The following is a 72,089-nucleotide window of genomic DNA, read 5'->3' on the forward strand; positions in this document are numbered from 1 at the left end:
TATCCCTATTTATGGCACCTTGTCCAGTGAATGTAAATGAAAAACAAGGAAGACGCATTAAGTTAGCTGGGGAGAGCTCCTCAAAATTACACAAAGCTGCCTTAACATGCTTAGAATTAGTTTTGAGCTTAACAATCCCACAAATGCTGGCAGTCTAGAAATAGGAAAAAAAACATACCAACACAATTGTAACAGTAGATCTGTATCAATTTCATGCTTCAGAGTATATTAACATTCTATGGGTTTGTGTCATTATTTGGCTCCAATGAGTAAGTACCATTAAAGAGTGCCACTTCCTGCACATCTACCACTGGTAAATATATTTTAATCATGTAATTTAAACCAATATAAAGCATAAATCCTTTCCCTGTGTACAAAAAAAAAGGTAGAGGTGGGGATGATTATTATTACTGTTGTTCCTTAAGAATAATGATGACTCCATTCCACTAGTTTTCTCACAATCCAATAAATTTTTGTGATATAATTTTAGGTTCCATAGTCTGCATTAAGTTGCTATAGAGTATTTTACTTATTTTGGTGTACACACTTCAAAACTGAGAATGTTCTTTCAGGATGAGTAGCTTAGCAAAGGTTGTCAAATGTCCCATATTTGAATCCAAAAATACTCGTCTCATGTTTCACTCTTCAGTGTTTGTGGTTGGACAATGCAGAAGAAATACATTAGAACCAACTGCAACAACACACAGGTATTAAACCATCAAAATGAGAATATACCTGAATTCTAGTATTGTAACAATGATTATCTCAAGTACATTAATAATCTACAGGTTTGTACCATTATTTGGCTCCACTGAGTAAGTACCATTAAAGTGTGCCATTTCCTATACACCTACAACTGTAAATATATTTTAATCATGTAATTTAAACGAATATAAAGCTTAAACAATGATTGTGATCACTTCGTTCATAAAAAGTACAGTAACACCAAAGTACTACAGTGCTGTTCTTAAAAGAGAACGAAATAGAAAAACAGCTGACTGCTGACAAGAGACCACATCTTGTTTACAACAGATGGATTCCATCCCAGGACAATGCCTCTACTCATGCAACACACAACACAGATGAGAAACTAGTTCTTGAAATGACTGCACATCCACAAATCTTACACCTTATGATTTTCACTTCTTCCCACAAGCTAAAAGCCATTTGAGATTGCCATTTTCAATAAGAGAGTGAACTTAACAATTATATTTTAGGTACATTAAACACATTATCAAAAAAGTGCTTTAGAGAGGGCTTTGAGAAGCAGATCATTACTTAACATCAGAAATAGACTATTTTGAAAGTTTGTCCTTTAATTTCAATTATGAAAGCCACACCCTCCAAATAATAAAAGAAGTCCTGTCATTTTTTAATCTACCCTAAAACATTTTAAACACCCAGTAAGGATTCAAATAGGCAAGCACAATCTACAGTATCAAACAGCTGAGTGTGGTTACTGGATGGAAGGAAGCTATTTATTTTGCTAGTAGTTTAACATCACCCTAACACACTGAATTTGCTTGTTGCAATGCAAGTATAGGAAAGTGATAGGATATATATATATATATTTTTTTTTTTTTTTTTTTTTTGCTTTACGTCGCACCGACACAGATAGGTCTTATGGCGACGATGGGACAAGGAAGGGCTAGGAGTGGGAAGGAAGCGGCCGTGGCCTTAATTAAGGTACAGCCCCAGCATTTGCCTGGTGTGAAAATGGGAAATCACAGAAAACCATTTTCAGGGCTGCCGATAGTGATAGGATTAGGACAACATTAGCCATGGCCTTAATTAAGACATAGCCCCAGCATTTGCCTGGTGTGAAAATGGGAAACCATGGAAATACATTTTCAGGGCTGCTGACAGTGGGATTAGAACTCACCATCTCCTGAATGCAAGGTCACAGCTACATGACCCAAACTGCATGAACAATTCACACAGCAAAGGAAGGAAGGAAGGAAGGAAGGAAGGAAGGAAGCAAAGAAAGAAAGAAGGAAGGAAGGAAGATGCTAAATATTGCATTCAGTACTATTTTTAAAAATGTATCTCAATGTTGAGTGAGCCTCCGTAGCTCAGACGGCAGCACACCGACCTCTCACTGTTGGGTTCCGTGGTTCAAATCCCGGTCCCTCCATGTGAGATTTGTATTGGACAAAGCAGAGGCGGGACAGGTTTTTCTCAGGGTATTCTGGTTTCCTCTGTCATCTTTCATTCCAGCAACACTTTCCAAAATCGTTTCATTTCATCTGTTAGTCATTAATCATTACCCCAGAGGAGTGCAACAGGTTTCAGCAGCCGGCACAGTTTCTATCCTCACCACCAGATGGCGGCTTCATTCATTCCATTTCTGATCCGGATGAAACTGGAAACAGGCTGTGTGTGGGTTTCATTAATTAATTTCATTTGTTTCAATATGGGTGGGATAGGAACGGATCCTTTACACAGAATGACAGCAAAAAAGGGGGAACTTAATAGGGTAGAAATTTTATCCATTGCAACATCTATAACCATCTTCAGCACTCACCAGATTCTTACATTCAGAATTTAGACGTTACTCACGTTCTTCCTCAACTTTCAGTTACCATTTTACATACATTTCTTCTTTTCCTTACCGATAGTAAAATGTATAAGTTCCTTCTGACTGATAGGTTTTAGGGAATAGGTGGAGATCCACCCAAATGAATGCTTCCAAGTTTGATGTATATAGTCAGTTTCCCATTCTTAGCAGTTACACAGTGTTAAATGAAGAGAGATGTACATCTCTTCATCACAGTTTAATAACAAAAATATAAAAATTGTTTCATACTCCATCAGCTCATGAAAATTCACCTTGATCTTGAAAACCATGAGTGCTCTTTATCTACTGCCCTCATAAACTACAGTATATGATAAACTCATTAATTCTGTATACTGACAGCTTAAAATATCACAGCTAAAATGACAGTTAAAATGAACACATAGTAACAGTATAAGTGCCCACTTCTTTCATTACATTATATAACAGGATAAACATTTCCATTTTAAGCCCAGCAACAGCATTCAACAGCAGGATTCTAAACTTGGTAGATGGTTAAGAAGCGGCACAAAATGTAGTAGCCATGAGCCTCTCCAGCTAGCTTCTGCTACACTTGGCTGAATTCTACATTCTACTTATAAAATTTGACTTCTGTCTCCACAACATCCTTCAGCAACTCATCCACTTCTGTCAGTCCTTGGTCAGCAGAGTAGTCAGCAAGAAAAGCTTCAACCTCAGCCACACAGTTCAACTCCATTTCACGTAGTAGAGCCAACACGCTAGAACCCTCATTGGCAGTAGCAGCAGTGTGTAACTTGTACAAGTTATGAGCACGATCCACTTTTGATTGGAACCTTGGTACTACCTGTAAAGAGTATATTTTATTTAAAATAGACGGTATCTTCATTGAAGTACTGTTACAGAATGAAAGAACACAGATGGAATGAACATAACTCTTATAATACGCATTTCATTTAGAATAGCAGAGCACATAAACAAAAACACAGAAAGTGAATTTGCTACTGAAGAAGGTAGCTTCTTCACATAAACCCTTTTGCTTTAGACCACAATGTTAATAGAAAGATGATTTAATAGATAACGAAAGAGAAAAGACCTACTCTGTTTCAGACTTATCACCAAATTTACTTCTACAGGGTCTTTTTTATGGCCTGCTCCGTGTGTCAAGATAACATGCACGGAAGAAGATAACATGGCCGGGTGACTAATTTGCCGAGAGATATATTGCTTCATGACCGGCTACGATGATCTAATGCAGTACGGTAGTGATAACCATTGCTTCACACCAATAGGCCTAGCTGGCCTAGCTCAGGTCAATATTTGTGGTATTCGTAGCGTGTTCAATGTGTTCGCTTTATAACAGGGTAGTTTCTGTAGGAACACTAATCGTGTGTTTAATGAGTGATGTATACAGTAGAACAGTGTGTGTTCATTGTGCTGTGCTATGCAAAGCATTCTTCTTATACAGAATGCCGCTTTCGATTCATTCCCAAATTTCCTGGAATCCTCCCTCCGCATAGGAGTACGGTACGTAGATTAGGAAAGAAGTTCCGCACCACCGGGTCCATTCTTAACAAGAAATCACGCTGGAGACAAACCGTTTTAACAGAGGAAAAGCTTGATGAAATAGCTCTCTTGGAAAGAACTCCAACAAAATCCCTGTCGCGTCTCGCCATACAAGCTAATGTGTCTGCCCACAAAGCAACAAAACTGTTCAAAGCAAAACCGTACAAACCCACCCCTGCCCAATATTTAAGAGGACCTGACAGTTCCGCTAGGGTTCGGTATTGTAACTGGTTGCTTCAGTCAGTTCACGATGGGTATGTTGACCCAGAACTTTTATTTTATAGTGATGAAGCATGGCTACACTTAACTGACTATGTAAATAGTCAAAACAACCACTACTGGTGGTGCAGAAAATCCCCACCAGCTGCATGTCCATCCACTTCATGATGTAAAAATAGGAGTGTGGTGCGCAATAAGTGCTCGCCGAATTACAGAGCCTATATTTTTTCCGCTAAACATTAAATGCTGATTGATATATAGACCTCATTCTCAGACCACTCTTTCAAGAGCTGACGGAAGAAGACAGGAGTAATGGTTACTTTATGCAAGATAATGCGATGGCACACACTGCTAATCGGTCTATGGAGGTAATACGGGAAGTTTTCAAAGATCGTGTGGTTAATTATCCCCCTAGATCTCCTGATTTAAATCCCCGTGATTATTGCTCGTGGGGGATGCTGAAGGGAAAAGTTTAAGAACAACCCTCACACAAGAGAAGAACTATAAGAGAACATTACACAAGTTATTTCAAACATCACACGAGCTGAGATTCGTCGAGTGTCTGCAAACCTATTTACGAGGTGTCAGGTGTCAGGCGTGTTTGATAGCTGAGAGACATTTTGAATATCAAATGTAATGCCAGGTAGGTTTTAGACTAATAGTTTCAATAGAAATGGATTTCTATAAGAGTGAATTGCCATGAGTAGTGGGGAGGAAAAGCGTGCATTATACCGGCTAGCGACCGAGTGTCATTGCACCAGCCGTGCCGTACTCTGAGTGGTGCTGCCGAGCATGCTAAAGAAAAGACCCTGTACTTCACCTACTTTTTATTTTTAAATCTGAAACATGGGTTATTTTAAACTTCTTGTAAAAAAATAAATAAATAAGGAGACATGGATATTACTCCACAACTTAAGCTTTAACAGGAAAAATATGACAGGAAAGCTGAATAGCAGATTCATTCAAAACTAGACATAACATTTTCAGTTCTTACAATATCTATCCATAGTGACTACTTAAGCTCTAGCCATTTTCTTATTCATCTACTGCAATGAATCACGTTTTTAATACTTGTGAAATGGGTTTATTCTTGTCAATCTTATTCTACTATGAGTGAAACTTTGTGATATTATTATCACAAAATAAACAAATTTAATCATCATTATACTGTTTGTTGGCGTTTCTTGCTTGAGCTTTCTGTGGATTCAAAAACAAACAAACAAACTGCTGCTACAGCCCTGATGGGCCTTGACCTACCAAGTGATCACTGCTCCACCCAAAGGCCTGCAGATTACAAGAGGTCAGGGCAACAAAACCTCTTGGCCATTAATCTCGACTTTCTAGACTGGGGCTATTATCTTACATTCATATATAACACCTCAACAGTCCTCGTACAGGCTGGGTGGAACCTTGAAACAGCTCTCAGATCCAGATCCAGATAAAAATGCCTGACCTGGCTGGGAAGCCTCTTTGCTGCTGGTTAGCTAAATTATTGTGAGCATGTTGACCACACAGAATAACGCATCAACATAATCTCACTATTTCAAATGGCATCTGTGACTTAATTTCTGAACATTCCTTGCACATAATGATTAAAAATAATTATTCTGTTTTATATTACATGCTCAGTATCTCCTCCAGATTCAATATCTCATAACTGAAAATAAAAAGTATTTCAAATACATAATCAGCTATCTCATATTCTTACCTTGGCAGGATCCGGATCAAACTGCGGGCTAACGGTGTGGTGTGAAATCCGTACACTGGGCGTGAAGATAAATGGTTTAAATACAGACACTCGCGGGTTGGGTGTTGCTGTGAACCAGTGGCAATGTGGTTTTTCAACATTGGGAGGGGCCAAAACTGAGACCTGCAAAAATGTTACACAATATACATAGACTGTACTTCTCACAATTAATTGAAGATACTTCATTAATTATTGATAACATATGTAAGTAAACAACTGCATCACTCCTTTAAACTCAGAATAACAAAGAAATCCAATTAACATACGGTAGCGCTCAAAAGTAGTCTGACAAAGCCATTGGTTTGATACTTGGTTTTATTCCAAGTATTGTTTGGACTTCTATATAATGCATATTTTAAAGAAAGAAGTGTTAAACAGCACAGAATGTAAGTTACATTGCCAACAAACAAGCGAACGCTGCTCAGCCCGAAGGCCTGCAGATTACGAAGTGTCGTGTGGTCAGCACGACAAATCCTCTCGGCCGTTATTCTTGACTTTCTAGATCAGGGCCGCTATCTCACCATCAGATAGTTCCTCAATTCTAATTATGTAGGCTGAGTGGACCTTGAACCAGCCCTCAGATCCAGGTAAAAATCCCTGATCTGGCTGGGAGGCATGCTACTCCTACATCACAGGGAAACATTAAATAATAGCATACATATATCAATATTTCAAAAGTGTTTTGACAGTTGGACCTTTCACTGCTCTGCAGAAATAACAAACAAATAAGTACTGTTCTTTTACCAAAAACATCTAATATCCGAGTGCATAGCCTCTGTGTTTAACACAGCTGCACATCTTGCAGGCATGGATTGAATAAGGTGTCGTAAATTATCATTAGGAATTTTGTCCCATTCACACTGTCAAGTTTTCAAGAACTCTCTTTTGTTGGTGCATACTTTTGTTCTAGTACATTCGTCAACCAGATTCCATATGTATTATATCTGGTTCAAATCCAGACTTTCTGACTTGGCCATTGTAGTACATTGACTTTTTTCTGCTAACGGTACTTTTGCACACAGTTTAGAATGATGTTTAGGATCATTATCATCTTGAAAAAACATTGGCGTGGCAAGTATCATCTAGCGTAAGGTAACATCATATTGTCCAGAATGTCTCTATAATTAGAACCATTCATGCTACCTTCTACATGCACTAACAGACCTAACCTTTAGCAGGGAAGCATTCCCATAATACAATATTACCTCCTTTATGTTTATGGTTAGTGTCTGGAAATTCTGCAGAACATCAGACTTGACGACCGAGATATTCGGATTATTGCCAAGTTGTACTGGGGTCAGAAAGCAGCAGTCAAGATTGAGGAAAACCTGTCAGAAGAAATAGACATCCGCAATGGCATTCAACAAAGCTGCATATTATCGCCTCTAGTCTTCAACATTTACTCAGAGACTATCCTTGCAGAAGCTCTGGAATAACCGTCTACCATAGGCATCATTATCAATGAGGAACGTCTAAACAACCTCCGTTATGCTGACAACACGGTATTGCTAGCAGACAACGCAAAAACCTTCAAGTATTATTAGACAAAGTGAATGTTGCTTGCAACAACAGAGGACTGAAGATAAACATTAAGAAAACCCAGTCAGTATGAACGGCAAGACGTCCACGAGCAGCTCACTCTCAACAATGAAGCCGTCTCTAGGGTTCACCAATACTAGTATCTAGGATATTACCTCAACCTGAAATGGGACTGCAGCCAAAAAATATGAGTCTGCACTGAACATGCAAGAAGTGTCTTCATGCAGATGAAGAAACTGTTCAACAACCGCAACCTACAACTAAACCAAAGGCTCTGTCTGGTCCGTGCCTACATCTTTCCCATGTTATTTTATGGAATGGAAGGCTGGGCACTTACTCAAGCCCTCTGCAAAAGACTGGAAGCATTTGAAATGTGAGTGTACAGACGGATGCTTTGCATTTTGTAGACAGACAGAATCCGGAATTCCGATGTGCTGGATCGACTTGGAAAGAAGACTGAAGTCATGCTGACCATTAAAAGGCGGAAGCTGGAATACTCCGGCCATATAATGTGGAATGATAAGTACAGAATCCTGCAGATTGTTATACAAGGAAGAATAGAAGGACGTAGGAGTTCTGGTAGACAACGAACTCTATGGATGAAGAACCTCGTAGACTGGTATGGGGTGAACACGATGTCTCTGTTCTGTGTCGCTGCCTCCAAATTCAAATTCGCCATGTTGACCGCCAACCTTCGCTAGAAGATGGCACATTAAGAAGATGTTTACGGTAGGAACCTGGTAGCGTGAAGTGAATTTTTCACCTGTAGGGCAACAAGCATATTGAATTCCATCTGTAGATACTTTTGTCACTCCATAAAATTTTAGACCGGTCATGGAGTGTCCAGCTGAGATGCTTTTCTGCAAAAGCAAATCTCTTCCTTCTGTTAGCTGAATTAATGAAGGGCTTCTTACAGTCAGTGAGCAGGCTGCAGATCCTTGTTTTCAGCTAACATTTGCCTCGGATCAGCAGTAATTTGTTGTGCTGATCCAAGGATTTGCGATTTGCTACTACTTATCTCTTTATAATCTTATCTATTCTTATACTTTTTTTTTTCTAAGTGAATATTGTTGATGTTTCTTGTGGACATCACCACAGACTCTATTCTTTTTTTTACCATATAAATACCAGTTGTCTACATATTCCTAAAGCACAAGCAACCTCTGCCTGCGACTTTCCCTCCATCAGAGATCGCATTACTGCTTTCCTGAAATCTATGGAGCATTCCTTATGTTTACGCTGTGCCTATCTTCTATGTTTTCACCATACGTCAGTACAATAACAAACATTACAATTGCTAGAGCAGCATAACACTGATTATGTAAACAGACTTTTGCACTGCCATTTGCATGTTATTGCTCCACTCTCCATTCATTTACCTCAACAATTGTCTCTGTTGTGTTGTGGTAAACACTACAAGCTCCATGCACCTTGTTATCCTATACATTCTGTGTCACTGTGCATTCTGACCTCTCTTGGTGCCTAAATGCACTGTGTCAACAGACTTATGAGCACTACTGTATACCAAGTAGATGAAAGGGAAACCAGGAAAAACCATCTTCAGGGCTGCCAACAGTCGGGTTCAAATCCCCTAGCTTCCAAATACAAGATCACAACTATGTGATCCAAACAACATAGCCAACTGAATGATGATGATTTATTATTATGGTGGTGGTGGTGGTGGTGGTGGTGGTGGTGGTGGTGGTGGTGGTGGTGGTGGTGGTGGTGGTGGTGGTGGTGGTGGTGGTGGTGGTGGTGGTGGTGGTGGTGGTGGTGGTGGTGGTGGTGGTGGTGGTGGTGGTGGTGGTGGTGGTGGTGGTGGTGGTGGTGGTGGTGGTGGTGGTGGTGGTGGTGGTGGTGGTGGTGGTGGTGGTGGTGGTGGTGGTGGTGGTGGTGGTGGTGGTGGTGGTGGTGGTGGTGGTGGTGGTGGTGGTGGTGGTGGTGGTGGTGGTGGTGGTGGTGGTGGTGGTGGTGGTGGTGGTGGTGGTGGTGGTGGTGGTGGTGGTGGTGGTGGTGGTGGTGGTGGTGGTGGTGGTGGTGGTGGTGGTGGTGGTGGTGGTGGTGGTGGTGGTGGTGGTGGTGGTGGTGGTGGTGGTGGTGGTGGTGGTGGTGGTGGTGGTGGTGGTGGTGGTGGTGGTGGTGGTGGTGGTGGTGGTGGTGGTGGTGGTGGTGGTGGTGGTGGTGGTGGTGGTGGTGGTGGTGGTGGTGGTGGTGGTGGTGGTGGTGGTGGTGGTGGTGGTGGTGGTGGTGGTGGTGGTGGTGGTGGTGGTGGTGGTGGTGGTGGTGGTGGTGGTGGTGGTGGTGGTGGTGGTGGTGGTGGTGGTGGTGGTGGTGGTGGTGGTGGTGGTGGTGGTGGTGGTGGTGGTGGTGGTGGTGGTGGTGGTGGTGGTGGTGGTGGTGGTGGTGGTGGTGGTGGTGGTGGTGGTGGTGGTGGTGGTGGTGGTGGTGGTGGTGGTGGTGGTGGTGGTGGTGGTGGTGGTGGTGGTGGTGGTGGTGGTGGTGGTGGTGGTGGTGGTGGTGGTGGTGGTGGTGGTGGTGGTGGTGGTGGTGGTGGTGGTGGTGGTGGTGGTGGTGGTGGTGGTGGTGGTGGTGGTGGTGGTGGTGGTGGTGGTGGTGGTGGTGGTGGTGGTGGTGGTGGTGGTGGTGGTGGTGGTGGTGGTGGTGGTGGTGGTGGTGGTGGTGGTGGTGGTGGTGGTGGTGGTGGTGGTGGTGGTGGTGGTGGTGGTGGTGGTGGTGGTGGTGGTGGTGGTGGTGGTGGTGGTGGTGGTGGTGGTGGTGGTGGTGGTGGTGGTGGTGTGGAAATACAGCCTGAGTGGATTACATAGTTGTACAAGGACCTAGCAAGACAGAAGAACATTTAGGAAAAAGTTAAAGGAATGAAGGATGCACCCTACAAACCACTGGCCAAGCCATGGAACATCTTAGTGGAAGAAAGAGAAAGGAGAAGCCAAAGACTTAAGAATCTTAGGCAAGAATGCAAAGAGAAGGGCATGAGTCTGGGTGACAGAAGGGAAGATAGATTGTGTATATGCAGCCCACTGATGGCCGAATAAATGAATGAATGAATGAATGAATGAATGAATGAATGAATGAATAATGTTATTGTTTATACATCTCAGCAACTACTTATACAATTTTCAGACATACTGAGATGCCAGAATTTTGTTCCACAGGAGTTCTTTCATGAGTCCATAAATCTACTGACTTGAAGCCGGTGTATTTGAGCATTTTTAAATACCGCCATGTTGAGTCAGATTCAATTTTGCCAACTTGGGCTCAGAGAGCTAGTGTTCTACTGTCTGAGCAATCAACCTGGACTGATGAAGGGTGATGCACTCACAAAAACATACAGAAGCAATTTGAACATGTATGAGAGATGATGTTTATGTCAGAATTTAAGACTGACCTTTGTGGATTATTGCATCACATTTGTTTTAAATAATCCACACAATCTGATGCTTCTAAAAATAATTAAAAAGTACTCATATAGGCTATGTATAATTATGATACTAAAGACCATAAGTTCTGGTATTAAAAACGTGTGTAAGAAAGTATCTAGCATCAGTAAGCAGACTAATTTCATAGATATAAATCTCTGCAACCACATCAATTTCCCTAACAGCAAAGAACACTGATGCCAGAGCTTAAACACAACTATCCCAAAAGCAATGGTGTTTGGTTGTTGTACTGTAGTTGCAATGAGGAAATCTACAGTGTATTTAGAAAAGTTTTTAATATAATAATGATGCTATGTGAACTAGAGAAGAGACTGGATGAACAGAATCAGGACAAAAAAAGATCATGTTCTTCCATATTTGAGAGCTAAATAATATACTAAATCTTGATGAATGAAATGAATGAAATTTTCACCTGTGAGAAGAAAAAGAAATCAGTGAAATGTATTGCCTCACTAACTGAATGTATGTATCAGGAGCTTGCTTAGTTAAGACCCTGTTTTCCCTTACATTTCTCTGGTAAACCAAATTACTGGCTTAAGGGGAGAAATATAATCGGCATCTCTGAAAACTGTAAAAGTAGTTAGTGGAATGTAAAACCAATAAGATTATTATTTCAAAATTTAATTGCCAGATGTGGAAAATAATTTAAACCTACTGAAACACAAATAATGCAACTATAAACCTTTTTGTATACATACCTGGCTTCCCGTAGTAGGGAACCCATCATCTGGCTTTCGACAGATACCACTGTCTTCATCTCTTAACACTTCAAACATGTTTGAAACACTGAATGTATTTCCTTCTGACAGTGTTTCCAGCAGTCTACGACCGCACTGCTGACGGTGAGTAGCAGAACTATTAGTCTCACCAAATACTGAAGCAAAGTCAAATTCACTCTGGAAAACATTAACGTACATGAAATCTAACACTAGTTTTTTAAAAATTATTTCAAAAGTTGAGTTCTTTCTTTATCAACATCATATGATCAATATTTTAAGTGCTTTCCAGAAAACTATAAAATACACAATACCTAGAAGTGGTGATTTTTAGAATTTTGAAACGAGAAATTCAGCACTTTGATTTGTACATTTAGCATTGTTGTACCATTTATACATTTGTAAGTTTTATAGCATTTTGAAGAGAAACATAGAATTTGAATAAATTCTCATAAATAGATAATGCTTCATGAAAGCCCACCTGGTGGCGATGATTGTTAAGGCATCATGTCTATATGGTCTGACACTGCGGTTAGCTGGTATGAGTCCCGATGGTTAAAAAAGTTCACCATCAGAATGTTGGCTGGCAGGGTAGGAGAGGTAGTGATATACAATTTCTACAATACTACACTGCGTACCAAAAGCCTGGATTAAATTCCAAACCTCTCTGCATAGTTCATATGGAGTGAGGACATATGACGCTGCTGACGGTGATTCGTCCATTAAGCTTTGAGCAGACCCCTCGGTGCTATACAACAGGAATAGACTATGTGCCGATACTGCGCTTCATCCTCTCTCTTCCTATTATCATATATCATGTCATCCACTTCATCTCATTAACTCCTCTGATGAGGTTGACATCAAGAAAGGCATCCAGTTGTAAAAACTGGCTACGAAGATTCATCTCACTTCATACCTGACACTGTAGAGAAACAGGACAAGAGCTGGACATGCAGGTAATGCTTCTTGATAGTATTAATGTGAAATTAAAATCACATCTGCATCGAGCTAATAGTAAAATAAAAATTCATTAGAGTAAAACTGTACATTTGCTTTAAATTTATATAGGCTACAGCATAACAGAGAAAAAAAAAAAAAAAAAAAAAAATTTACATTGATGCAATATCAGAATAATAAAAAGAAAATATACAAAAGTAACATTAGTCGTGTTCATGTATCAGTGACAATGCTGACGGAAATCATCCAACTTATGAAAATTTTGTTCATTCATTCGTGCTCTCCTATCATTTACAATTAAATAGTATTCGCTGATCTATCTTTCAGCATCAATATAATCTTGGCAGGACCCCAAATACAGATGCTTTGACAAACTCAGGGTTTTGATGCTTAGCAGCCAACAGCATCTGCAGGCAGTCCAAGGAGGTATAAACTTCTTGGTTTACAATCCCAAAATAAGAATGTAAAAATTGAAACAAAACAAAAGAAAAACTGAATTTGAAAAAAATCGCTGGTTTTGCATTTATATCACTATTTAGTATATATTTCAAATTTTGAGTAAATGTTGCATTTTAACACTATTTAAAAACAAATTAAAAGTTGGTTTACAGGTCGTGAAAAATAAAAATACATAAGTACAAGATCTTAGGAGTATTTTGCATAATATCACTATTGCAAAAAATCACCACCCCTAATTATATCTCATCGCACACATCCTACTTCTACCTTGGGTTTATACTAAGGCTTAAAAAGTATAATTTTATTAATAATTAAACATTACTCAGTAAATACATATTAATTATTCCATCTTGATTTTAAAGAATGTAATAAATACTTTACAATATGCGAGGCAGAAAGCTAAAAGAGTCCTTTTGTTTAAAATTTAAGATTTAGAGTTTGTTATTTTCAAATTTAGCATTAAATTCTGAAAAATTTTATAACAAATTTAGATTTTATCACAAGAATTTAGTGAGTTATGGCAGTTTGAATATCTTTTAGGGAAACAAGGTATTTTGAGTAAACAAGCATAAACATTCTACAATGTCACCACTTTTTTAATTCCAAAAACTTTTAAACAGATAGCTTGGAGAGGACAAAGCTATAAAAATGGATAAAAAATGGAATGGTGATTTTTTTTCCCCTAACCACTTATTCTGTTTTTACTGAAAATTTTTCCTCTCCAACAGGATATCCCTTTTCGCTTTCCACCTCTTATACTCTTCTAATCTATGAAGGATGGACTTTTGATCAAATATTTTCAATTGATTTTCTCAGCCAGTATCTGCAGTGCAATGAAATTATATTTTGTAATATCAGACTAATGACAGAATGCATAATGTCTGTAATAATATTACAAACATCAATCACTGATATTGCACTAACTAGTCACTGCCATTATTTCATTTTTTCTGGTGTCTCCAAAATCCGTAAAAGTAAAATAACATTATTAATTATTTATTTTTCCTTAATGAAGTAGGGTAGTTCCGGGTGTTTAAAGAGAGTATGAGTCCTGTCTAATAAGTTACATTACTGTTAGAAAGAGAGGAACATGAAAGGGAATGCATAATTGTCTCCTGTTTCTATGCTCCCTCTTTCTACACTAACCTGACAATGTGTTTATCCCATTATGTGTTACCTTTCATGTCTCTCTCTCTCTATATATATGACATGATTTCACAATATTGTTTGTTCCCATCCATTACTAATATTGACCTATTGGGATTCTTTCCTCCTTCTATGTTTGTCCTGTACAAACGGGATGAAAAGTCAGGTTGTAACTTTTACCAGGAGAAAAAGTGCCTCACATGATTACTGTAAGTACCGGTACTTAAGATATTAATATAAGGACATATCTTTGTTGGGGTAATCAAATTAATGAGGTTATAAATGAAGGTTACAAATTTCTTCATATGGTTATGAGAGTATTTAGGAGTTGTAGTAAGGATATAAAAAGAGGGCAATAACATCACTGGTAAGACCCCAAATTATGGTTCTAGTGTATGGGACCCAAACCAGGATTGCCAGAATTACTTGATCCAAGAACTGGAAAGGATCCAAAGGAAAGCAACACAATTTGTTCTGTATGATTTCTGACAAAAGAGTCCAGAATTACTTGATCCAAGAACTGGAAAGGATCCAAAGGAAAGTAACACAATTTGTTCTGTGTGATTTCTGACAAAAGAGTACTGTTATGAAAATGTTGCAAACTTTGTGCTGGGAAGACTTGGGAGTAAGGAGATAAGTTGTTTGACTAAGCAAGATGTTCCGAGCTGTCAGCGGAGAAATGGCTTGGAATGACATTAATAGATGAATAAGCTTGAGTGTAGCTTTTAAAAGTAGGAAAGATCATAATATGGAAATCAAGTTGGAATTCAAGAGGATAAATTAGGACACCGACCGACCGACCGACCGACCGACTGACTGACTGCCTGCCTTTTCCCATTACCTATGTTATTGGACTGATGTGAGTTCCTGTAATTAATTGGAGCTGAGTATGAAACTAGGAAAACAATATTTACTCAGAAAAAATGGTAGCTTTCAACATACTCAGTTCCTTTGGTCATTAAATTACTATTACAGAAGTTAGTATCTTATCATAACTGAGTGTGCCAGTCTTCAAGTGTGTTCATTGGCTAACTAGCTCTATGATTCCTATGACTTACCATGTTACCCAACTGATAACCTTATCAGTACTTTGCTCGTGGTATAATCAAACCATTATGAACACAAAGTTACAGTAGATAAAGGTACACAAGTAGAAAACTATTTTGCTGGTGGCAAGAAGTGTGTGTGTTTGAGTTCAGTCATTTAAATTTACTTTGTGAATATTAAATACTGTACGAGTGAAACAAAGACATGATGCTGAACTACGACCCTTTTAAACTAGCAATAACTCTTCCAAGAGGAAAAGTAAAATTAGACAAGTACCTCATCAGATGATTTAAACTGAACTAAAGGATGTAGCATTGGCCCTTGTTCTAAATGTTTGTGTATTTTAACATTTAAAAGTTTCAATAATTCTGGACTACATTCAATAAGTTTTGTCTGTAGACAATTCAACAATATCATTGCTGAACACCATATGCAGGATACTCTAGTTAAAATATAAAGTAGCCCTTAAAAAGACAATTTTTGAATCCTAGTAGTGATGAAATTGTTACCACAAAAAGTTGAAGGATTTTCAGTTTTAAAAGAACTTCAGCATTAATGAATGAAATGTTGAAGACAACAATAACAAGATAGTCCTGGTACTTTCATGTTTTTACGTTTGTCCTTGTCTCCTCTTGCTGTTGCTTTTCTTTTCCATTACTGATCTGTCATTGTGCTTATTCTGTATTCATTTTCATGTTTTTACCCTTTTATATATGTATGACTTGGATTTGTCTCCTGCCTGTTTTTCTTTTCCATTGTCTCCTGTCTGTTTTTATTTTCCATTACTTACATTGACCAAGGGGAAACCTTCTCCTTCTGTGTTTGCCCTATGTTCCTTCACTTCCGTTTTCCTATTTGTATCCAGCTTTTCTCTTATCTACCACTCCCCACATCAAGAAGACCCCTCAATGAGTGAGTTCATCAGAGACTGAGAAGAAATGGATGGAGAAAAATTGGGACTGATAAGGAGAAAGCCTATTTAACTGAAGATGACAGTATGTGAAGATGTAGAAAATGTGCTTGATCTTTTGCATTTTCATGTTTTTTCTAGACTCATCTTTCTGCTGTCCCCCTCATCCCACATTGATCTAGAGATCTATCACTGTGCTTATTTTGTTGTGTGTTCTTTCTTTCTATATATGACTTAAACAAAAGAAAAGTATTCACAACAGAAATTCAGTACATACATACATACATACATACATACATACATACATACATACATACATACATGCATACATACATACATACATACATACATACATACATACATACATAACATACATATTTCATAGAGACAGTTATGTCTTTCAGTATTCAGTCTGAAAGCCTCTATGAATTAACTAAATTAACTAAATACCTCTGCAATTCTCTATTAGCAACTACCTCTGTGGCCTCATTTAGGTCCTGTTATCATTTAAAAAACCTGAGAACCTGAGGATGCTATTCATAGACGTGATTAGTCCAGGCTTAAGGCAGTAGTACCAACTATGGATCAAGAGCAGACAAACATTTTTCTTATTCATAGATATAGCTTTCTCTGTTAGTCCGAAGATGAACCGGCCTTAGTTTAGACTAACTTTAGTAGGTACTGATCCATAGGTAGTTTAGCAGAAGACTATCCACATTAACATGTAGGTCATACGTGAAGGTGCATTAGTGAACAGAATACAAAAGATGTGAAGACATATGGAATAAGACCAATTATCTTCCTGAAGTATGATGGTATTCATTTTAAAACCATATAGTTTAACTAAGGCCAATACAAGAGACTGACAGAACCTGTGTGTCCTAACCTATATGAGTATGCTTCCAATAGAGAGCTGCCTGTTTCTATAGAGAATTCAAATCCAAGACAATAACACAGATCTGATCAAAATTAGTCAGCCAAATTATTTATGATGCGTCAGTTGCCAGTGCTAGATTCTTGTTTCAGTATAAGTTATAAAGTTTCCTCCAATAACTGGCAATGAGAAAGTTTCATGATATTGCCAAGTTCGATGAGTTATTTCAGTCTATTGTCTGTATTAAAAGCTTTTTTTTTTTTTTTTTTTTTTTTTTTGCTAGGGGCTTTTACGTCGCACCGACACAGAGAGGTCTTATGGCGACGATGGGATAGGAACGGCCTAGGAGTTAGAAGGAAGCGGCCGTGGCCTTAATTAAGGTACAGCCCCAGCATTTGCCTGGTGTGAAAATGGGAAACCACGGAAAACCATCTTCAGGGCTGCCGATAGTGGGATTCGAACCTACTATCTCCCGGATGCAAGCTCACAGCCGCGCGCCTCTACGCGCACGGCCAACTCGCCCGGTGTATTAAAAGCTAGAGCCCTGCGCGGATATACAAAATATTATCCACATCCGCTCTGCATCCGCACTTCCTTCATTCGCACCCACATCTGCATCCGTGAATGGTTATCCGCATCCGCGAATAGTCATCCACAGATATTGTAAATATTTAACTACGGTATTTTACACCCAAGATATTGAAACAGATGGATCTGTTAACATAAGACAACAGGCCTGATACCTGGCACCAGAACCCCTACAGTCATAGGTGTATGAAGGATTTCTTCTTGCAACAACTACCAACGTACTGAATTTTCTTCCTTCCTTCCATTAATTGAGGACAGGAGTCGATTAGAATTACGTCAAATGTACGACTTTATGATCTCAAGGTTCTTTATATATCACCATTTTCCCAAACCAATGTCAAGGTCGCTTCACCACAAGCAAAATTAAGAGTATACATGAGTGAAAATTAATAAATTTCATTATTTAGAAATGATCAGCAAAATTATCCCCACTGCCATACAGTTTGCATCCGCGGATATCGCATCCATGCAGGGCTCTATTAATAGCCTATATAACATGTATAACCTACACCATAAGTCATTAAAAATTTGTTCTACATCATTGAAGCCATACACAAGACAAGCACTCAGATTTAAAATCCTGGATGGAAAGATGTATAACTTTACATGAACAGAAAAGGACTGTTTTCTTCGAGTGTTCAGGTAAGAAAATTGATAATGTATGCATAATAAACCGTGCATGCTACAACAGCATTGTCAGCATCTCTTACTGTTAACTTATCGTTGTTCTAGTTTCTAGGTCACATGTGAAACTGACAGTCAAAAGTTAGACACTGTAGCACATAGGGGGGGAAGCATTCACAATTCTCAAATTTTAATGAGAGTAGCATTAAAAAATAGGTTTGAAAATGGAGAATATGGCACCAAGTCCTTTTGGGGGATGGTGGATAAGCAGTTCAGCATTACCATGTAGGGAATCCTGTAACACAACCAGATAATGCCTACAAAACATAGGAAGACCCATAAAGTCATGTTGTTTGATCAAGAACATTGTAGACATGAAGAGTCCAAACTGTGAGCACAAAAGCTTCACTAAGCCCAACCACGCCTTTCACCATCTATCAAATCCAATACGTGTGGACTCATGTTCTGTGCAAGAATTGGTTTGTTTAGTCACTAGAAGTTTGCACATAAAGTGCATCAAATGTGAAGTAGTTTGTTAAGCAGGTAAATTGTATACTCTGAGATTAATAACAGTTGATAACTAACATACTTGGAGAGATATGCATTCTCAAGTACTTGAAATTATCCACTTGTTCCGATTTCATAATCACTATCTGGCAATCGATCCTCTTAGGATCAGTAAAATAGGAAAAAAACTGAGGAAAATGCAGATCACAACAAAATTTGCAACATTTGGATTGAAAATTTTAAAATCCACATTTTGACCAATTCTAAAGGGCGGTCTTTCAATAAAATTACAATTTTCTTTGCAATTTTCTTTGGAGTTTTTTGTTATTGTTTGTTAGTGGTTTAATATCGCACCAACATATCAAAGGTTTTCACCAACAAAAGGATGGGAAAGGGCTAAAATTGGGAAGGTGGCAGCCATGGCCTTAATTAAGGTACAGCCCCAGCATTTTCCTGGTGTGAAAATGGGAAACCAAGGAAAACCATCTTCAGGGCTGCCGATGGCGGGATTTGAACCCACCATTCCCTGATTTCAACCTCACAGCTACGTGCTGCTAACCATGTGGCCAACTCACTTGGTCATGATAAATGTGGTCAAACCTTTAGCAAAAAAAAGGAAATTTTACCACCTCCACATATCAAATATGGAAGATGGAATCTTTTTTCAGGAATAGTGTAAGAGTTTTATAATCCAATTTAGGTAAGTAAAGTTACAAGAGTGAAAAGAAATGATATTCCTATGAAAAGAAGAAATAATTTCAAAAGCATAACAGATTACAGTAATTGTCACCACTCTCGAAGAACTATACCACAGCAATATCATCTCACAAATCAAGCCTGCATGAAACTAAAGAAGTGAAAACTATGATGTGTAAAAGAGAAATCTTTGTTTTACTTACGTTTATTGTATTTCAAGGTCAGTTAAATAATATGATTAGCAATAACAAAAATGCACAACTAATAAATTAGTTATTTCCTAATTTATTCAATATGAGCATAAAGCTACAGTTTGGGATAAATCTGAGGGTGCTATTTTCCTTTCTTAATTGTTACATTTTAAGTACAAGAAGTAAGTCTTTCAAAATATACTGAAAAACATCAAAAAGTACTCACCTCACCATCCCATAAACCATTTTTCTGAGCAGTCTCCTTCAGATCAGAAGAACTTCTGTCAAATTTAGTCCCTATTGTCAGTGCATTAGAAATGTTGCGACATCCAGCTGAAATATTAACAAATTACATTATTTATTAGCCATCATAAATTATTAAAATTTTAGGGTTTTTTTTTTTTCAAAGAATCATAAATTTATCATACTACCAGGGACTACGGAATGGTTTGCCAGTGACTCTTGTAAATTCTATCTTATATATCATGCAATGTGAATTTTTTTTAAATTCTAATTATGCAGCCAAGGGATGTGTGCCAGAGAATTCTGCAGCCAAAGAGTTAAATAAATATTGAATAAATAAGTGGAAAGTGGGTTCCTCATAAATATACTAACAGAAATGGCCAAAGACTCATATAAATTTGCAGAACCCATGGGCTAATCCCCAAATCTACATTTTTTTAATCTTTTTTTTTTTTTTTTTTTTTACAATTTGCTTTACATCACACCGACACAGATAGGTCTAATGGCGACGATGGTACAGGAAAGAGCTAGGAATGGGAAGGAAGCAGCTGTGACCTTAATTAAGGTACAGCCCCAGCATTTGTGTGGCGTAAAAATGGAAACCATGGAAAACCATCTTCAGGGCTGCCGACAGTGGGGTTCGAACTCTACATACACTGACTGACAGAGCAAATGCAACACCAAGAAGGAGTGATCAGAACTTTATGCCAATTGCAGGGTAGACTGGCGTCACTGAGGTATGCTCATGATGTGAAATGCGCCGCTGTGCTGCGCATGTAGGGAACGATAAATGGGACACGGCGTTGGCGAATGGCCCACTTCGTACCGTGATTTCTCAGCCGACAGTCATTGTAGAACGTGTTGTCGTGTGCCACAGGACACGTGTATAGCTAAGAATGCCAGGCCGCCATCAACGGAGGCATTTCCAGCAGACAGACGACTTTACGAGGGGTATGGTGATCGGGCTGAGAAGGGCAAGTTGGTCGCTTCGTCAAATCGCAGCCGATACCCATAGGGATGTGTCCACGGTGCAGCGCCTGTGGCGAAGATGGTTGGCGCAGGGACATGTGGCATGTGCGAGGGGTCCAGGCGCAGCCCGAGTGAAGTCAGCACGCGAGGATCGGCGCATCCGCCGCCAAGCGGTGGCAGCCCCGCACGCCACGTCAACCGCCATTCTTCAGCATGTGCAAGACACCCTGGCTGTTCCAATATCGACCAGAACAATTTCCCGTCGATTGGTTGAAGGAGGCCTGCACTCCCGGCGTCCGCTCAGAAAACTACCATTGACTCCACAGCATAGACGTACACGCCTGGCATGGTGCCGGGCTAGAGCGACTTGGATGAGGGAATGGCGGAACGTCGTGTTCTCCGATGAGTCACGCTTCTGTTCTGTCAGTGATAGTCACCGCAGACGAGTGTGGCATCGGCGTGGAGAAAGGTCAAATCCGGCAGTAACTGTGGAGCGCCCTACCGCTAGACAACGCGGCATCATGGTTTGGGGCGCTATTGCGTATGATTCTACGTCACCTCTAGTGCGTATTCAAGGCACGTTAAATGCCCACCGCTACGTGCAGCATGTGCTGCGGCCGGTGGCACTCCCGTACCTTCAGGGGCTGCCCAATGCTCTGTTTCAGCAGGATAATGCCCGCCCACACACTGCTCGCATCTCCCAACAGGCTCTACGAGGTGTACAGATGCTTCCGTGGCCAGTGTACTTTCCGGATCTCTCACCAATCGAACACGTGTGGGATCTCATTGGACGCCGTTTGCAAACTCTGCCCCAGCCTCGTACGGACGACCAACTGTGGCAAATGGTTGACAGAGAATGGAGAACCATCCCTCAGGACACCATCCGCACTCTTATTGACTCTGTACCTCGACGTGTTTCTGCGTGCATCGCCGCTCGCGGTGGTCCTACATCCTACTGAGTCAATGCCGTGCGCATTGTGTAACCTGCATATCGGTTTGAAATAAACATCAATTATTCATCCGTGCCGTCTCTGTTTTTTCCCCAACTTTCATCCCTTTCGAACCACTCCTTCTTGGTGTTGCATTTGCTCTGTCAGACAGTGTATTTTAAAAGAAAACCACACAAACTTAAAACTTGGAAACATCCTGATTGGACAAAAGGAGAATGGCAGCTACACCACGTAGGCCTATGTATGGACAAATTCTTTCACAAGGAAATCCACAATGTCAAAGTTCTAAGGGGAACGGACAATGGTTCAGATCATTACTTAATTAAAATCAAGATTATATTTACTCCATTAAGAAAAAGACAGAATATAGTTGGAGAGAAAAGGACATACGACCTTTATCAGTTAACCTAGAATGCCCAGTATCGGCAAAGAACAGGAACTACAGGACTAACAGACAATGTCAGAAAAGAATTCACCCAAACGATTAGAAGAATAAAGGGAAAATATCAAGAAGATTTAATAAACTCTATTGAGGAATATTATTACAAAACCAATTCTAGAGATTATTACAAAGCCTTTGGTAAACAACTGCAAAAATACAACCCCCCTCCCCCACATTACTGTCGAAAAATAAAGGTGGAAAAATAGCGCATAACAATAAGGAAAATGCAGAAATCATGGCGGAAGCATTTAACAAGCTCCTGAACAGTGATGAACCTGAAAAGCTCTTATTAACTAATACACATACCCTGATTTAAAAAAAATTTTAAAACAGAAAATATAAACCCACTTACAGCAAAAGAAGTTGAAACCATGCTTAAGGAAATGAAGAACTACAAAGCATGTGGAGAAGACCAGATTTTTGCAGAGATGTGGAAATACGCCAGCAGTGCAACTCAGACATCCCTCCATATCATATTACAGAAGAAAAATTCCCAGAACAATGGACAACAGCTATAATTATTCCAGTTCATAAGAAACGTGAAAGAAATAATCCAGACAACTATAGAGGTATTCCCATCCTTGACTGCACATATAAGATTTTCTCTAAGATACTACATAATCGGATTAAACAACAACTTGATCAAGAGTTAGGTGAATACCAGGGAGGCTTCAGACCTTGGAGAAGCTGCTCTGAGCAAATAATACTTTGAAGCTAGTCATGGCATATTACAGAAAACAAAACAAGCCCCTTTCAATAACGTTTATAGATTTCAAGAAAGCTTATGACTCCATCCACAGACCATCATTATTAAAAATTTTAAGACATTTCGGACTTCACCCAAAGCTAATCAAATTTATTGAATTTACTCTAACTAATACAATTTCTAAAATTAAGTTCAGAGGAGAACTTTCTGAACCATTCTTGGTAACAACTGGTTTAAGACAGGGTGACGAATTGTCACCTCTTTTTTTTAACTGTACACTAGAGTATGTTATGAGGGAATGGTACAAGAACAACTTGAAAAATATAAAAATTGGAACCCAGAAGAATAACATAGATTTGAAATGGCTAGGATTTGCTGATGATTTAGCTCTTCTGGCCAATGATATTCAGGAAACAAAACAATAAATAAAATCTTTACTAGTACTGATTGAAAAATATATGTTGTAAATTACATCTAAGCAACAATTTTTTTATGTATTGACTAAGGTGGACCCAAAATTATAATAAAAAGTTGTAATCTTGGTTCAATACGGACAAACAATGAAGTTTATTAATTTAAGTCACAACAAGTCAGACATATTATCGCTGCCGGGACAAAACCTCCTTGTGAAATATTTTATCTTTGGCCGGAAAGGTTCTGCAATCTAAGGTGCGATATTGTATGAATACTGTCAAGGCATTCTCACTATTCATAATGTATGTGCTGTGGCTCAGTATATCTCCAAAAATATTATCACATAGGAGGTTCTGTCCCAGCAATGACAATATGTCTTATGCAATATTTCTTTAACTTTCATTGGATACCTTTGGCACATGTGTTTGTCCAGGTTTATTAGAGGTCTTAACAGTACCTTGCTACAATAATGGTGTGGACCACACAGACAGTAAGTCTCTGTCAAGTATTGAACAGCAGCAAATAACTCAACTCTTTAGAGGAGACATAGCTGCCAACTTTTCAAAATAAAATATAGGAAATTTTTTAAATTCTTGGATTTCATCACATATATTGCACCACGGTCTAAGTGGAAAAAGGACATGATAAAAGGCATGCATATCTACAGTTACAATGTGAACTGACCATTAAATTAAAAAACTTAAACTAAAAAAGAGCATAAAAATGGTTACAAGAAAATGTACCTAATCACTCATTTATAACATACATATGAATAATAATATAGTCCAACCTCAATATCTCGAACCTCCATTACTAGAATTTTCAGAATCTCGAAGTAACTTAAATTTTCCAGCCATCTGTCCTATTCTTCACGTGTATTTATTTCTCTATTACTCGAAATTTCTTGACTTCTTGAAGCAAACACTTCCTCCCTTGAAACGAAAAATACCCTGTAACTCGAATTTTGTGCAACATGAACGGTGCAATACGGCATTTGTGGTTTGTGAGGAACAGTTAACAAGTAAAGAAAGGGTTACAGTGAAGCTGGGAACTAATATGACGGGGAACGAAAAACTCGAACTTCTAGTGACCGGAAAATCGGCAAAGCCTCGCTGTTTCTCAGGTGTCAATTAATTACCGGTCACATACAAAAGCAAGCCCAGAAGTCGCTGATGACAAGCTCCATTTACGAAACTTGGCTCCGTGGTATTGACGAAACGTTTCAACGTGAAGGGAGGAAAGGTTAACCGCAACAAATAGAAGAGACTAACGGATTTTTTTTTTTCCAGAAGTGTTAACGGAGCTATGTTTCTTGTTTCACTGCTGTATGTACTGTATCCTGTCTTCTAAAAAGTTACTATAATAAGTGTTATAATTAAAGTGACGGCGTAAAATAGAGTTTCTTTGTATATTTTTAAGTACTGTTAAAAATAATGTGTTCAGTAAAAGCCCATAGATACATATGATTTAATTATATGCTATACATGCTCAAAAATGGTATTCTCTATATCTCGAAATTTCGATAACTCAAAATAAAATTTATCTCCTGAAGAGATTCGAGATATCGAGGTTCCACTGTATTTATATCAAACCGACACATGCAACAAAAAACATAATAGTTTCCTTTATTAGACTGTAAAATGAACGGAAATTTAATTTTATAGGTATCTCTGAACACTTGGAAATAACGAGGGTTATGTTTTTTTCCGGCAATAACGTGAAGAGAAAATACCAGAAAATGTCACCGACAAAACTCCCTGAAATACAGTGAACTCATTAAAATTATGAAGTAAGAATGAATAAATATGCACTGAAATACGCGAAACTACCATGTACAAAACAGATCGGTATGTCTCATACATTATTAACATACAACTTTGACACACGGTAAAGCACAGAACCACTAGAAAAACATGTGGCCTACAACTCCAACGAAATTACGCGCAGAACCAGACAATAAGAAACTCATTCTTTTGTCCCGATTAACTGAGTCGCAAGCCTCTCTTGCTTGTAGGACAATTGCCGTCCTGAATCCCTAGCCGTAAAGCACACATGCTGCTGTAGCAAGCATGAAGGCGACAGACGATACATTTGCGAAATAAACCATCAAATAAATATGCTTGAAAATGAGGCTGGATAAATTACACAAGCACATAAGAATTTATCCTTTATTCTAGGGGAAGAGTATTGACTGCACTGGAGGTTACATTGGTTAAAAATAGAAAGAATTAAAAATAAATCGGAAAATGAGTTAAAAAACCGGAAAGTTTCCGGGTAAATCGGAAGGGTTGGCAGGTATGGAGGGGGTAATGGCTATGGGCAGAGAAGTCCCTGTAAATGGGTTGATGATCCTTCAGTGGATCAAATAACACTGAAATCCATCATACAGCATCTGTTCTGCTGATAATAGGCGTATTTATGAGGGTGCAATGATAAGCTATCTAATAAAAAACTATTTCCCCAATAATCACAAAAGTTAACTTAAAAACTTAAAAAACAATAGCAAAGCTTACAGGAAGTTTTTCTATGTAGTTACAGGAGCAGAACAATACAACTATTCTCCAAAATGTTAGAGCCCTTCTCAAAAATAGTCAAATATGTCAATGACAAAGGCAAATTAACATCAAATCTCTGTGCAAGTAAACATCAAAAGAGCTAATTCTGCATAATATACTGACCAAAGTAAGAAATGTAACATACCTGTCACTTTCTCTGCTGCCCACAATTTTCCAGCTGTTTCCAATACCCATGCCTCTTTAGGATCTGCAATGAGGAATGAGTTGTGGTATGTAAAATCCTGTACAATGTCTGAGCATGGCCCACCTTGTCCATACTTTTCAAGTAACGACGTAATGACATCCACAGCCTCTTCAGCACTCTTTGAACGTTCCAGTGCCAACCTAGAAGTTGATAGTTAACCCTCAACTGATATTTTATTACAAAATAATTCATTTAAAATTCATGTAGTACAATGCTTCTTTAACCACAACACAAGGTAAGCATGGCTATACAGAATATGCCACATATGATAAAAAAATTTAATGCTATTTGTTTGGGGCTTTGACCTATAGAGATCTTTTGCCCCTACATATGATAATACTGCCTGGGAATAAATGCTCCTTGTAGTAAATAATAATACACTCAGAAGTACCCATTTAAATGGAATGTCATATTGCAAAGATATGGGAAAACTATTACATAATCATCATCAGTTTATAGTTCCAGTTTCCCGAGTACTGTTGATGAGTATCTTCCACTCTTCTTTATTCATGAATGTTTTGATCTTCATGACATCAGCTACATTGCCAGTCTCGATCATATCCATCCAGTGGGTTCTAGGTCTTCCCTATCATGTGTTTTCTTTCTACCTCTCTTTCCAAAACCACTTTGTGCTGTTCTCATAGGCTCCATCCTCATCATGTGCCTCAACCAATGCAGTATGGATGTGCTGACTCTGTCTGTAGAGATGTCTTAATCCCAGCTTCCTACCTTACCTCCCCATGTTTTAACTTGTCCATCCTGGTCTTTTTCTTTTTTTTACATTGCACCGACACAGTTAGGTTTTATGGCGAAGATGGGACAGATAAGGTTAGGAGTGGGAAGGAAGTGACCGTGGCCTTAATTAAGGTACAGCTTGGTGTGAAAATGGGAAGCCACAGAAAACCATCTCCAGGACTGTCGACAATGGGGTTCGAACCCACTATCTCCTGAATGCAAGCTGAAAGCTACATGACCCAAACCACGCAGCCACTTGCTCTATAAGTCCTCGTCGTCTGGACAGTGGACCTCAGGAACTTCCTTTTCGATGCCTGCAGTCTTGCTGTTGATAATCTTAACCATAATAGGTTAAAATGATTGTATGATCCGTACTGACTAGTTCGAATGTAGTATATAAATATTTAAAATCCACTGATGAAGGGAATGGTTCAATTCCTGAAACATGTTTGGTTGAATAAATAATTTTCTTCCATTAATAAGTGTACTGACAAGCCTGCAGTCTTGATGAGTCTCTTATTGTAAGGGTTCATGTTTCAATATCATAGGTCAAGAGTGATATGAAGTAGCTGCTGAACACTGTTAATTTTGCTTCCTTTGGAATCTCCACATCCCAAAGAAGGGTCCGTGATAGTTGCTAAAAGAGGAATTCCTTTTTCACTCTGTTGGTAATCTCTCCCGTGGCAAAGTTGTCCCTGGTGGCAATACTTCCAAGGTAGGTGAAACTATCCACACTCTCCAACTGGTCATCAGCTGCCATCACCGCTGTGTTAGTTCCACTTATCCTGAGGTTGAATTCCTAGAATTTGATGTTCCGCATGTTGAGACTTTCCTGCATGAAGGCATCAACAAAGCAACTGTGTTGAATCTACCCAAAATGAAAATGCATTTTACCAATCCTATAGTATATTGCCTCCATTGTGAAGACACATGACAATAATGTCAGGAATTGAATCACAGAGATGTATTATGCATTACTGCAGAAGATCCTACCATAACTGTTGCAACTGCCATTTCAGATTCCTTGTACTCATTGACAGTTGAAGTTGCAATGTCATCTGATACTATAAATATGCAATGAATCTTCAGTTTGGAGACCATGCCAGCCTGAAGAAATATATCATTAGCAAAGGGAGAGTTGAAGAAATCACACACTGTATACCTGCAGCCCGTATTTTGTTGGAAACTGGGTCAGTAAAGTCATTACAGTACATGAAACGAATTGCATGAAAACACATGTTGTCTTTATGATGATGATGATGATGATGATGATGATGTAAGAAGAAGAAGATTGGGTTTACATTCTACTAATTACTTTCACAGTTTCCTGAGACGATGAGATGCCAGAATTTTGTCCTGCAGGAGTTCTTTTACATGCTGGAAAATCTACCAACACAAGGCTGATGTATCTGAGCAGCTTCAAATACCAATCAACTGAGCTGCGATTGAATCCACCAAACTTGTGCCCAGAAACCCAGTGCTTCTACGAAAAGAGCCACTCAGCCCAGCATGTCCTGAAAATACAGCTATACTATCACTGTTCCCAGATCACTACTAGATAGAACTGGGATCATAGGTAAGGTTTCTCACTCCACTGTAGTCTGAATTGGTGATCCAGAGTTTCATTATCCTGGACACATAGAGTACATCTAGGCAAAACTTGGATTTGTTGTTAACATCACTAGTTTTCAGTCACCACTACCATATGTTCACCACATCAATGCAAACAAACTTGTTGATGATGAGATGTTGAGGGAAGGTGAAATTGGAGTGCAGTGAATGTAGGTTTTCATTCAGTCAACTGCCTAGCAATCATTTAGATCAATATGAAGATACCTTGAGGTACAATGTTCCTTGATGCTGAACACAGAGACCATTCACTGAACATATGAATCTGTCAAGGTTGAAATTACCCTCTCATTTAATAATAATGTCCAATCTCCCCGAAAATTCACGTGCAGTCAGAAGACCAAAATCCTCCCAAGTTTGAAAAACTATGTGGCTTTTCTCAAAGTCTCCCAGCAGCACATAACTATCTTGAATGCAATTTAACGCAGGATGATTGTTTACAAACATCCAGCATGAACACAACATTAAGTACATTTGTTTATATCACAGCTGTTCTGTAGAGAAACTAGCTCTCTCTGTGGATCAGTGGTGGAGGGGGGTCGGCCTCCAGATCCCAAAATAATGGATTCAAGCCTGGCGCAGTCAGATTTATGAAGGGTGGAAAAATTTCCATTCGACACTCCTTGTAAAAGATCTCTGGTGATACCCGACAAAATTTATTAAAAACTTAGCTACAGACGCCCAAGAGAGATTCAGTTTACTCTGACATCTACTGTAGTAAGTCTGGAATAAAACAGACGAGCAAGCGGCCAGATGGCATCAAATCAAATAATAATAATAATAATAATAATAATAATAATAATAATAATAATAATAATAATAATAATAATAATACCTTGATGAGATGTTGAGGGAAGGTGAAAAAGGAGTGCAGTGAATGTAGGTTTTCATTCAGTCAACTGCCTACCAATCATTTAGATCAATATTAATATTATTATTATTATTATTATTATTAGCTCGTAATGTTAAAATGGCTCAAATTAAACTGAACCAGGTGATGCGGCGCATAAAAGAATGGATGATGAGCCATAGTCTAACATTAGCCGAACACAAAACGGAGATAGTTCTTCTGACGAGGAAAAGGATCGAAACTCTTGTACCAATGACTGTTGGAGAGTTAGTGATAAAAACATCTGCGAGCACAAAATATCTAGGAGTGACACTTGACTCCAAGCTCACATTCTGGAATCATATTCAGAGAGCGACAGACAAGGCAGTAAAATACATGACAGCACTTAGCAGACTAATGGGAAATATTAAAGGTCCGAAATCCAGTAAACGACGTCTTCTCATGTCGACGGTTCAGTCAGTGCTCCTATATGGCTCTGAAATCTGGGCTGAATCCTTGAGATTTGCTTGGTATCGGAGGATAGCTGCTGTACAACGGAGAGCGGCTTTACGTATTGCATGTGCATACCGCACGGTTTCCGAACCTGCAATCCTCACGGTGGCAGCAATAGCCCCAGTAGATCTACTCGCATTGGAGCGGCATGAAATCTGGCGTACCAAAGGAGAGCTGGGAAAGAAATGTGCAAAGAAGCGTGCCTTCAGTCAACTGATGAGGCGATGGCAACTCAGACGGGAAAGTGACCCTCGAGGTAAATGGACCAAGCGACTGATACCACGCTTGGATATCTGGGTTGAAAGGACCCATGGTGAAGTAAATTACTATCTCACGCAACTTCTAACAGGACATGGATATTTCCGGAAATTCCTGCATAAATTGGGCAGAGCGAGTGATGCAGCATGCATATACTGTGATGATATTGACGATGTATTTCACACCTTTTTTGTATGCGGCCACTGGACGATTCAGAGAAGATGTGTGGAAACTGAACTAGGAGAATTGACAACAGATAATATTATTTCGGTGATGTTGCGAAATCAGGAATCCTGGGATTGCGTGGCAGTGCATGTGGAGGACATCCTTCGTCAGAAGAAGAAGGATTTGGAAGCATACGAACGTTCTTAAAAGAGAAATGAAGAAAGAAGGCGTCTGAAAGACAAAGCACGATATCACCCTGAAGTAATGCGAAAGCAGTTCCGGGGTGATGACACACATCGTGAGAAAAGGGTGTGTGGTTTTTAGTGGGTAAGAATCCCACACACTTGTGGAGTGCGGACCCTTCACAAGTGTCTTTTGAAGATTTTCCACAATCCCTCGTTTAAAAAAATGTTGTTGTTGTTGTTATTATTATTATCATTATTATTATTATTATTATTATTATTATTATTATTATTATTATTATTATTATTATTATTATTATTATTATTATTATTATTATTATTATTTGTAGAGAAACTAACAGTCCTGACAAACACCTGATTGGCCATCACAGACATAACTACTTGAAGGCAAGGCTGAGAGTCCAGTTTTATCATTCTTGGATCATTTCTTCCAGGTCCACTATCCTCTTTAGCAATGAGCATATGAAATTGTGGATAGCAGGAACCCGATTCAGAATTACACGTTTTTGAGGCATGTCTATTTAAAGAATAAGTATAGTACGCGCACTTTTTAGTGATAGATTCTTGTACTCGGTGAGGAGTAAGAAGGGAGCACTGCCGGTTCCGGTAAATACTGCCAATTGAATGGAAATGAAATCTGAATTGAATCGATAGTATGATCGATCGATATGAATTTTCTAGACCTTTATTATTTTACGCCAACAACTGTGTCACACACACAATATATAATAGTATACAATATTTCCCGATGCGAAACGTGTTCCCAGCATTAATTCTATAGTTTGGCTTTGCTATGTAAACAACAACAGTACGAGTACGTAAAGTGTACGCCAGATGTCGCACAGCGATGACAAGCGATTCTTAGTTTGCGTTTCAAAGGTTGCCAATACGAATCTCGAAGATAACCTAAGTCGACCGATTCAGCACTAGGGTGTAAATCTATCGCTAAAAAGTGCGCAGATATTACAGTTATTCAGGCTAATGAAGAAATAAACATGCATGAGAAATCAAAAAATATGGATAATTCAACACAATGAAAATTCATGGAATAACTTGACTTTCTCCATACACATTGTAACAATGATGATAACTTCTTCTGCCAAGTGGCAACTAATAGGGGCCCGGGGTCTCTGAACTTGGGAGCGTGGGTTGGCAACCATGGAGCCTTTAGCTAAGTCCTGGCATTGCTTCCACTTACTTATGCCAGGCTCCTCACTTTCATCTATCCTATCTGACCTCCCTTGGTCAACTCTTGTTCTTTTCTGACCTCGACGGTATTAGAGCATCAAAGGCCTAGGGAGTCTTTAATTTTCATGCTCTTCATGGCCCTTATCTCTCTCTGTTCGATCCCTTTCATTTTTCTCTCTGATTAGTGTCATATAGAATATGGTTGCCTAGTTGTATTTCCTCTTAAAACAATAATTACCACCACCACCATCCCCACCACCACTTCTTCTGCCCTTTAATTTTTGTTTGAACCATTAGTGACATTTAACTCTCCCTATACGCATTTCTTTTTAACAGTTTGAAGGTCCATCACTATGATCATTCTGTACAAAATTCTCCAGTTTTTTTTTTTTTTTTTTTTTTTTTTTGGAAACTGCAGACAGATTTTACTCCTATTCTATAATCTGTTGCCAACTTAGTAGCTGAGTCTCCCTTCTTGAATTTTCCTTTTTCTATAACATCCAATTTTTTTACTTTACAGTTTTTATTTAAAAATGCCATGACAACATAAAGCTGAAGGCCATACAGAATGACAACAGAAACTGTCAGCTGTAGGTAGATACTAAACCAATGATACGTACACATGGTGCAAGATTTATTAGTGCCATAAAAGCTGCATTTCTTAACAACTCAAATCAGAGAAAGCCTAGTTGAAAAATCAGGGAAAATAATGTATACAACAATAAATTCATTACTTTTTTTTGTTTTGTTTTGTTCTGTTTTTGTTTTCTTTTCTTTTTAACTATTGTTTGAGATTACATGAATAACCTGCAAACCAGATAACCTGCAATGGGAGTTTACTGTAATGCCAAAATTATATTAATCTATCATGTAATAATAAGTTTCATTCTATGATTGTAAAACAAACTATTTTTTCACTGTTTTCCTTTGCTGTTTAATGTCACATTGAAAGAAGTAGATTTCTTGTGGTACTGGGAGAGGAAAGAATGAATACTGGGAAGGTAATAGCATTGATGTTAATTAAGGTATAGCCACCATCTGTGCCTCCACTTCATGAGCCGTACATATGAGATGGTTTGGCATAACAGCAGGCTTCATAGCTTAAATAAATAAATAAATAAATAAATAAATAAATAAATAAATAAATAAATAAATAATAAATAAATAAATAATAAATAAATAAATAAATAAATAAATAAATAAATAAATAAATAAATAAATAAATAAATAAATAAATAAATGAATGAATGAATGAATGAATGAATGAATGAATGAATGAATGAATGAATGAATGAATAAATAAATAAATAAATAAATAAATAAATAAATAAAAACAAACGTCCTGGAGATCCAGATTCAGTCCAACAAGGAGATCTTATTAACATCCACACTGATTTGATTAATTTCTAATAAACATGCAGGTCATGGAGAGAACTTTCACCAGTTCAAACGGCAAGGCACAACTTCCATCCCATCCCAAGAAGGCACAATCTGAATACTTTAAGAGTTGATTCACAAGATTAACATGCAACACATTCCCACATTCAATGCACAGTGCAATGAGCAAGCTCCCCACTTCACAAGTTCATGATCCATGGATCAAAATTCGTTTCTGATGGTTTCATGAGGGGCAGCACAAGGAACTCACAAAAGGTACAATAGTGGACACAGCACTGTTTGTTAATGAAACTGTGATTTTAGGGAAGGATATAAGAAGAATCTAAAAGCAGCCTGATGCAGTACAAGAGACGTAGGAAAATAGGAAAATTAGAAAAGTGAGGAAAAAAGCAAGACAAATGGGACAGCAAGAGAAGATGGAGAAGAGAGTTGAGCAATAGACTAACATAACCTACATACGTGCAAATCACATAATTTTTTTTTTTTTCGCTAGTTGCTTTACGTCGCACCGACACAGATAGGTCTTATGGCGACGATGAGACAGGGAAGGGCTGGGAGTGGGAAGGAAGCGGCCGTGGCCTTAATTAAGGTACAGCACCAGCATTTGCCTGGTGTGAAAATGGGAAAGCACGGAAAACCATTTTCAGGGCTGCCGACAGTGGGGTTCGAACCTACTATCTCCCGAATACTGGATACTGGCCGCACTTAAGCAACTTCAGCTATCGAGCTCGGTCACATAATATTAACACATATTTGAGTCATTAGGTGCTCTAAATCAAAACGTAAATACTGTAAAGGTGTTTATTTAAATGATAAATCTTCATTAATGTCAGCATAAGTGTGTCTATTACATCAAAGTTTAAATGTTTAGTTTGACCATCATGTTGTGTCAGCGCGAGCGGTGTCTGTATTAGCGTGGAATAATTTGCGAGCATTTGATTTTGCATGACATCGCAAACCCGCAAGGCACTGCACAGCAACCGAATGGTTCCTGGTGTTACATGATTATGAACGAGCAGTAGGACACTAGAAGTTCAAATTACTCTGTTATGTCTTGTTCGTGATAACAACACTAAAATAGATCAATTTTACTGTTAATATTTACCTGTCTGATATTGTTAATGCCCTGAGGGGAATAAACTTATATTTTACCATATTCAATTTTTACGTAGTATTCCCTGCCCGGCTACTCATTCCTGCCACTGCCACTTGGCTGACAAAAATTTCTGGGAAAAACACTGATGCCCAAGAACTTGAAACAGTACTTTCACCTGGAGTAAATCTATATACATAAAATAAGAGTTTTGTCTGTACATTGCTCAGAATTTGAAAAGAATGGTATTTCTGTATTGGTCATGCCCACAGCAACAAGAAAGTACACTTTTTACTTTTCCATAATTTCTGTCTGTCTGTCTGTCTGTCTGTCTGTCTGTCTGTCTGTCTGTCTGTCTGTCTGTCTGTCTGTCTGTACACGCAGCCCGAGAAAATGGCCGAGGAGAATTTAATGAAAATCGGTATGTAAAGTCAGAAGATGAGCCACTACAATCTAGGCTATAAATCATTTCATTCACGCTGAGTGAAATGGTAGTTTAGGGGAGACCTAAAATTGAATTCTCAAATATTTATATTATTAGTGGTCCTATCGATAAATACTACATAACTAGAGTTATAGAATTACATTTCCGATCATTTATGTCCTATACATTTTTACTGTACCGGCTATGATAACACAGATATTCATGAATTTGTATTTTTGTTGCTAAGTCCATATCAATGCCGAGCCACGAGAAAATGGGTTAACATAATTTAATGAAAATCGGTATATAGAGTTGGGGAGTAAGAAACTACAGTCTAAGCTATAAAAAATAATTATTCACCCTGCATGAAATTGTAGTTTAGGGGAAGGCACCTAAAATTTAATTTTTAAATACCTATGCTTGGTCCTATCGAAAAGTACTACATAACAAAAGTTATTAAAAATACAATTTCCGATCATTTATGTTTTATTCAGTTTTAGCGTACCAACTATGATAAGAGTAATATTTCAGAGTCGGAAGAAAACTAAATGTGAAGGTCTACAATATCAAAAGCGCATAACATTGATCAACAATAACATTACATTGACCACTGTTTGTTGTGATGTTCTTTGTCTCTCATTCTGCCACTGAACTCCGATAGATGGGATTACTGCTGCGTACCGAGTATAACAGCCTGAGAGAATGATCATAGTATTCCAGTTATTCGATCCCTACTCTGACGCACTGTTTTGAATGAACAGTGTGCACACTTAGGACTAGGGCAGAGTCTCACTTAGTAGTAGTATGACCTGGTATAGAATTACAATTTAGGCCTATTCCAAATTATAGCACCACAATTCACTAAATAACTCAAAATTCAACCCTGAAAAGAGCCGTTTCCCAAGAAAAGCTTCTTTCTCTTCACTTTTATTAAATCCTACATTCATTTTATTCCAAATTAGCAGTAAAGAGGGGGTTTCTCCTCTGGCTTGGAGGAAAAATTTTCCTCCAAGTCAAATAGATTTTTCCGCCGCCAGTGTAGTGACTTGAGACTTTCCGACTCATGGAGTATTCCTAGGAAACAGATTAGAAAAAGGGCATAGTCTTTGCCCTGGAACTCTCCACTATTCGACCCCCCACCCCCGCCAGCAAAAGACGAAGAGTGTTCACGGATCACGGCTTTATGCGGCTTGGTCATTCCAGCTCTGGAACTTTGGACTGTTAGATCGGCAACACAGTACTGGTAACAACTCTCATTATTGTTCCGTATTGAAGATGACGTTAGGCATAGATATCAAGGATAATTTAATAAAATACCACCTATTCAATACTTTCCACGTTTAATGTGGTTATTATCTACATGATTTTATGTAGACTTATTTGGTCAGGTACATGTTTCACCCATTATTTTGGGCATCTTCAGCCTGTAAACAACCTTTAGGTCAAGGTTTGGGACCTTTTTAACCAATATATACACTATATACAACATATACATTATATACAATATATACAAACATAAGTCAATACAGTAAAGTTTTTTGGTCCTAATCTATCTAATATGGGAAATGTCCAAAACTAAAATGGATCTTCTTTTCGGTGAAGAGGATTGCATATCGGGGTTTATGTGACCCCTATATCATATTAAGTTCTTGACGTATCGTGTCTGGTGACAGGATGTGTCGTCAACAATAAGTGGAGATTTGAATATCACCCCTTCTCAAGAAAAAAGAAGATCCGTTTCATTTTATTTTTAGTTTTGAACATTTTAAGTTAACCAGAATAGAACTGCCAAGTTAAAACACAATTAATTTAAATTTATATTTTCAATCTTGACCAACCTACAATCAGTTCAAATCTCCACTTATTGTTGACGACACATCCTGTCACCAGACACGATACGTCAAGAACTTAATATGATATAGGGGTCACATAAACCCCGATATGCAATCCTCTTCACCGAAAAGAAGATCCATTTTAGTTTTGGACATTTCCCATATTAGATAGATTAGGACCAAAAAACTTTACTGTATTGACTTATGTTTGTATATATTGTATATAATGTATATGATGTATATAGTGTATATATTGGTATGTTTATATTGGTTAAAAAGGTCCCAAACCTTGACCTAAAGGTTGTTTACAGGCTGAAGATGCCCAAAATAATGGGTGAAACATGTACCTGACCAAATAAGTCTACATAAAATCATGTAGATAATAACCACATTAAACGTGGAAAGTATTGAATAGGTGGTATTTTATTAAATTATCCTTGATATCTATGCCTAACACAGTACTGTTCGTTAAAGTGAGAAAATGTGTGGTTTTTCATTTGATCGAGTATTTCATATGAAATCATTGCTTTTAATAGCGCCATTCCTACTGATGTCATTGTAATGACCTATGTTCATTTCAGTTGGGATAACCATTAAGACAGTCTTTCTGAGGATGTAAAAAGGCACGTGGAGCGTGAGTGTCTGCCATTATAATTAAAACTCCCAACCTGATTGTAACTGATGATAGGCAAGCGGGCCTACCATTACAATGAAACTTCCCTAACCCAGTCTTCATATGAGAAAAGATGTTTGGTGGCTTCCCCGTTGCGTTTCTAGGGTAACGTTAAGAGCTATGCAATTTAATACAATCTTACTTACTGTTGAAATACTTTCATTTCTGCTCATTACACCGGTTTAGGTAAGCAAATTATACCATAGAAACACCAGCTTCCTCACTCACCTTTTTATTATGAGCTCTTGACTACAACTAACATTTACACACACCAAGCAATTCAAACATTCAAAGAACAAAAGCAAATTAAGACAAACCTCTTGACTCAATTTACCGATGTTGCCAACACCATAACCTTAATGTTGTTTTTCTCAAAACTAATACAAGATATACATGGCATCTTATTTTTATGAGAAAATAACAACATTCCAACATTCCCCACTTTTCTCAAAAATAAAACTACACTTCAATAAATTATCCTCTCATTGCAATTCTATAAGCTTATACAAACTCTTAAGCTTGTTGCTTGATAAATTCTTTGTGAATAAGTCTGCAGCATTTCTCTCTGATGCTACATATACAAACTCAATGAACCCCTTTTCTACTAGTTCTCTACATACATGGTACATGATGTCAATATGTTTTGATCTTTCACTCACATTATCGTTTTTACTCAATATAATTGCTGCTGCATTGTCAGCAAAAACTTTACAAGGAATATCCATAAACCTTTTCAGCGCTAGCTCTGATAGCAAATCTTTCATCCAAGTTACTTCTCGAGATACCTCTGCCATTGCAATGTATTCAGCATCCATGGTAGATCTAGCAATACAACTCTGTTTCTTACTATACCATGATACTGCCCCCCTGCCACTGTGGTTACATACCCACTCACTGATCTTCTTTTTTGCTAGGGGCTTTACGTCGCACCGACACAGATAGGTCTTATGGCGACGGTGGGATAGGAAAGGCCTAGGAGTTGGAAGGAAGCGGCCGTGGCCTTAACTAAGGTACAGCCCCAGCATTTGCCTGGTGTGAAAATGGGAAACCACGGAAAACCATTTTCAGGGCTGCCGATAGTGGGATTCGAACCTACTATCTCCCGGATGCAAGCTCACAGCCGCGCGCCTCTACGCGCACGGCCAACTCGCCCGGTACTGATCTTCTAGACTTAGTATCTCCTCCCCAATCTGCATCACAGAACACTTGTACTGACTCCTCACAATTTTTTAAACACAACTTTAAATCTCTAGTACCACACAGATATTTCATGATAGGCCCTATGCTTCACTTCTTTCCAATCTTTAATCTTAGGTTTTTGACAATTTTGACTAACTTTACTTACCACAAATGCAATGTCAGGTCTAGTATTATTTGACAAATATAGTAAACTTCTTACTGCACTGCAATAAATGGTACAATCAAATTCCTGCTCATCATTTTCAGCTGCTGAATGCCCGCTTGGTAAAATAGTCTTACTTGATTTACAGTCACTCATGGAAAAATCAGCAAGTAATTTGTCAATGTACAAACTTTGACTCAACATAACCCCTTCTTTTGTCTGTTCTATTTTTATTGACAGTAAGTTTGTTGCTTTCCCTACATCTTTAATCTCTAACTCATCTGCCAACCTTATTTTAACCAACTTAACAACCTCTTTGCCACCTATTACAATTATGTCGTCAACATACAAGCTAATGACACAACACACACATGGTTCTTTGACACATCTCTTAAAAAATAGTCTTCTAATTATAGCATCAACACAAACATTCCAATCTTTACTCGAATTAGATAGTCCATAGATGTTTTTCTTCAACTTACATAATTTTGGATATTTTTTCCTATGAACAATTCTGGTTGTTCCATATATACAGAACAACTGATTTCACTATTTAACTAAGCACTACTTACATCTAGATGTTCTACCGTCCAACCTTTACGTACTGCAATACCTATTAACAGTCTCATTGTTTTCCTCTTTATTACAGGACTAAATGTTTCATCATAACTAAGGTTCATCTGTCTCTTAAAACCTTGAGCAACCAACCTGGCCTTATATTTCTGAATGTTACCCTCACTGTCATATTTCAACGAAAACACCCACTTAGAACTAATTATCTTGACATTTTCTGGTCTTTTTACAATTTCCCAAACATCTTGTTTCTCATCTCATTGATCTCCACTTTCATGGCTTCCATCCAGTCAGCAGACTCTTTGGCTTGACATAGCCTCCTCAACTGTTCTAGGTTCTACTACACTCACATGTCTAACTTCCATTACTGCCTCACAATCTGCACAAGTCTTACCTTTCCTCTGTCTTATGACCTTCTCAGATTATTCCCCGGCTCTTATATTGCTATAGACTCAACCTCTAGTTCCTCTCCAGTTGTTGACTCAACAGCCAATGTTTCCTCTCCGTCCTCACCTGTGTCTAACTCAGTCCCTAATTTTATCTCTGGATCTTCAGTGCACAGTATGTCAAAGTATGTTTCACTACCCTCTGCCTTTGGTACATTTATATTTTCCATTATATCAATTCCAGGACTTTTCACCTTATAGGGAAATATCTGCTCCTCAAATACCACACTTCTCCTCACTATTACTTTTTTTTTTTTTTTCTTTCAAGACTCCATAATCTATATCCATCTTTAGCACCTGCTTTGTACCCTATCATAATGCACGACTCTGCTCTGGGATCTAACTTCCTGCTCTCTGCTCTCACAACCCACGCCTGACATCCAAATACTTTCAATCTACCTATTTCTTCCTCATCTAACTTCCTAGTGAACCACAGTTCATAAGATGTCTGAAAATCTATTGCTGTGGATGGGCACCTATTTCTTAAATACACTGCAGTCATTACAGCTTCTCCCCAGAATTCTTTTGGTAACCCAGACTGGATCAATAGACATCTAACAGTATCAAACATCGTTCTATTCTGCCTCTCTGCCAATCCATTTTGTTGTGGAGTGTACGGTACAGACCTCCTATGAGTAATACCACATTTTTGCAATTGTGCTTTAACTTGCTACATGTATACTCTGTACCATTGTCCGATTGCACTACCTTAATTCCTACACCATGTAACTTTTCTGCCTTTGCCTTTTACTTATTAAACACCTCCACCACTTCATCCTTATTTTTCACACATACAGCCACATTATATCTGGAGTATTCGTCAATCATTGTTATAACATATTGATCTTTCCCAAGTGATGCTGGACTAATTTTTCCAATTATATCAGTGTGCACAACATCAAGTGGTTTTTCTCCCTTACGCTCACAAGACTTAAGTACTCCCTTGTTACTCAGTTTCCCCTGAATGCATACAGAACAAGTATTAATATCATTTCAATTCTAACATTGGCAATTTAAACAAAGCTTCAGAATGAGCCTGTCCATATCTCTCATGCGACAGCCTAACCTGCCCAACACTTTTAAATGCTACACTGTTATTACATTCTTGATCTATTATTTGGTCACAGTCACTCACAGCTACAATATCATTTCTTCCCTCTATTTGTACTACATATACATCATTCCTCCTGTTTGCAATAAACAATGTTTCATCTCCATTCTTATCTACAACCACTGCTTTCTCACCTGCAAATCCTACTTTGAAGCCTTTGCTGGTTAACTTACCAACTGATATTAAATTTGCATGTAACTTTGGTACATACAACACGTCTGTAAATGTAATTGTCCATCCTGTTGACATTTTTACTTTCACCTTACCTATGCCTCTAATATCCAGCTTACTGTTATCTCCTATTTCTACATTCCCAGTTATATTTGTTGACATGTCTATAAACATCTCCTCTGTTGGACACATATGAGACGCACCTGAATCAAAGAGCCAATCTCTAATTTTCGCAGTTCCTTCAGAAGTTACCATGCTCATTGCTTTATCTACTACATATATAATTTCCAAGCTTACCACTTTCCCACTCGCATTCACTGATTTACTCTCCTGCGATGATTCATCACTCTTCATTGTTGGACATACTTTTGAATAATGTCCTGACTTACCACAATTGAAGCACTTTTGGGTAGTGCGACAATATTTAGATACATGTCCCAGTTTACCGCAATTGTAGCAACTATAGGCTACTGTTTTCCTCGTCCCACATCTTCTTTCTTGATATCTCGCTTGTGTTGAACAACCATGGCTTGAGCTTCATCCCCCTCACGTTTTCCAGTGTTGTAAGCCTTTCCTCCATTTTGCTGAAGTTTCCTTCTGCTTTCCTCAGTGAGCAATCTCGCCTTCACCTTCAAGATTGTCAGTTTCACCAAATTAACTTCCAAGGAAGGTATACAAACTACATATTCCTCTGTAAGATATCCGATTATCATTCCTGCAACTTGTTCACCTGTGAAATCGTATCCAGCTTTACTCGTTCTCCTCCACAGTTGATTTATTTTTGCGAAGTATTCTTGAACACTCATGTCCTTGGGCTTCACAAAATGAGTTAACTGTTTCAGTGTCATAGCACCATTCACTAGCCCTCCGTCATTGCACAACTCGTCCAGTTTTTCCCATGCCTTTTTCGCTGATTCAATATCTGCAATGTCACTTTCAAAACCTTCTCCCACATATTTGAAAATAACCGCTAACGTAATCACACTGTTTCGTGCTCGTCGTCTTGTTTCTGCCTGAGGCAGTTGACAACCTGGCGTATCCTCATACCCTATTACTGATTCCCACACATCTTTCAACAATAGCTCTTGTTTCACCTTTAATGCCCACAAAAAATAGTTCTCCACTGTAAGCTTGGCCACATTCCTATTCAGTGTTTCTTTACTGGTCCACAAGGTCGCCATTTTTTCCCATCAATAATGTCACAACTTGCTTCGTCAGTTAATTCTCGTTACTTCATTTCAACTTATATTGTGCGAAATATACTGCGGCGTTTTGACACTTTGGAGCTCTGGGCCTATAACCTGCTGAAATATTTTCATTTCTGCTCATTACACCGGTTTAGATAAGCAAATTATACCATAGAAACACCAGCTTCCTTACTCACATCCTTTTATTACGAGCTCTTGACTACAACTAACGTTCATAAACACCAAGCAATTCAAACGTTCAAAGAACAAAAGCAAATTAAGACAACCACTCGACTCAATTTACCCATGTTGCCAACACATAACCTTAATGTTGTTTTTCTTAAAACTAATACAAGATATATATACATGGCATCTTATTTTTATTTTTATGAGAAAATAACAACATCCCAACAAAAGGCAGGTGGAGAGTGAGTGTCTGACATTATAATGAAAACTCCCAACCTAATTGTAACTGATGGTAAGCAAGCGGGCCTACCATTACAATGAAAATTCCGTAACCCAGTCTTCATATGAGAAAAGACGTTTGGTGGCTTTCCCGTTGCGTTTCTAGGGTAACGTTAAGAGCTATGCAATTTAATACAATCTTACAATGTGTACACTACCTAACCTTGAATTCTGTATACAATATAGAATTCCGTAGCGAAGCATGGGTACATCAGCTAGTATGAATATACAAACAGAAAATCCATATTTAGAATTCAAAACTAGGGCCTCATGTTGATCAGCTCTTCAACCTAAAGCTACTCGTCCACGATGCAACTAAAATGGCATGCAACTTCGATTTGAGCAAGAAAAGTTGAGTAGCTTCGTGTAAACAGTCACGCAATTCGAAAAGTTGCACGCGCCACTCGAATTCTGCGCAACTTCCAAGTTGCGTGCAAAGTCAAAAGTGGCGTCGTGTACACAGCGGAAGAGAGGAAGTTGCGCCATCTGAAAGTGGCGTGAAAAGTTTAGATCATTTTTGTGGCGCAACTTTCTCACGTGGCCGTCTGCTGTGACATTATACTGATGTTTGAGAGGTTCACACTCGGGAATAAATTAACGTAAGTACGTATCTGTATATCCTTTATTGTAAATGAAATATAACATGCCTGAAAATAGATACACATCTTAGTAATAATTTACGTAAGTTCATTTACAGGTTACAATGTCTCAGAACACGAAATGAACGAGGGAGATGACGAGAAAGCTGATATATTTAGTTGAAACACAAGAATGTTTATGGAAGGTTGAGGCAACGGACTACAGAAATAAACAAGAACGGCAGAGAGCGTTCATCACGATGTAAATAGCATCACAAACTACAGATATTACTCGTGAAATGGAGCATGTCGGTATCAATGACTGATAACTGTCAACTGTAACAAAACAAAATGTAGGAAATTACAATAAGCTAAAAGAAATGATTCCTTATGTGTACTGTATAAAATCCATATTTTTTAAAAATCGGCTTACCTGTTGCTAAATATCTCAATGTCAACACAAGGCGTTCCGTTGGTGATATTCATTTTCTCATTAGCGTGTCTTTCTTTTGTATCAACCGCGCTGCTCTTCTCAGCAGATATTCAAAATCAGTCGCTGACTTTCGCAGGATATTCTTGCAGAAGACTTGGTCTCCCATGTACAATTTCTGTAGCAAGTTATTAACAACACCACAATGTTCACGACCTAAAATCTGCTTCCTCATCCAAAATTTCCGTTTCGCTCTTTCTCGTCTCTATTTTCGTCGCCATAATAAAATCAGCGATAAGCAAGCCGCCGATAACACCTCGCCAGAAGACATACTTGCTACTATCAACACTCACATCCGCTAGAACAGCTGACTAGGAAACTCGCATGCGAGAAAACTTGCGCCACTTAAATAGCGTGGTGTAAACACTCGGTGCAACTTTTCCTTGGGCGCACAAGTTTTCGTGTTGCGCAACAAGAAAAAAGGCAAACTTACGTGCTGTGTGTAAACAGTGCCTGCCATTTTTCTTGCGCAACACAAAAGTGGCATGAAAGTTTTGTTGCATTGTGGACGAGTACCTTAACCCGTATTGAATTAGTTACACCCAAGATGGAAAGAGTCAGACAGTCTGAAATCATATTTTTCTAACTACAAGCAAAGTAACAGTTACTTCACCTGACCAGATCCATGCCTAGCAATCGTTCTTCAGTGTCATCTCCATTACTCATACGCGTCCACACAGCTTCATTGCCCACCACTACTCCTTGGTCATTTGCTCCCATCTCAGCTCCCCACATCCACGATGGCTTACTTAGGATAACGGCATATGTGGAACTCACTTGCTCCACATCGATGTACGTACACTAAGGAATGGAACAGAGCTTGTAACATATCTGTCATCCATTATCTGTTGGGAAAACAAATGATTTTTGTCTCCTAATAATATTATCTTCCTGCTAATTCACAAAGATTTGAACAAGTGATGAAAATTCAAATAGCAATCAACATCTTTTTCAGAATATTATGCAATACTGGCAAAAATAATTCATTCATTTAATTAGCTTCCACTACTGTACATCATGTATTAGAGAATAAGAATTGTCATGCATATCAAAGAGGAATTCGGGAAGGAAATCACAATCCAAGGAGAGGAAATCAAAACCCTGAGATTTGCTGATGAATTTTTTATTTTATCTGAGACTGCGAAAGATCTGGAGAAATTGCTGAATGGTATGGACAAAGTACTGTGTAAGGTGTACAAGATGAAAACAAATAAGTCCACAACAAAAGTAATGGAGTGCAGTCGAACGAAGTCAGGTGATTAGGAAATGAAGTCTTAAAGGAAGTAGATGAATATTCTTACTTGGGTAGTAAAATAACTAACGATAGCAGAAGTAAGGAAGACATAAAATGCAGACTTTCATCTGGAGCGTGGCATTGTATAGAAGTGAAACATGGACAATAGCTCAGAAAGAAAGAGGATAGAAGCTTTGAAATGTGGTGTTACAGAAGAATGCTGAAGGTGAGATGGATAGATCAAATCACAAATGAAGAGATACTAAACTGAATTGGTGAGAGGAGAATGATGTGGCTAAATTTGATGAGAAGAAGATATTTCTTATTATTATTATTTAGCGTATAATGATACAGTTGACAATCGATTATGTACAAGTCTTAACAGGCACAAAAACAAAAGACTCTATATACAAAAAAATATATATATATATATACAAACTCCACATTAGAACGGTTAATGTGGGGATCTTTCAGTCTCTTAGAGACGAATGTCCAGCTCTTCTAGCCAAGAGAGTGCCTCAGGGGTCCTCGGTGAATGTCCTCGATGGAAAGCTCGCAGAGGGCAGTCCTTCAGAATGTTGCACTTCAGCACCACAGTCACAAGCTGGAGAGTCTTTCCAGCCCCACTGATGCAGAGCAGAAGCACTTCTTCTACTCTGCAGTGTATCCTGTTGAGTGTGGTCCAGGTGGAGCGAGGAAGGTTGAACCGAGGCAACTTTGTAGTTGGATCCCTGATGCTGACAATCCCATGAGGGTGTGATTGAGACCATTCGTGTTTCCATATTTCATCAGGATTGAAATGTGAATTAACTAATTCCTTCGCCATCCTCCAGGCAGGTTTCCATGACTTGAGTCTCATTACGGCATTTTCAATTGTATCCTGATGTCCTGGGAGGTAAGTGTTCTTCGCTATCCTGGTCCACAGTCTAACAAGGGTGCTTTGTCGTCTGACGTGAGAAGGGTAAATGTTGCTCAGTAATGGTAACCATTGAATAGGAAGAAGAGATAGAATGATAGGACACATCTTAAGACACCCAGGAATTGTGCAGTTGGTTTTTGGGGGAAGTGTAGGCAGTAAGAACAGTAAGGGTAGACCAAGGTATGAATATGACAAGCAGATTAGAGCAGATGTAGGATGCAGCAGTTACATAGAAATGAATAGGTTAGCACAGGATAGGGTGGCATGGAGGGCTGCATCAAACCAATCTACGGACTGATGACTCAACAACATCATCTTAATACAAAATTAAATTATAAAATACACATTCACAGTATAATTTAGGATATACTGTATGGTAATTTCAACTGCTATATAATCTTAAGTATTTACTACACAATCCCTGTAACTAAAAGATCTCATGTCAAAGGTAGTTTACAGCAACACAAGTCCAGAACATAAAATCAATCAATCAATCAATCAATCAATCAATCAATCAATCAATCAATCAATCAATCAATCAATCAATCAATCACTGGGGCTGTTACCTAGGTGGTAGGTTCTCTCTCACCTTTGATAGTATAACAAGGTGCAGCACAAGGAACTCACAAAGATACAATAGTAGACACAATACTGTTTGTTGATGAAATTGTGATTTGAGAAAAGAATGTAAGAGCAGTCCAAGAACAGTCAGATGCAGTACAGGTGAAGAAGGGAGATGGGAGAATTAGAAAAGTGAGGAGAAAAACAAGACATATGTAGGATTACTTTACTTAACATCACCTGTCAGATAGTGGAACAAATTTACAATTACTAAGAAAACATTTACCAGTATTATTTCATGTATTTATCTTAGTATTAGAAAAATTCCCAAGAAATGAAATCTTAAATGCCACAATGTATACACTGAGGGGCTTATGATTTTAAAATTTTGAGGAAGTCTGCTAGGTATAGTGATACTGATGGAGGCATCCCACTATAACAGGTTTATATTTACATTCTATGATGGTACTTATGAGAGAGAGAGAGAAATCTTCTATGAATAGGTGCCCTTACACAAGGGAAACCACAAAGATTCAGTCTGTCTGTGAATCATGATTTGGCTGCCTGTTGGGATGTTATGAGTGAGGCCAAGAACGTTTTAGGTGCAGCATGACCTTCATTGGCAGCCAGACCTTCTAACTGAATGCAGTGCAGTACAAGTGAGCGAGTCGTTTAACCACGACCACTGACGTTATAACACTTTTTCCAATTTCCTTATTGTTATAACATTACAAATCATGAATAGAGATTCCGTGATTAGTAATTGGTTGTTAGAGAAGTAGGATGATGAAGTAGTTATCGAAACTGAAGGCAAGATTGAAGATTCTGAGTTCTCCATTGTCGAGCAACCCACTAACAGTGACCACAACAGCACATGTGATATTTATGGTGACAAAGTAGTTCCTGATTGGCCAGTCGAACCTGCCTCCTCAGTATGTTGAACATGACAACATTACTCTGTGGAATATTCATCCTCCTCGGCCCAACAGAGGCAGAAAGAGAAGAAACATGGTAATTCATCCACCAGGAGTCAAACATGTTGCAAAAAATGCAGCAAAGACAGTATATCGATCATGGGCTCTTTACTTTCCAGACAATGCGCTGGATAAAATAGTGGTTGATATGAATATTCACTTACGCACAACGAGAGCTAATTATTCTCGGTTGAGGGCTGTTATAGATACCGTACTTCGGGGGCTTCTCGCCACTATACTGGTTTGAATGAATTTTCTGAATTATAATACTGAAGAAACCAGGGCTCTTGTAGGATTACTTTATTTACACATAGTGAAATCTGGATTACCCACAATGCTTACCTTTTGCAAAGTGGCCTTGAAACAGCTGCAGGAGAATTGCACACTTCTTTTTATGGTTAAAAGGACACTTATGAAATAATGTGTGGAAAACTCCAGAAATCAGCATTTTTGGGAGGAATAAAACCTTTGTGGGACAGTAGTGAGCACATTTCAGCAGAAAGTGGTTTTCTGAAGTTTCCCATTTTCATACCAGGCAATTCTGGGGCTATACCTTAATTAAGGCCATGGCCGCTACTTCCCATTCCTAGCTCTTTTCCATACTTGCATTGCCAAAAACCTTTGATGTGTTAGTGTGAAGTTAAATCACTAACAAAAAAAAAAGTATGTCATCGGTTTAGTGATTCGTCCGGCATTGATGATGACTATTTACTTGGGACTTCTTCCTTCCCTCAACAGTGATGAATACTACGTTTCTTGGAAGAATCACTAATGAAGCTAATTAAGATGAAATGAATGATGGTGAATGAAACTGGGTAATGAGGTGAAAGGAATCGGCTGTGTCCTGCGAATAGGAACTGTCTTGACATTTACCTGGAAGTGAAAATGAGAAAAAACAGGAAACCATTCTCAGAACAGCCAATGGTGGGGTTCGAACCTATTTATCTCACGAATGCTAAGCTTTGGGCTGCTTGGTAGTAAGAGATATAGCAGAATAATACAGCCAAAAACACTTGACCTTGACTCTGAAAGTTCTGGCATTTCCAAATGATTGCAGATAGAAAAAAATATATGTGGAAGTAATTTTATCTTAATTAGATTCTGAAAAAAGTAACATCTGTAATCTATATCTTCAGTAGATAGCCCACAATAAGTATTTTTATGGTTTCTGTCTTACTGTTTACAGAATAGTAAAATATTTGCATGATTACTGCAAAAAAACCTGTAAGTGTTCATGGAAATAACCTGCCCCATAAGGAAGTAAATTTAATGATGATGAAAAGACTTTTAATGGGAAGAACTGTGAATGAATAGGTTTGAAGATACGATATCCAAAAAGGATTAGTAAATAAATCATCCAACAAGAGCACGCAGACCAGTGGAGGGCATCCTCATTCAACAGAACAGCTGGGTGTCGTAAGTATTAAATGAAATTATTAAATTAGAAGAGGAACTTTTAATTTATGTATGTCAACTTACTATCACCATGGAGGCAGGTGTCGGTGATTCTATTTATACACTATCAAAGCAGAGGGCAACAGCCAGTTGTTTGTTTGTTATTTGTCCAATCCTTGTCCCGTTTCTCTACGGGGTCGGGTATGAGGTGAGGTGAGAGGAATCTGCCGTGGCGGGTTTTCATGACTGCCCTTCCTGACATCAACCTCATCAGAGGAGTTATTGCGATGAAATGAATGACATGATATATGACACAAGGAAAGGAGAGGGTGAAACCCGGTGCTGACACATAGCCTACACCTGTCGAATAGCACCAAGGGGTCTGCTCAAGGCTTAATTTCAAGATGACTTAATCTATACCGCCTCCAATTCGACTACGTATTTTCATTCTAATTTTAAATATTAGACTTCAACTTCATCAAATACTGTATCTTTTAATTGTACTATTCTTATCCTGTGAAACCTTGGTTTTGATAATCTGTTCCCCAGGCATGAAATATATTGTTCAAGCTTTTAATCAAAAAGATCCATTTCAGTGTCAGACATGGATTATTTTTTTAAATGCAATGTGACACAATTACTTTTAGATGAATGTTTTAATTTTTCAAAGTGATTTTAGTATATGTACTTATGTTATTCAATATTTTTTGTGCTGTAATCATTATGCAACCACAGTATCAATACCATGTGTTCATCAATACGTTTTATGTAATTTGTTAAGATTCCTCAGACCAGTGTGTTTTAAGATTGAACGAGGCTGATGATGCCCAATAAATAGTGGGCGAAACATGTACCTTTAAAATTCTGGTAATTTCTATGTGTATTTGATCACACAATAGTGGAATAAATTGTACTGAATAGGTGGTATTAAAATTACTACTTGTGTAAACTTTGCGATTAGCTATTTTCAATAAGGAATAATGACGAGAATAATGGTTTGTAATACTGGATACTGGCCGCACTTAAGCGACTGCAGCTATCAAGCTCGGTCACACATTATGTAATATTCTCACATGTTATATAATTTAAAACACTATAATTTAATTCACTGTACCTGAAGATTAGTGCCAGCTTCATGTTCCTGAGGAGGCTGATAGATGAGCTCTTGTACCTCTCCATTAGGCCGATCTGAGTTCTTTCCAAAGATGACTCCACCATGGGCAGTCAGAGGAGGAAGAACCACGAAAGTATCACATGAGATAAGTCCCATCATCTTAGCTGCTGTAAAGACAAGGTACGCATAAGTGCCTTTAAACAGTGATCAAAAATATATGCACTCCCTCAACACCACCACCACATTCTTGGCTTTCTACACCAGGACCGCCATATCACCGTCAGATAGCTCCTTGGTTGTAATCATGTAGACTGAGTGGACCTCGAACCAGCCCTCAGATCCACGTAATAATTCCTGACCTGGCCAGGAATCGAACCTGGGGCCTCCGGGTAAAGAGGCAGGCATGCTACCCCTGCACCGCAGGGCCGGCCTGTGTAGCAAGCAAGCTAGTGTTTTTACATGATTATTGATATCATGATTATTTTTTGCTAGGGGCTTTACGTCACACCGACACAGATAGGTCTTATGGGATAGGAAAGGGCTAGGAGTGGGAAGGAAGCAGCCGTGGTCTTAATTGAAGTACAGTCCCAGCATTTGCCTGGTGTAAAAATGGGAAAAGATGGAAAACCATCTTCAGGACTGCCAACAGTGGGGTTCAAACCCACTATCTCCTGAATACTGGATACCCGCACTTAAGCGACTGCAGCTATTTAGCTCGGTCCTGGAATTTCTGATAAAAATGTGAACAACAATAATATGACTTCTTCCTAGACACTGACTTTCCACTATTAAAGTCAATTTATGTTTCTCAGGTATATTATTTACTGTTATGGTATTACTTCTCAATTACAAAAATCAGTACTGTAATGGAAAGGAACAAACAAGTGCTTATGGTATATGACTCTATTACAAATAACATAGACCAGCAATCCATTGTGCCAATGAAAGACTTTGTGTCAACCAACTCATACGTTCAAGCTACAAAATCATGAATGAAGTATACTGTATTCAGATTATTTAGGTATCTGGAAGATATTTTAAATATAAACTCCATTATTATTGCCATTCCAAGCAGACACAACTGAAACTGGTCAATCAAACGAGCAAATTATCGTCCCTCCTTGATAAAGCTGAATTATTCTATAGCTGCGAACTTTTTCAATGATGTACAACAATGGTCAGATGAATTTCAGTATGGCAATTCCTCACTTGTTACTTAATATACTGTCCGACTCGCTGGCTGAACGGTCAGCGTACTGGTCTTCGTTTCAGAGGGTCCCGGGTTCGATTGCCAGCCGGGTTGGGGATTTTAACCTTAATTGGTTAATTCCAATGGCACAGGAGCTGGGTGTACTGTCCGCACACCTTATCTTGATGCATTTGTGTACGGGGTGAGGAGTAAGGAGGGAGCTGTCCCGGTATCGATAGTGCTGCCTGGTGCTGCCAACTGAATGAAAATGAAATCTGAATTGAATCGAGAAGATGATCGATCGATATGAAATTTCTAAACCGTTATCATCTTAAGCCAACAACTATGTCACATACACATTATATAACATTATAAAACATATCTCTCGATGCGAATCTTGTTCCTAGCATGAATTTTATACTTTGACTTTCATGTGTAAACAACAACAGTACCAGGTCGCACAACGATGCTTAAGCGATTCATAGTTTGTGTTTCAGAGGTTGCCAGTATGAATCTCGAAGATCGCCGAGGTCGACCGATTCAGCACTAGGATGTAAATGCACCAAGATAAAGTGTGCGGATAGTATGTGTTGTCTTCATCATCATTTCATCCTCATCACGACACACAGGTCGCCTACGGGCGTCAAATAGAAAGACCTGCACCTGGCGATCCGAACCCATTTTAGGATATCCCGGCACTAAAAGCCATATGACATTTCATTTCACTTAATATACTTAATATATTCGTATTTTTCAAATTGTAGATAAATATATTTCAAAATTTCAACTCAAATTAATTCACCTGTCATCCCTTCCTCAGAGTATATTTCTTTCTTTTAACTGTTTCTCATGTCACTCTAATGCATGTAGGTTTTCAGTGATGCAGAGATTGGGAGGGGCTAAGACTGGTCTTAATTAAAATACAACTCCAGCATTTGCCTAGTGTGAAAATGGGAAACCATAGAAAAACATCTTCAGGGCTACTGACAGTGGGGTTTGAACCCTCCATCTCCGGAACGCAAGCTTAGAAACACGCTACATAACCCATACCAAAATAACAATTATGACATGGAACCTCTCATGATTTGAACACATTCTGTCCTGAACAGATATGGAACCTCCAGATGATACTTCAGCACCGCCAGTTAAACCACACAGTGGTTACTTTCAAAGACTTCAAAAAGGCATTTGACCTGACTGACCATACCAATGTATTATGTGAATACGATGTAGACAATATAACAACTGTGGTAATCCAAGACTTTGATAGACACAACATCTAAAGTGAAATTCATGGGCAAACTCTCCAAAGTTTTCAAATTAGAACAGAAGTAAGACAATGCGATGGGTTCTCCCACTCCTGTTCAATCAGGTACTAGAGAAGATCATAAAAACATACAAGAAAGAAATACCGAGAATAAATATGGGGATGAAAGGTAAGCAGATCAACCTAAAATGTCTCACCTTCGCTGAAAATCTAGCACTAATTACCCGGACTTCCAAGGAAGCCAGATATGTCATCGCAAGCTTCATGAGATTGCCTTCAAAACCGGCTTCCAAATTTGGTATGAGAAAACACAGTACATTAACACCAAGAATCCAAACCTGGGTTCACTTGCAAACAAACATGGCAACATCACACAAGTTAAACACTTCATTCAAATACTTAGGCAAAATTATCACAAACAATGGAAATGAAAGAGTACCCAATAAAACCCACACAGAAAAATTAGATAGATCTTTCACAATTGCTTGGAATATCTACAACAAGAAATCACTCTCCACCTAAGCCAAACTCTGTCACTACCAAACAGTCATCCTTCCAGAAGCACTCTACATGACTGAGGTTTCACCATTAACTATTAATATCAGAGAAAGTGAGCAAATGGAATGGCAGATACTGAGGTAAATATTCAAACTCGTGGTCCATTATGGTGTGTGGATGCACAAAAGCTTGGAAGAAATTTAAAGTCTGAACAATTCACCTCAGTTGCAAGAAAAACACTTAGACAATTTTATGGACATAGGCCTACAGCAAAAAAATAGGACAACTTGTGATTGACCAAGAAAATCTTTCTCATCATCCACAAACTAAAGTTCACTGGCTAACAGATACTGGAAAAGGATCTCACAAAAGTCAATGTTAACCTGCCGACAACTACATGGCGGACATAAGGAAGACAACAGGCCTATAGAAAGAGCTGATAATGCTTGTTGTTTAAAGGGGCCTAACATAGATGTCATCAGACCCTATGGTATATATATATAGAAAAAGCAAACAAGTTTTGGGAAGATAAGGAGAACAAGAAGACAATATGCTCCTTAGAGGGACAAACTTAAATTATATATATATAAAATAATAAACATTGTCTGGCCTCTGCTATCATGGTGCAGACCTTTTCAAGTTGTACCCTCTAGGTGGCCTGTCTATCAATTTTGACATTCCAATTGTGCTGCTATCTAGCAATGAAAGTAGAATTCTACTGGAATGGACACTGTGGCCAAGTTAATTTAATTTAGTAGGGTGACAGTGAATGCGCAACTAGAGATCATCAACATGCCAATAACAATGTCACGGTGTTCCAAGACTTTGACTGTCCTTCAAAAATCAAATATCAAGGCCGGGATCGAACCCACAAATTTGGAATTACAAGTTGGCTACTCTACTACTGATCCACCGAGGCAGCAAAATAAATCAAAAACCAAATCCCATGGCGCAACAGCCCCGAAGGGCATTTGCCTACAAAGTGATTGCTGCTCAGCCCAAAGGCCTGCAGATTACGAGGTGCGTGTAGTCAGTACAACAAATTCTCTCGGCCTTTAATCTTGGCTTTCTAGACCGGGGCTGCTACTTCACCGTCAGATAGCTCCTCAATTGTAATCATGTAGACTGAGTGGACCTTGAACCAGCCTTCAGATCTAGGTAAAAATCCCTGACCTGGCCAGAAATCGAAAAAAGAGGCAGGCATGCTACTCCTTACACCATGGGGCCAGCTAGCAAAATAAATGTATAATAAAAATACTGTAATTAAGAAAATCATGTGAAACGCACCATCATGCTGCTTACTCATCAAAGGGATCATTCTTGCCAGATCTTCAGGCTTGTTGAGAGAAGTATCCTTGGCTGCTGCTTTCAGTGTCCAATACTCCTTAACATTTTAAGTTTAATTCTAAAATTTAAAATTTTTAATACATTTAACTGGTTGCAATCCCACAATCAAACACTAAGTATTCTGTGCCAATGCTGATGAACTGATGCTCCTTGGCAATTTCCTTCAAATCATACATTTTTTACAATGAATCCATACGTAATATTCTGTGTCAATGTTAGTGAGTTAGTGGCACTGCAGATGCCGTCCAGTATTTCGTTGACATTTTTTCATTGTTCCACACTCCACGGCATTAAAATTTTTAAATTTTAAACAAGACATTTCACTTTTATATACCAAAGACTATGGACAATGTTCTTATACTAGGATATTAAAGACACATTAAAACTACGAATCACCTCTTCAATATCCTGATTTAAATTTTGAATTAATTTTTAAAGATTTTTCATTTTCAAATGTTATTATGCGAGTTCAAATAAAATGTTAATAATAACAGTAATATGGCCTCAGCAATCATATGCAGGCATTTTAATCTGACCTCCTCTAAGCAGCCTCCAGGTCAATTTTGACAATTTTATTCTACCATATGATAGATTCTACCAGATCTCTCATGGGCAATCTACAGCTGAGATATCTGGTAACACATCTGGTGTTTGTCAAATAAAATTAATTAAAAACCTTGATGGGAGCTGAGACTGAAGGAATGTAGAACTGAGATTTATGAGGAGAGAGTCCATCTATATGAAGATGACACTGCATGAAGAAGCAAACTTTGTTCTTGTTCTTCTGAGTTTTCAAGTTTATCTTAGTCTTTTCTTTCTTTAATTATACTTTTTCTTGCAGTTCCTATTCTTGTTGTTGGCTTTCTATATTTGATTTTATTTGTCACTTATTTGTTTTATTTTCATTACTTATGTTTTGTTGCTGTTCACTACTGTATGGATTTCAATAGAGGATGATTAGTTGAAAACAAAGGGCAAAATTACCATCCCACAGTCATGCATTAATGTTAAAAAGTTTAAATTCTCTGGGTTACTTTTCAACTATTTCAGAGAACTTAAATGAGCATATGGAGCATACTGCTGTACTGTAACGTGAAGAGCTACTGTTCCATTCTATTCTGCTCATTTGCAATTCAAAGAACTACAGCATTCAATAGCATAAAGGAGTGATGTCATATAGTATTGTGTTGATAGTGTCTGAAGTAAATTATGAATACAGTAGTTTGTGCTGCCACATCTTGTACCTAGTCTGACTCATGAACTCATTTTACTATTCATACTGCAACCTGATGCCTTTGCTGGCAAGATGTAGTGTTTACAGTGCACTATGTCTTCTGGTATGGGCTAGAATAAACTTGTTACTTTCATTGTCCTGTCTCAGTCTCATCCTTGGCTTTGACAATATGAAGGTGACCGAGGTATGAGCGATGCTAGTAATACCATTCCTTATGCAGCCAGTCCCTGTTATGAATGGTGTGAAAATATCACTCATAGGGTCGGTTGGTGCATGCATTTCAGTGGGCTTGGCAGTCGGATATGTGATAGCAACTTCTGGGAAATTACCTCACTCCTCATTTCCCTAGTATGCCTCTTCAGTGACGCCTAGGCTATTTATGACAGCTGTTGGCAGAACTGTGGAGGATCAAACCAGCCTTCGGGCTGAATACCCAACACACATACTGCAACCTGATTATCAACGTATCTTTGACTTCCAGTATCCCTATCACCATGGTAGACCTGTTTTTGCTTTAGACCTGCTCTAAACCTGCAGTATCAACAGCATAAGAGATGAATATATGACAAATGTTAGAATTCAAAATTCTCTACACCACCCCACTAGGTGTTTTAATCACTTCCCTATGATATTTGACACATGAAAGAACTGATTCAACTCTTTGATGTGGAACTGGTTTTCTACAGAGAGATATGAAGGGCATGAAATGAATTACTTTGATTCACATGGCAATGAAACATCACACTCTATCAGCCAAGTCAGAAAATGACTAAATTTTTAAAACAAACAACTGGCATTTCTGGATGGCTTGTCTTGAAGTAGTTCTCAGGTTAGCTCACTAATTTCACAAGCAGTAAGCAGATGATGATGATGATCAGTAGTGTAGTAATAAATTAAGTAGGAAAGGAGTGCTCTATCACAGTTGGCATATCGTATTTACTAAAGGTAAGAGGTAAAATCATATTTTAAATTTAAAGAATAATATAATAAATTGCAGTGCAGGAACACTGCTCCATATGTAAAGAGCAGTCCCAGAACAAAGTTCTGGTGCACTCCAGCTCCACTAAAATATAGTTGAACCTGAGTTATGCATTTTGCAGGGCCATGCAATATATTATAGCATGTCAGAAAACCTCACGTATGAACCATTGTTATGTTTAGTAGGTATATTATAAAGTATGGTTTACTATAAAGTAAACCATAAAGATAATTTGCAATATTTTTTGGGATCTTCAGCAAAAATATAAAATGGTTGCCACCTTGAAATTGAGTCAGGAAACGTGAAATTTTAGAAAAAAACTCACTAACAACCCACATAAAATACCTACCTACTGGTATTCAAACGAATCCAGATGTTTTCAGTTGGCATTACCAAGTTCGATAGCTGCAATCGCTTAAGTGCAGCTAGTATCCAGTATTCGGGAGATAGTGGGTTATAATACCAATAAAAATGGTCAGATAGTGGGTTCGAATCCCACTGTCGGCAGCCCTGGAAATGGTTTTCCATTGTGTCCTATTTTCACACCAGGAAAATGCTGGGGCTGTACCTTAATTAAGGCCGCAGCCGCTTCCTTCCCAGTCCTAGACCTTTCCTGCCCCATCGTTGGCATAAGACCTATATGTGTCAGTGTGACATAAAGCCAATAGCAAAAAAAAAAAAAAAAAATCAGTTGGCATTATAATACATTACTAAGTATAATCAGTATTATCATGTCCTTAACAAAAAATAAAATATAAATAGAGGAAACAAATAATGAACAAATTATAAAGAGCTCACAGGATGACAACAGTTCAGTCATACTGTACTGACTTTGCTAGTATTTTGATGACTTTGCTGAGGAATGCAAACTTATAATATATTCAAGAATATCTTTAAAAAAGTAAGAGAGAGACTGGCAACACAATACGGTGTATTAATAAATTAGATGGCTATTACTAGCATACCATCATGGAATTCGGGCAAGATTTGACTGGTACAATATCACAGACCTCTTTATCATTCTTTCTAACTGTTATTACTGTCCTTACTTAAACATTATTGGATAGTAATAAGGAATGTTTCATCCATTAGCAGTCTTGGCAGGTATCATAGTCTAAGTTTATCTACTGAATGCATGAAATAACTTTATATCTGCTTGTTCAGACACTGATGAACTTGGTCTAATACTGGCCAAAGAAGGTTGCTATCCAACATTTACGGCTATAGGCAGGCATATTAAGCAAATGCCCAGATAAGCTGCAGGCAGGATAATGTTCAGATATAAACACAGATCATGAAACAACAAAATCCTAAAAAAAAATTTGTGTAACCTCCATTACATAGCATCCCATAAATTAACCTAGGACATTAAGTGCCAATACTGTCCTCATTTTAAATCTTTGCATATTCTCAGTACTGCTTACATCCTACAGTAGGGAGAACCAAGTTGCTTTAATGACTGCCAAGACAAGGAAAATTAGTGGGAAATGTAATTGTACAGTAGTATGTTTTGCCAAGAACTATATTAACAACACATACAGCCTCAGTCTGTTCAATTCATATTTCAAATCAAACGAGACAAACCATTGGCAACTTGAGAAACATGTATTTATAAAGTGTAGTAGCCAATCTGAAAAACAATTGTATTGGTAAGTGAAGTAATCATATAATCTGAAAAAACAAAACTGTATGACTAAGTGAAGTGAACATACACTCTAGAAAAGGCCAATATCAGATAATGTCCGACAGTCATCCCTTGCAGTATTAAATAGATGTTAGATCTTTATATTCAGTGAGTGGGAAGTGACAGCTGACAGACCGTTCCATAACCATACTGCATCAGCTGATCGGTGTTTTCTGTTTTCACCAGGGTATTCAATAAACAGATTACCTGCCTTTATTACATATACAAGATAAAATTAACAAATGTTCATTCATTTGTGTATAATTGGAAGTTTCTTTATACATCTGCTCATTTTTATTTATTTTTTCCTCATGGTTCTACGGATTCTGATGTGGCAGGTTATACATTCCAATCATCTATGAAACCAAGCATGCAGAATCTGGTACCTGTACCACTGAGGAATAATAAAACTATGTACTTGATAATGACAGGGTTACACCTACTCAAATCTTTGGTCTGAGACACCTAGAGACGACCCGAATGAAAGCCTTAAAAATGCACCAAGATTGATTTTCTCCTGACGGCTGGAACTTCAGTGCATACAAGGTTGCCAACAGCGTTGGTGAACTGAAGAACACAGCAACACACTAAAATTACACGCGGAAAGTAACTGGTTGTGCGCTACCGTTGTGATGTGGTCAAATAATTTTATGGGCCTGAACATCATGGTCAATAATTCCATATACCGCAACATCTGCCTTATAACTGCTTGGCTGTAGTATGCGTTGGTAGCATCTTCACGCACGCGTTTCGTAAATAATTGCTAGGGCAGTGAACGGTCGTAGAATGTAACTTGCAACAAAAGTCGGGTATCCATAATAACATTCATCTAACTTCTATTGACATAATATTTTGTTGTTGGTTTTATAAGTATAGCTGGATGATTTTTTATTCTTCATATTTAATTTACGTCGCACCGACTCAGACGTCGTATTTTGGCGTCATTGGGATAGGACTACACTAGGACTGGGAAAGAAGCGACCGTGCTCTTAATCGACCTACAGTCCCAGCATTTTCATTAGGGCTGCCTACAGAGATATAGACTGGGGGTCAAACCCACTGTCTACTGAATGAAAGCCAGCTACATGACCTGAACAGCGCAGCCAACTCGCTTGGTATACCGGTAGCAACTGGCCCAAAGCTTTATAATCCTGGTAATTAAATACAAAGGTCTGTCTGTTAGGTCATCAGCCCAGAGGCTGTTTGGATCCTCAAATAGCACCACCAAAGGTTATGCGGTTATATGGAAACCGCAAAAACCAATGGCAGCACCAAAATGAGGCGTACTAGGCAAGACGAGGAGTGAGGTAGTTTGCCATTGCTTTCCTCACTGGGTCAGAAAGTGCTATTGCAGCACGACTGACCCTATGAGCAACACCTTTCATAACACTCAGATGCACAGTCGTGCTCTGAATGTCATTACTTAGCACCACCCATACCCCAGCAGCTTCCATATTGTCACAGCCATGGATGCTGACTGGGACTTCGGTGGAAGCTACACTTTACTCTGGCCTGTGCCAAGAGATGGATACAAAAGTACTGTATCCATCAAGAAATGGCAACAGGCAAAAATACAAAGGTAGCTAGCTTAATATGTTCTACGAAGATGAAATTATCTACTTCCTTTGAAATCCACGTAATAACCCGAATTCCTGGATATATTATCTCTAATCACCGGCTCGCTCGACCTCGAGTGCCCCTAATCGCTACTTGCGATAATGAGAGTAGTTACCGGTACCGGCAGTGATGGGAAAAGTAGCTACCAGAAAAATGTAACTGGAGTGAATTACATTTATCTCAGAAATATTCTACTTAAATACAATTACAAATTATTTTTTCAATAATTAATCAATAAAATTACAATAACAAATACAATTACTTAACAGAAATTTCACATGGGGCTGCAATGATACCAAAGTTTGCAAAGAAAAATGTATTACTGGTACCTCATTTATTTAATTTATTTATTATTTTAAGCGAAGATAAAAAGTGACTATAATCATTAAGTGATACTTATAGGAACTTCCTATTTTTTTCCGATAGTCTAAGTATTATTTTAGTTAGTGACTTCTAGGATTTCAAATAACTTATTTACTTTACCAAATAATTGGCTCTTAAAATGCTTATCGCTAAGCCAAAGTATATCTTTGCATTTGCTGAACTCTACAAGAGTACTTGAAAGAATACCGGTACCTATGTTTAGTTTTTAAAATATCCCCAGCAGTGATAGATATTGAAGGATAAGTTTGATGTGTTTGGAATTCCTAGAGAGGTGAGAAAGTACTCATCCAACACTAGTTCTGCTGTAGTAGAACTGGAAGTATTATCTTCATCATTAATCAATATTTTTCTTCTATTTCTGTTTCCATGCGATGTACAGTATATCTATTACTAAAATGTAGGTAATGATTAAAATTCTATTTTGAGAAGTAAATTACGAGTAAGAATTACGTTTTGTAAAAGGTAACGATTACAAGTGAAAATTACTCAAAAAGTATTCGTTACAAGTAATTCGATTACTTTTACTCAATTATTTCCTAACTCTGCCTATCGGGATTTTCTCATTTTTTATGTAGCTCTCTCGAAAGTCATTGTGAAGAAGTAGGTTGCTTCAGTAGGCCTATTCACAAACGAATTGGTATTCGGGAGAATGTTCAAGTGAGTACAGTAATTTCCGCATGAGACGAAGCAGATGTGCTTGACACGGGTGTATGAGCGAAACGAAAAATCATAGCCTTCCCATCGACTCGCCGCACGCGGATTGCTGCTGTCTGCCTACAGGTGCGGGGACCGGCGGAGGATAACTGTGCTAGGCTTCGGTCCGTCAGATCGCCACTGCTATCACCATGCGTTATTCATCGTATATACTTCCTCACCTCATCCTTCTGTCTTAAATATGTAGATAACGGAGTGCTGGTATTTCACTCCCGTTTACTTCTACATCCTTGTAGGAGGACACTGCAGGGCTGCTGTTATAGGAGTAATATAGTTTTCTTTTTATTGGTAGATCTGCTAAAATGAAACGCAATCTTTCAGGTTTAGTGTTCTCTTTTGTTGGATGGAATCGAACCCATGATCATGGGTCGGACACCACCACTGATCTTCCGAGGAAGATAATTAATCATTGAACGATGGGTACGACCGCTGTAAAATTCAACATTGTTATTTAACGATAATAATAATAATAATAATAATAATAATAATAATAATAATAATAATGGTGCATGGCATCTACATATGCTTGGTGAGGCTAATAAGGATAAAATGAATGGCGAAGACGTCATAAACACCCAGTTCCCAAGCCAGGGGATTTTTTTTGCTAGGGGCTTTACGTCGCGCCGACACAGATAGGTCTTATGGCGACGATGGGATAGGAAAGGCCTAGAAGTTGGAAGGAAGCGGCCGTGGCCTTAATTAAGGTACAGCCCCAGCATTTGCCTGGTGTGAAAATAGGAAACCACGGAAAACCATTTTCAGGGCTGCCGATAGTGGGATTCGAACCTACTATCTCCCGGATGCAAGCTCACAGTCGCGCGCCTCTACGCGCACGGCCAACTCGCGCCAGGGGAATTAACAGTATAAGGGAGTTGATTTTGAAAATTGAACCGGGGCCGTCGGGCCAAAGGCAAGCATTCTATCCATTTAGCCTCAAAGCTAGACTTCATTTTGCTAAACCTTAGGCTACCAACTCGATTGATCAGGTGTTGAGTATTGGCGGTGGCAGAGGCCAGGGCAGTAGCTTATGAAGCAGCCTTGACAACACAGCGGGCAGCTCTGTTGGCTGTTGGATGCAGCTCAAAATGCTTAAGGCTTGATGTTCCCTAAACCAACTGTCGAAAAGGGGTAAACTAAGTCTAGTGGTAGCCCACGTCTTGATACCAGCATACGCCACTGGAGGTAAACTTCGTTGGGAACCGGCAGAGCTCCCTCTTTACTCCTCACCCCCGTAAAACTTGGGACCAAGAAAAGGTTCGCGTATAAGATAGTACTTCTACCTGTCACCAAGCGAGTTGGCCATACGGTTAGGCCCCATTCACAATGCAACCACAACCGTAAACTTAAGGACGTAACGTAACCGTCAAATTAACGTAAAATTTGTGTTATTCACAATGCATGAACGTAAAGAGTACACAGCAGCCAATCAAAACACTGCCATGTTATTTAGCACGGACGTCGGGTTTTAGGCTATCTCGCAGTTTTATATGTTAATACCTCGATGGAATCAAACAACGTGGTAGCGGAATTCATATTACCCGGTACTTCAAACATCTCTTGCTTTACTCCTGGGATTTGTGTACATGAAAAGGCAAACTAAACAACGGTGCGGAAAATGGGTTCATCACTTGAATCAAAGAAGGTCATCTCAGGGCGATTTCGGTAATCTACTGTAAGAAATGTCCCTCATCGGTTCGTTTTGTACATGCGGATGAAATCTGCACTGTTTGACGCTATCTTACGATTTGATTCCCCTTTCCTAATAAAAATAAGTGTAAGGTCTCCTTTACCGACATGTACGGTATGCGCCTAGTTATCACACGCCGATGAGATGTTTGGATGATATCGTTTTCGCAAATTAGTAGTCTGCCATAAGAAATATACAGGGACACTGTTTTATCTATGACAGGGATTCTCTCACCCGGTCAGCGCTGCGAGCTTGTCTTCCGCCATTTACCGTCAGATTTCATTGCTGGAGCATATTTATTTCCACGTATCCTCTTTCAGCACAGCGTCTTTTTAATTCTTTTTCCTTTTATCATACATACACACAAAGATTATTTTGAAAGAGAAGAGCTTGGAGTTTGCAATCCCTTAATTTTACGGACTCGCAGTTAAGTTTACGTCAGCGCATTGTGAATGGTTCCATCAGATAACATGGCCGCAAACTTCTAAGTTAACGTTAATTTTAAGTATACGTTACGTTACGTTTGCATTGTGAATAGGACTTTAGGGTTGCACAGCTGTGAGCTTGCATTCGAGAGATTGTGGGTTCGAACTCCACTGTCGGCAGCCCTAAAGATGGTATTCCGTAGTTTCCCGTATTCACACGAGGCAAATGCTGGGGCTACCTAAATTAAGGTCACAGCAGCTTTCTTCCCACTCCTAGCCCTTTCTTATCCCATCGCCGCCATAAAACCTGTCTGAGTTGGTGCGACGTAAGGCAGATCGAAAAAAAAAAAAGACTTCTACCAGCGATATGTCATCCTTCAATACAGGCAGAGTGTTTCATAAAACATGTAGGCCAAATGGAATTCAATAAACTTTGAACCATTTCTAAGCTCGTGTTAATAACTTCAGCATTTAAGACAGAACACGCCATTGCCGATAAAAGTAAGATCTCATAATCAGTACAATACAATAAAATGATCGACTGCTAATAATTCCATAAACAAATGCGAAACATATAAAAAATTGTCTGTCTAACCTAGTCAGCGATCGGGGGCTGACGTGCTGAGTTGAGGTGCGGGTAGAGCCGGTGTGGAGTGTGACCGGTGACCGGGAGGGAAGAGGAAGATGATTGGTGTGGATCAATATCGGGTAGTTATTGGAAGATGGCAGCGGAGATGGAAGAAAGAAACAGCCAGGAATGAAGAAGGTAAAGTGGAAACAAGAATGATGGGCGAGATGATACTGGTGGCAGCGGTGATTATGGTCCTGCTAGCTATATGGGGTGTGGAAGTAAACCCAGGCCCGACTTCCAGTGGCAACATGAACTGGGAAGACGTGGAGGTCATAAGAGGAGTGGTTAAAGAAGTTGTGGAAGAAGTATGTCCGTTTGAGCAGATTTAAAATATGATGAAGGAACAAGTGAAAGAATTTGAACATATGAGGCGTTGGATAGAGGGAAAAACAGACGAAACAATGAACAAAGTGGAAATCAACAAGAGAGAAATTATATCACTCAAGGTAAAAATAAGGGAGATGGAGGAAGAGGTGGTGAAGCTGAAGTCAGAAATAGTAGCCAAGAACGCAGGAAGAAATGCTTATTTATATATGGAGTGCCGGAAGAAAAAGGTGAGGTTGGCAACCTACAAAGTTGTGGAAGTTATCCAGAAAATGATGAAAATTAACTTTAGTGAAGTAGATATTGATGATGTGGAAAGGATAGGTAAAAAACGGGGTAATAGGCCGATAAAAGTGAAGCTGTTTTCCACCCTGATGGCGGAAGTAGTGATAAGAGGCGCAGACAATATACGGAACACAAAAATTTGGATTAAAAGAGACATGGGAAGAGAAGGGATAAAGAATATAAACACTCTGAATAAACATTTGGTCAGGGCTAGAATGCAAGGGTTAAGAGCCTACATTAAGGGTTAACAATTATTAGTGGTAATCAATGGACTATGGACCAGATTTTGGACAGCGATGAAATTGCGAGAAATGGAAGAGAATATGAAGAACGAAGTGGTAATGGAGAAGAGAGCGGAAGAAAGGCAAGTTAGAGACAGTAAAGTTGGAGCATGGGGACAAAAAACCAAAGAAAATAGGGCATTGGAACAGAGCTTGCAGAAAGAAATTAGCAGGACAGAAGAAGGCGTGCATGCTATCTTCGAATCGATCGAAGAAGGAGCCAGGGAAGCAGCAATTGAGATGAGGAGGGAGATAAGGAAGGAGACCAGGGAGATCAGGGAGACCAGGGCATTAGTTAAGGAGCTGAGGACGGAGGCCAGTGTGAGAGAAGAAAGGAAGATACAGGGAGTGATTGTAGGAGCGAAAGCACAAGATGTGACAAGTGCACATAAACGAAGTGAAAATACGGCTTGGAGGCAGGAATAAGAAGCAAGAGATGCCTTGGCGAAAGGGAGAAGCTTGAGCCTATGAGAGATATGGGGTAAGAAGAACAAATTGGACGAAGGCATAGTGACAAGAAGCAAAAAAATCCAATCAGCAGTAATTAAATTGTTTAAACATATGAGAATAGTGGAGTGTGTGTGTTATTCGTAACTGTGACAAGAGCGATTAAGTATTTAAATTAGTAGGCGGTAAAGTGTGTATATTAAGTTCTGTCATTAGATGGTATTGGAAGACCGTAATTAAGATGAGGCGGGTATTTGGTTAGTGAATAAGGAAGAGAGTGATTGTAAAATGGATAGGTGATAAGGGTAAAAGCTAATGGTAAGAATACAAGTGGTTGCAGGATGATTGGGATTCAAAGTTGCGATGGTACGTGTGGTAACTTTGTAAATAATCGTGAGGTTTCGTGAAAAAGTTAATATGTGGAGATGGATGGTATATGAGCTTATGGTCTAAGTTAACGGTGAGTGAATAAGGTAGTAGAGTGGATGTAAAAATTGTGATGAGTTAAGGCTGTCGGATGAATAGGGAGATAGTGATGTTTGGTTGGTAATGTATGGAATGGCAAAAGATATGGTTTCATTTAATGTGGAGAGTTGTCTGGAATTTTAAAAGATAATAAGTGTAGCGAGATAATAGTGTTTAACAGTGGACAGTAGCAATGAAACGTAAGGAGAATAATTGCACACCGGCACTACAGTAGATGTAACACGAAGCCAGGTTTGCAACTTAAGTAGAGCAACAGAGAGGTCAGTGTTCAGGAAGGATTGCGCTGAGTTGCGAACCCGGTCGGAAGTGATATACACTTTGTTTAAAGTGCAGATGCCGTCTGCCGACACTATTGTACTCTACACACTAATATGTTATTATTTTAGTTTCTTATTATCATACTGCCATACTGCCTTATACCATGGCCAACAGACCACCAATAAGGGTTGATCTTGGGCCAGGCGACAGTGTTTATCATGCCTCATTGCCATTTTATTATTATTTATATTATTATTGCCTTTTTCCCTTGTTTTCATTTATTGCTGTATTATCATGGCTATCGGCTCTCCGTGAGGGAGATGTCCGTGCGCCAATTGGCAGCAGGTACCGATTATGTTAGTTCTATTTATTTTACGAGAATTATTCTATGTGTATGTCAGCATAAGCTGTCTAGGTTGGGCATTATTATTTTTCTCCCTTAATAGATCAATAAGGTATCAATACCGTAGGTCTGGAGGAAAATAAAGATATGATATGATATGATATGATATGATATGATATGATATGATATGATATGATATGATATGATATGATATGATATGATATGATATGATATGATATGATATGATATGATATGATATGATATGATATGATATGATATGATATGATATGATATGATATGATATGATATGATATGATATGATATGATATGATATGATATGATATGATATGATATGATATGATATGATATGATATGATATGATATGATATGATATGATATGATATGATATGATATGATGAAAGCAATGGCAAACTACCTCACTCCTCATCTTGCCTAGCACACCTCATTTTGGTGCTGCCCTTGATTTTTGGGGTTTCCATATAACCGCATAACCTCTGGTGGTGTTATTTGAGGATTCAACCAGCCTCTGGGCTGATGACCTAACAGACAGACAGATGATATGATATAAAAAAATTGCCCTCGGGATGTATCTTTTATGTATTTGCTTTTATCCATAAGCCAATCATAAGTCATACAGAACAGATTACTACCGATATTGGAATTCGTAGACTATTATTTAACGGCGATTGTTAACGGTACACTTCAGAGAATAAAACTACGAAAATTGTAAACTAGCCACTGATGAACTAACGAAAACAAGCTAACAACAAAATAATATTCATAAAACAAACACGTACAGCGATAAAACTGAAGTATTACCATTCCTAATGGTATCACAAAAGCGACTGAGAGCAAACCAAGCCACGTGGCGACAGATTTCTTAATGTGTTGTTGCATCGTTGCGATCGTTGCAATGGAAACAGACCATCTTTGAGCAGCGTTAGCACTGGCGTAAAGTTAGGGCCTGGAAGGCCTGCGATGTAGGCCGGCCCGGGGCTTAAAGAACCTGCAAACTCCCCAATAAAATGTCACTCTGCACGGGAAAGATGACATCATGAACTGTTTGTAGAATGGCCCGAAAAAAGTTAGTTTTGACAGTGCGTATGTAGCGTAATTGTCGGATGGTTACATCTGCCTGCAAATTATTGTGTTGTGTCTAACACAACTCTCTCGTAACATGAACGGCACGCTCTCCCACAAATACCTGTGCCAAGTTATTATTAAAGAGACAGTGACAATTGGTACCAAAATATCAAATTTTAGACGTCATTATTTCTGTTGCTGTTTCTTCCGCAAAACGATGATTTTCGAAACTGAAATTTATAAAGACCTACATACGAAAAGTTATGACCCAAGACAGACACTGTGAACTCAGCCTCCTCAGCATCAAATTTATAATCCATGGATGTTATTGTAATTGTCAATGCGTTTGCATCCCAGACAGTACGTTGCATGGCCCAGTTTCTTTAGAATCATATGTGAGTACAGAAAAGTTTTCAAAAAAGTAGGACAAAATATAGAAACATATATTTATTTACGTTATATTCCAATCCCTGTAAAATGCATAACTTTCAAAATTATATATATACAGTATATATATATATTACAATCTGCCTTACGTCGCACCGATACAGATAAGTTTTATGGCGACGATGGGATAGGAAAGGGCTAGGAATGGTAGGGAATCGGCCGTGGCCTAAGTTAATGTACAGCCCCAGCATTTGCCTGGTGTGAAAATGGGAAATCACGTAAAACTCTCTTCAGGGCTGCCGACAGTGAGGTTCGAATCCACTATCTCCCAAATGCAAGCTGATAGCTACGTGATCCAAACCGCACAGCCACTTGCTGGGCATATTAATTTGTTCTTTCTTTTTATCAGTTTGCTTTACGTCGTACCGACACAGATAGGTCTTATGGCGACAATGGTATAGGAAAGGGCTAGGAATAGCAGGGAAGTGGGCGTGGCTTTTGTTAAGGTACAGCCCCCGCATTTTCATGGTGTGGAAATGGGAAACCACGGAAAAACATCTTCAAGGCTGCCGACAATGAGGTTTGAACCCATTATCTCCCGGATGCAAGCTCACAGCTGCGCGCCTGTAACCTTCGCCTGGTAAATTAATAAATGAATTAGTTTTATAATCTTATTGTAAATTCTTTGTATATATTAAATGGATATAGATTGCATTAATGTACCTGCTGTAGTTTTATTTGTGTGTGATATTAATAGATTTTGAACAATTTCTTTGAGGCAGCCTAATTTTGTTTCCTGCAGGCAGGTCCGTATTTTATTTGTTACGCATCTTTCCTCGCTGCTAGCGCTAAATACCAGAATCCAACTCTCGTAGGTCGTAGTGTAAATCTTCACGTACCACGTAGGTTTATAAGCAAGACCGAAAAGAAAGAGCACATTTTCACACATTTTGAGTTTTTTCACTTGTAGAAGCTTCTCAAGATATAAAATTTTATTTTATAATACATTCAAGCTGGACACTATACTGTATTTATTGACTAGTTAATACACGGAAATTTAGCTACACTTTGCCTTTTAATGAGTTTAAATTGTAACAGAGTTTAAATTGTCGCTGCAAATTGTCCAAAACGCTGCTTGTTAGTTATAGAACTACGTAAGGTACGTAAATTTATTGGCAAAGTATGTAAGTTGTTGTGTCCGTCTCCATGGTTGAATGGTCAGCGTAGCGGTCTTCGCCTCAGAGGGCCCAGTGTTCGATTCCCGGCCGTGTCGGGGATTTTAACTGCCTATAATTGGTTCCTCTAGCTCCGGGATGGTTATTCGTGTTCGTCTTGTCTCACATGCTCATCTATACACATCACACCATACTACCAAGTACTAACCACCACAGAAACACGCAATGGAAAACACATCCCTACGCATGGAGTTGGTATCAGGAAGGGCATCCGAGCCCAACTGGGAAAAAGGCCAGTTACGGCGATTAAGGGAGCGGGGGGGGGGGGGGGGATGCGCAAGACCCGCCACTACCGGGCGAGTTGGCCGTACGGTTAGGAGCGCGCAGCTGCGAGCTCGTATCCGGTAGATAGTTAATTCGAATCCCACTGTCGGCAGCCCTGAAAATGGTTTTCCGTGGTTTCCTATTTTCATATCAGGCAAATGCTGGGGCTGTACCTTAATTAAGCCCACGGCCGCTTCCTTCCCATTCCTAGGCCTTTCCTGTCCCATCGTCGCCAAATGGCCTATCTGTGTCAGTGCGACGTAAAGCACTAGCAAAAAAAAAAAGACCCGCCACTTTGTGGAGTTGTCTATTTATTTTAGCCACCTAAACCTAAGAATTATTTTTAAAATCCTGTTGTCTATTGCCTAACTCTTCCCTCTAATTTCTTAAAATAAAAAACTTCGCGGATATACGCACAAAATGTCATTCAACGCAGCTAACCGATTTTTCAGAGCCACGGCAAGTAGTGGCGACTCGCACACGAGTGAGTAGGAACAAAACCTTAGTTGTGCACGTGTGTAATTGTTCCTTTGGTGAAAGTTTTATTCTATAGTGTGGAATCAACATCTAAAAAAAAAAAAAAAAAAAAAAACTATTATTAAGTTTGTAAACAGTCAACCCCTACTTCTCTGTCGACATTCGCTCAGAGAGCATCAAAAACTTACGATTTTGTAACTATTTTGTTATCTACCTCCCACTATATTCCCCAGGCTCCCGGTATTGTTTTGTTTCTTAATACATTTTTGTGCCTCCTCCCCCCCCCCCCCCCCGACTTCTAATTCCCAATCGCCACTACTGAAATGACGGGAATAAGAAGTGTTGTTGTAGGTACAAGATGTGTACCTCTGTTAAAGAGTAAGAGAAGAGCTATTATATTATGAAAGACAAAAACAGAGTGTGGTTAAAATATGACTCTGATTCTTTCGTATCTTGGTTACACTGTTCATCATTTCTACTGACGTGCCGTGCCGTATCGCGAAGAGGAACCGACCCGAGCCAATGTAGGCTACACGGGACCAACACCAGGCATTATGGTCAGCCCGGTCTTAATGTGAAATCGCAATTTGGGAGTGTTTGTTGGGGGCAGTATGACTGCTCTCCAGTATTTTATTTTTATAGGTCATTTTGGCGACGATAGCATAGAAAAGGGCTAGAGCTGGAAAGGAAGTGACCGTTGCCTTAATTTAAGAACAGTCCCGGCATTTACCTGGTGTGAAAATGGGATCTAGAAACCATCTTCACGGTTGACAACAGTGAGGTTCGAACCCACTACCTCCCGAATGCAAGCCAACAGCTATGTGATCAAACCGCGTTTCCAACTCGCTCGGTATCCATTTCCTTCTAATTGTTTAACGTCACACAAACACATCAAAGGTTTTCGGCTACTGGAAGGATGGGAAAAGGCTAGGATTAGGAAGGTAGTGGCCATGGCCTTAATTAAGGTAGGCTCTCTAACCCCAACGTTTGCCTGATGTGAAAATGGGAAATGGTTTTCCGTGGTTTCCCATGTTCAAACCAAGCAAATGCTAGGACTGTCCTTTAATTAAGGTCACAGTCGCTTCCTTCCCACTCCTAGCCCTTTCCTACCCCATCGTCGTCATAAGAACTATCTGTTTCGGTGCGATGTAAACCAGATTCTAGAAGCATTTGCTGAAACAAAAAAGTATTCTGTCCTAAATGCTTGAGACGGGACGGAGGAGCTAAAGTGGAAGTTAAAACACCCCAGCTGGGATGCCACGCCTCTTCCTTCTCTTGTTTGCTGTTAGGTCTGTTTATTTTTAAACTTGATTTTCCCAACCATAAGAGAAATAGCCTCCTTAACCTTGACAGTGACAAAGACCACGGTTCAACTCACCCGATGAGCCATGTGTAGTGTGTGTTTCTTTTCTAGTTAACCTATCTATCGTGTAAGTATGTGTAACTGATGTAACTGGGTGAGTGCGCGTATTTTTTAATACCGTATTTGTGCCTTTTATAATAATATTAATAATTTGTGTGGTTGTGTGTCTGTAACGCTTCCCGAGGAAGGTCATGGGTTCGATTCCCCGTCAGGAAGTAGAAAAATTTAAGAAAGGAGGTTTCCACTTCCGAATGTGCACATGACCCTGAAGTTCACTCAGCCTACACAAAAAATGAATACCACGTTTATTCCTACGGATAGTCCGGCTCCATGACTAAGTGTTAGCGAGCTGGCCTTTGGCCACAGGTGTCCCGGGTTCGATTTCCGGCAGGGTCTGGAATTTTAACCAACATTGTTTAATTACGCTGGCACGGGGCTGGGTGTATGTGTCGTCTTCATCATCATCACGACGCGCGGGTCGCCTACGTGTATCAAATCAAAAGACCTGCACCTGACGAGCCAAACATGTCATCGGACACTCCAGGCACTAAAAGTCATACGCCATTTCATTATCCTAGGGGTAAGGGCGGCTGGGCGTAGAGCTAACCATTCTACCCGACTAAAGGGCCTGTACTACGACTGTCAGATAAACAGCCAGATACGTAGGCTGCAGTTTTGCAAACTAGAAGTTAAATATTTTCTTCCGTACTATCAACGGATTTTAACTGCGGTATTGTAATGCGGAAGATGTAGTAACATTTTTATTGGGTTGGTAATAAGGTTACTGAAAATGTAGTGAAATTTAGCGCTGTGGTATACGTGTTCCCCGGTGTTTTCGTTTGTTTAGCTCTATTCCTTTTGAAATTGTATTACTAGAATCCAATATCAGACTCTTATTAAGCTATAATGTGGAAGTTCAGGTCAAAAACAGAATTAGGACTGAAATATATACATACGAAGAAATGTTAAAATTAATTAACTGTATAACGAAACTGAAACTGTTATAGAAAATAAAAAGACTGAAAATGTAACCTGGACGCAAAAGTTAAGATTCAGGTTATGTATCTTTTTTGTCTAGTACTATTTACGAGGTTGCGCGTTACGACGAACGTAAAGTTTATATTCGTAATTAATGCCACTGATGCAGCGTGGGATCATTAATTTTATTATTAATTCAAACATTGTTTGCTCATTGAATAAGTAGTTATTTTCTTTCTTTTCAATACAACGTGGGAATAGTAACTGGCAAGCATTTATCTCACTTTAGCGTAAATACTTTTGTAGCAAGTTGTTATGAAGCAAAAGAAATATAACCTCCTTAACATCCTCATTCGACGGACGAATCGCCATGAACAACGTCGTATACCTTTACTCCGTATGTGCGTCGCGGATAGATTTGGAATAGAACCCACACTTTT

At 38.8% G+C, this 72,089-nt stretch overlaps 1 protein-coding gene across 6 annotated transcripts; it reads right to left on the minus strand.

The window, feature by feature from the left end:
- Positions 1-1,654: 1,654 nt before the first annotated feature.
- On the minus strand, positions 1,655-58,484 carry LOC136876346 (secernin-2). Of its 6 annotated transcripts, none has more exons than XM_067150204.2 (8): positions 58,403-58,484; positions 49,762-49,928; positions 44,178-44,365; positions 26,202-26,401; positions 20,004-20,110; positions 11,761-11,958; positions 6,027-6,188; positions 1,655-3,380 (listed from the first exon to the last, which is right to left on the minus strand). In XM_067150204.2, the coding sequence occupies exons 2-8, from the start codon at positions 49,918-49,920 to the stop codon at positions 3,147-3,149; spliced, it is 1,248 nt and encodes a 415-aa protein (XP_067006305.2). In that variant the 5' UTR covers positions 49,921-49,928; positions 58,403-58,484; the 3' UTR covers positions 1,655-3,146. The 6 variants fall into 6 exon arrangements, with proteins under 6 accessions (XP_067006305.2, XP_067006306.2, XP_067006307.2 ...); XM_067150205.2 differs by having other exon boundaries at positions 49,762-49,925; positions 58,403-58,476; XM_067150206.2 differs by lacking the exon at positions 58,403-58,484 and adding an exon at positions 57,988-58,336.
- Positions 58,485-72,089: the final 13,605 nt, after the last annotated feature.

This window comes from Anabrus simplex, chromosome 6 (genome assembly GCF_040414725.1).
Source record: "Anabrus simplex isolate iqAnaSimp1 chromosome 6, ASM4041472v1, whole genome shotgun sequence".
In the NCBI taxonomy this organism is placed as follows: domain Eukaryota; kingdom Metazoa; phylum Arthropoda; class Insecta; order Orthoptera; family Tettigoniidae; genus Anabrus; species Anabrus simplex.

Excerpts from the sequence above, each read along its gene's own strand:
- LOC136876346 (XM_067150204.2), bottom strand. The coding sequence starts at position 49,920 with ATGATGGGACTTATCTCATGTGATACTTTCGTGGTTCTTCCTCCTCTG. Across the intron at positions 44,366-49,761 it reads AAGCTGGCACTAATCTTCAG|TGTACGTACATCGATGTGGA; the intron begins GTACAGTGAATT and ends TCCATTCCTTAG. Across the intron at positions 26,402-44,177 it reads CTAGGCATGGATCTGGTCAG|GTTGGCACTGGAACGTTCAA; the intron begins GTGAAGTAACTG and ends ATCAACTTCTAG.